Below are 72,089 nucleotides of genomic sequence, written 5' to 3' on the forward strand. Positions count from 1 at the left end.
GCAGAGGCCGCCGTCCGCCACGTGGACAGCAGCTCGCTATCTGAGGATGACGTTTTTTATAACTAGGGTCTTAGGGTGGGGGGTGGGGGGGCAGTAATCTTCATGGCGATCTCTGACAGGAGACCCAACAAGAGGACTTTTAGGTCTCATCCACCAGCAATGACTGATATAAAAGAAAGAAAGAAAGAAAGAAAGAAAGAAAGAAAGAAAGAAAGAAAGAAAGAAAGAAAGAAAGAAAGAAAGAAAGAAAAATCCCAGATGAGCCATCTCAAGAAAAATCGCAGACGATTCATCTGAAGGGGCAATTGCTTCTCTGGGCTCATCTTCAGAAGGACTGATAGACTCCAAATTGCTTTTTCTCCTTGGTTGAGGCATATGATCTTGTCAAAGAATGTCTATAGTTCCACTGTTGAGTTTAGTGTTTTTAATTTAATGTACAATCATGATACAATTTCATATCACGTGTAGAATTGAACTGTGGAGAGTCAGAACATAATTGTGTAAATATCTTGGCATAAAAACATCAATTCTGTCATTATGTGCTGTACAAGGTGGTAAGCTGTCTGAACAGAGGAAGTATTACATAGGACATTGAAAACGTGTCTCCTTTGAGAGTTTTTGTCCAAAGCTGGAGAGAGAGAGAGAAGAAGAAGGAGAAGAAGAAGAAGAAGAAGTCGTTTCCAGGAAAGAAAGCGTGGAGCCACTTATCTGTCTGACTCCCAGACATGATCAGGCCATTATTCACACTTCTGTCTGAGAGCGCTGCAGAGAAAGGCTGAGTTTAGAGCGAGATGGAGTGTGTGAGCAGGCGCGTGGTGTGTGTGGTGTGTGTGTGTGTGTGTGTGTGTGTGTGTGTGTGTGAGAGAGAGAGAGAGAGAGAGAGAGAGAGAGAGAGGGAGATAACAGAAGAGTGTGTGTGTGTGTGTGTGTGTGTGTGTGTGTGTGTGTGTGTGTGTGTGTGTGTGTGTGTGTGTGTGTGTGTGTGTGTGTGTGTGCGGGTGGGTGGTGTGTGTGTGAGAGAGAGAGAGAGAGAGGGGGAGATAACAGAAGAGTGTGTGTGTGTGTGTGTGTGTGTGTGTGTGTGTGTGTGTGTGTGTGTGTGTGGGTGGGTGTGTGTGGGGGTGGGTGTTGGTGTTATCTGTCACAGGGTGCTTTTAATAGAAGCTTACACAAAGTCACGCTCATGTGACGCACTGTGGCTCCATCTGCTATTAGCAAGCCACTCGCCAGAATAAAACGTTTAATTTACGTTTGGGCAAACCACAGATAGCCATCAACATTTCAAATGAACATTACATTAACATGAGCATTTTACAATGTACATTTGAAGATGATTTGAAAACATTATGCAAATAAAACAACTTGGTTAAGGTTAGGCAACTAAGCTAAGGTAAGAAAGAGAAGAAAAGGCCACGCTCACGCAGGCTAACTACCACAACAACAACGGCTGTCGTTCTGCTGCGAGATGTTAATCCGTCAAAATACAAGGGTGAGAAATATGCTGTGACGAATGATATCGTCAAACAACATGAGCTGGAGGCAGAGCTACTCACAAGTCATTTTTTGCAAGTCCAAGGCAAGTCTCAAGTCTTTGAGGGGCAAGTCCAAAAGTCAAGTCTCAAGTCTTTCGTCACAATTCCAAGTCAAGTCTATTATGGATGAGCATTATATCATCTGCTGCATGCCATCTGGTCTGCTTAGAACACTATAGCTACAACTAAGCAATTCAAAGCATTCACTGTAATCCTCACTCCTTTATCTATTAGCATACAGTATCAGCATTGATTGGATGACATTAGTAGACATTTTCTTTAATGTTATTGCACCCCAAAAAAACATACAAAAAGATTGTTCACAAGTCTCAAGTCTTGGAGGATGAGTCTCAAGTCAAGTCTCAAGTTACTGTGTGTCTGACTTAAGTGTGACTCAAGTCCAACTCCCCCCATCTCTGGCAGTTTTCTTTTCATCTTTCGCACAAATTATTCTGAGGAAAAACACCGGCACACAATAATGCCTTTTAATACTGCTGTGTCATAAACTCAGGCCTGCAAATGAGACGAGGTTCTGCCTTCCTCCTGCTAATTACACTAAACGGCCTAACGAGCCAACCAGCTCTGATAGATGGTCACCAAAGGAGCTTCCGGCCAATGACAATGTGGTTTGTGCAGCAAACAGGGTTATGGTTGGAGAATGAAGACGTGATATCAGATCAGAGTCTGCCTGGTTTACACACTAAACAAGACAGAGATGATTCAGTCAGGCCCGAGGCTTTAGATGTCTTTGGTCAGGTCTTCTAATATTCTCTTCATCTGTTGGAGAAACAGAGAGGAGGAGGGAGAGATGACTCTCTACTCTGTATTCATTGGCAGCCATTTTGCCACCTCCACCACCCAGCATCATGTCAATCCACAGAGGGCTGTTTACACTGTGCATATGCAGGAGGCAAAGATGACAACAGGATTTTCTTTATAAAAATAATTCTTCATACAATTTACCAGGAGTTCACTATGCTCACTGTCTGTTCTATGATTTGAGAAAAAATAAATAATAATAATAATAATAATAATAATAATAATAATAATAATAATAATAATAATAATAATAATAATAATAATAATAATTATTATTATTATTATTATTATTATTATTATTATTATTATTATTATTGTTATTATTATTATTATTATTTGTGTTTGTTATTTATGGAGGTATTGTTATTATTAAAAGAAAAGTTAAGAACATATGAATGTGTCTTTTGTTCTTTGTATTTGTGAGTGTTGGCGAGTGACAGTGTATTCATACATGGGGAAGTTTGTTTAATACCTGTAGCCATGAGATGAGGCCGACTAGCCTGCCTCTGTCTGTCACAAACACGCTCTGAGCTCCCAGCAGGCTCAGGACGGCGTGGGCCTGCAGAGGGCAGTGTAGAGGAGACACAAGCTTTCAACCCACTCATCTCAAATGGCAAGCCCTTTGAACATGTCACATCATCAGTGTATATCGATGTGATATCAACGACTGGTCGTAGGCTAATTCAGCCCAATCAGAATAAAATGTCTGCATTGTACATTTCTGAAATCCACAGAAATGTAATATGAACATTTCTGAAGGAAAATATGTTGCATGTCACGTTTCTAGATACATGAACATTAATGTTACACGTCATAGTGACAGTCTGAGGTTTAAGTATGTCGAAGTCGCAGGAGTGGATATCTGAAATGACAATTGTGATAGGAAGAATGTTGATTGAATTACCAATATCTGCAATGCATATCCCGTCTACCTATGAAATGTTCAAGCAGCTTGCCAGAGACATGTCTATACTAATGTGATTTTCCAAAGTCTCTCTGACCTCCTGGACGCTGTTGTGAGCTGATAACAGGACAGAGGACGGACGGATACAGCAAGCCTCCTCCAGATGTTTGCCCGGCGCCTGAAGGATCACACACACACACACACACACACACACACACACACACACACACACACACACACACACACACACACACACACACACACACACACACAAACAAAAAACATTTAGATTTGTAACCAAATGGGTGAACCCAAAGAGGAACTGTATGGAATATATTTTTAGATGGACAAGGGTCAAGGGAAGTTGTCATTTGAATGGGCTTTTGAAGTGCTACTCTCATACTCTGCATTGCATCAACTTCAGTCAATGTCAAATGGCTCCTTAGCACACGATCTGCCTTCCAAGCAGCGCCGCACACTTCAGTTATGGACCTCTGTCCGCATCCATCCCTTTACCTGCTTTTGACTGTGGTGCAGGAAGGCGAGCAGGTCCGCCCGGCGCACGCTGCCCAGCAACATCTGAGAGTCTTCAAAAGAGAAGACAGGAGAGCAGGTTTTATATATATATATATATATATATATATGTGCGCTAGAAAAAACTCAATCAAATCTCACCCACCGAGTGAGTCCACCACAGGGATGTCTTCCTCCGCGCTGCTGCTGACGACATGCTGGACCTCGGCCGGCCCGGCAGCTGGGTGGAGCGGCGCTGCACTCCCTCCTACGAGCCCTCCTATCGGTATAGAGGAGAGCCTAGGAAACATGGAGCATGTTAGACCACCACCAGAAGTAGCTGTGATTACAGTATTATATATTTATTTTTTAATCATCATCATGATCATCACCAGTGGGCGGGGGGTGTTAGTGGGCTGTCTGTTGATGTAACGATTTGTGACATCATCAGTGATGTCATAAATCAGGGAATTGTGATGTCATCAATGATGTCACTCAAGCAATTGTGATGTCATCAGTGATGTCATTTGAGCAATTGTGATGTCATCAGTGATGGCATAAATCCTTCCTGGCTGATGCTATATAAGTGGTGGAAGCGCGGCCAGAAAGCCATTAGAAGAAGAAGAAGGTGGAAGGTGGCCGCTGCTCGTGTACGATAATTTCCCTCCAGAAACGATCATTTTGACCCTCAGGTACGATAATTCAACATTTCCCACCTGGCAACACTGCCTCCAGGAGAAGGACAAAAATAATCCAGATCCCAAAGAAATGAATAAATTACAGGTCAGAGTGGATGATGTGGAATTCAACGCACGCAAGGCCGTCCTCTGCAGCCAATACTTCCACGCTCTCTTCTTCACCCATGGCTGGACGTCCCAGGACAACATCTACGACATGACCGGCCCCATGTCGGCAGACATGATGCGTCTCCTCATAGAGTACGCCTACACCCACTCTGTCCCGGTGACCGAGGACAACGTGGAGGAGCTGTTGATAGCAGCAGACTACCTCGGCATGATGGGGATTGTCCGCTCCTGCTGTGAGTTCCTGGAGGCGCGGCTCTGCCCGGAGAACTGCATCGGCATCTTTAAGTTTGTAGACTTCTACTACTGCCCGGACCTGAGGAGCAAGGCCTTTCTCTTCATCCTGGAGCACTTTGAGCAGATCGCCGCGGCCTCCGAAGAGTTCCTGGAACTCTCTCTGGAGCAGCTGACGGACATCCTGGGGCGGGAAGATCTGAACGTGAGGCGGGAGAGCATGGCGTTCGAGGCCGTGCTCCGCTGGATCGCCCACTCACCCGAGGAGCGTGAAGGTCACATCTCCGTGCTGCTGCCCAAGATCCGCCTGGGCTTGATGACCACCGACTACTTCATCAACCAGGTGAAGAACAACAGTCTGGTTAAGGACAATGCCGAGTGTGAGGCGGTCATCATCGACGCAGAGAGGGCCATGTATGATGTCATCACCAACAGACCCTCCAACCCTCTGACATGCCCGCGCCTGCCTCATGCCATCCTGTTGGCCATCGGAGGAAAGAGTTACAGCTATATAACCAATATTGAGGTATACGATCCCCGCGCCGAGCTCTGGGTCAATGTACCAAACGTTGAGCCTCTCCGGACTGACCACGGCACCGCTTTCCTAAATGGCGCCGTCTACTGTGTTGGCGGCTACAACACGAGTCACAGTCTCAGCAGCGTGCGGAGGTTCGACCTCCGTACTCGTACTTGGCACGATGTGGCGCCTATGCATAATCGCCGGAGCGATGTCAGCGTGACAGTACTGAATGGCAGCATCTATGCCATGGGGGGCGACAATGGACGCGTCCAGCTCGACAGTGCTGAGTGCTATGATCCTCAGACTGACAAGTGGACTCTGCTCCCGCCCATGAAGGAGCGGCGGAGCTACGCCAGCGCCACAGTACTCAACGGCAAGGTGTACATCTGTGGTGGTCACGATGGGAAGAGGAGCCTGAACACAGCTGAGTGCTACAACCCAGACACCAACCAGTGGATGAAGATCGCCCACATGAGCAGCAGGCGCGGTTATTTGGGCGTCATCGCCTACAGACAGCGCGTCTACGCAGTCGGCGGCTGGGACGGCACCAACCTGCGCAGCGCAGAGGCCTACGAGCCACTAACCAACACGTGGAGCGCCGTGCCCGACATGCTGACTCCACGCTACTGGTTTGGCATTGAGGTGGTGGACGACCAGCTGTTCGTGTGTGGAGGAGGCTTCTACAACTCCAATAAGGTGGAGCGCTACGACGAGAGCACCAATGAGTGGCACGAGGCCTGCAGTATGGGGATGCCACGCGAGCAGCTCAGCTGCTGTGTGGCACATGGACTGTCCAACATGGCCGAGTACGCCGCGCCTCGCCACACCCTGCCCTGACCCCTCCCCCACACCCTGCCCTGACCCCTCCCCCTGCCCTGACCCCTCCCCCACACCCTGCCCTGACCCCTCACCCTGCCCTGCCCCCTCCCCCAGCATCGAGGAGCATGTCAGGAGGATACATCTAGTTTACTTTAGTTTATATGTTTGACACTTCAATTTAAAAAGACATGGCTGCAACACAAAGTACCTGCACAATTAAAAGAGGGTAACACAAAACCCTCACGGGACTTATTTCCATTGTGGTCTTAGTAGTGAGATGTTTTGGAGGTGCGTTCGTACGTGTGTGTGTGTGTGTGTGTGTGTGTGTGTGTGTACTGTATACATGCTGTATTAGTAGTTTTGGTAGAATCTAGTATCTCCGGTGACTATGTAATTCTCGTAGATACATCTGCTCATGAGTGACGTTTCTTTGGAAAATCTTCTCGTACAAGACAAACTAGCACTGATAGCACCACATGTAGATTTCTCTGGGGCTGTTGTGTCTCCTATTTGCAAATGTGGACAGTGGAGGGGTTTTCTTTATAATACAATTATTAGTGGCCGGGCCAGCAGCTATAATTATTATTATTATTATTTCTGTTATTTTGCCGTCAACTTCAACTTCTGCATCAATCCCTTGGCCTTTAAGCCCATGGCACACTGTTGGAGAAAAATATAAGTTCCATTGGCATTTCCTAATCAATAAGCTATAAGCTATAATTGCATACACATAATTAATGCTATGAGTCATTGCATATTTGCTGGCCCATGACATCTCACCCATAGCAGAGGACTTCTCCTCTTTGCTGAGACCTTGGTCAGTGCGTCGTGTACCATAACAATTGATAACAGTCTCTCAGTCAGACTGGAGCAGCGCACACACACATTCAACCCCCTCCTCTCTGCCTTTTCCTCTTCCTCTCTCTGAGTATAAATCTATGTTACACTGACAGCCATTTGCTGAATATTTGACTCTGTACATTGATCAGAAATGTGTACATTGAGATTCAAGCCCTCTGACAATATACATATTGCAGAGAATGTTATGGTAATAAATATACTTTTATGAAGACATCTTCCTAGACTCATGGCTTCAATTTATTTGGTTAGATAAGCTGTTAATTATCACATTTAGCGGAGAAGAGAATTTTATTCTCTATCACACACCAATCAAACATTATACTGTACAACAAACACAGACACATGTTTCTTTGGTGTGCCATGGCTGTCTGTCCTTGTTTGGAGATGTTTGGTCAGATTTGACATGCTCAATCCTTTAGCCCATGGCTCACCAATCAAACATTATCCAACAACTGCCAATGTTTGCCATAGGCTTTACTACCTGTGACAGCATTATTGACATGATCGACTCGTCTTCAAGACCATTTTTACCATTAGTGTAGCTAAACTAAGGAAAATTGCTTCTGCTCTGCTAAACAAACCAGAGCTGCTGGTTCTGGGGTGTGTTTTCAAACTTGGAGCTAATCAAATGGCTGCCTCTGGCTCCTCAAAGTCTCGTTATCCAACATTTTCTGTCAAGAAGTTCTCGTCTGATTCAGGTCTAGCTTCACAAGATTAGCTTGGAGAAGTTGGAGCCATAGTCACGCTTCCACAGACTGTATAAAAATATGGACGTAGCCAGCGTGACGTCACGTATTGGTTTGTGGACTCCTGTTTTGAAGCGTCAAGTGACAAGAAGAGCCACAGCGCCGCCTGCTGTTGGACCATGATCAGCGAGCTGCACCATCACAAATAGGTGACCTGTCAATCACGCCCCAAAACATAGCCTGTTTTATCATCTATCATGGGACCATAGCCTGATGGCTAAGTTCGTCAACAAGACAATCTCCCCCAAAAAATGGCTTCATTTGTAACAGTTTGAGCCCTTAGCTTGTGTGTGTGTTTACCGAGGGCAGGCCTTCAACAGAGAGGGGAGGTGTGGGAGCCTCTTGCTGATGGACAAGGCATCGTAGAACGATGGGCGATTCCCAGAGCGAGCCACGGCGTTGGCCAGCAGGGTGGCGAGGAGGATGGGCACCGCGTGGCTGAACTGGCCAGTTAACTCCACAGCCAGGAGTGCTGGGGACAAGGTGTGTGTCACCGCCCCAGAGAACGCTGCTGCCCCTTCAGGACACAATAGGAGGTAAGGTACCATAGCTAATTCAGTAATACATGTGTAGAGAAGTTGTGTTTGGTACTTGGGTATTTGGGACTTATCAAACATCAGATAGAGATATGTCCACCTCTGTTATGATGGATATGATGTAGCTTATCGATAGTCTATATAATGCTTCTTAAGAGACTTTTCCACTAGAGTCAAACCTTATATTACAACATTCAAAACAGGCTCAGGTACATTGAAGTAGGATATCAATCAAATAAAATATATTGTAGATAAACAGGTTTGATGTGATCACTGTCTCAACAACAAAAAGCGATCAGCCAGGTTTATACCAGCCAGTGCGTAGCCTCCAGGATTTACAGCCCACTGCTGGCCTGAAGTCACAGAAGCGAGTCCTTCCCCTACCAAACGGCCCATCGCTGCTCCTGGAAAACAGAAGAAGGTACAGAACCAATGCCAAGAAAAACCTCCAAGCAACATGGCGTCTTGTTTTTCACATTCTGGGGCGAGGAGCTAACATGGAGGGGGGAGACGGGGACAGGGACGGGGACGGGGGGGGGACGCAATGGAGAAAAACGAACTGTACACATGCAGCCAAAGTGCGTAGAATTGTGACCCTGTGGTCCAGCTTCTCCTCTCACTCACCATAGATAAAGACAGGCATGACGTAGCCGGCTGGCAGAGGCAGAGTGCAGGCTAGGAGCATCATCCACAGCTTAGTACGAACAATGGAGACACACAGTCAAATGCTTATATAACTCTATTCAACACTACTAGTACATCTAGCACAATGGTATGTCATTATGTATGAATGAAGAGTTATTGACAATCTGCAGTGCTCTTAAATCAATTTGGCACAAATTAATGTTCATGTGTTGATGCATCCAAACTAATTGATTGGTATGGAAGGTCTGTTGACCGCTTTTTGATGGGTGTCAGAAACTATTCTTCATACAGAAACATCTTCATTAATACACAGACTATGCATGCACTCATTTTCTTGTCGACTCGTTAAATCAACATGTCCTCATATCGAAAATGACAACATTGGTCGATTTCCAGTCACTGTAACATGCACATGCACTTACTCACACGACCACAAGAGGTCACATTCGTAAACATCACTCGTATTAACCACCTTGAAAATCAACCAATGTTTATCTTATGCTGCCATTGGTTTTCCTGCGTCAGATCAAAGATTCCTTAATATCTGCACCTTCATAAGCAGAAAGAAGGCCAAGGAGAGGTAGACCGGACTCCCTGAGCCCCTCTCCTGCCAAGGCTCTGGCTCCAGGCCCACAGAGGCATTGTGGGCTTGAGAGCCCCACTGCCTGCTGTCCAATAGGGAGGTGAGGAGCTGCTTCATGGTGTGCTGTGGACAGTGTTGGGCAAGTTACTCAGGAAGTGTAATTAGTTACTTATTATTGAAAAGTAATACAATTATTTTACTTATTGCCTATTATTAAAAGTAATTAGTTACTTTACTATATTACTTTCGCTACATTCCCCCTTCCATAAAAGTGACGTACAACCTGTTTAGCTTTACAAAAATCCCATTGACTTTTACGCGTACGAACCAGGAAGTGCAGGGACTTCTGGGTAAGCCTACAAAACGTCATCCCTGCATGCAGTACTATAGATGACTGAATGTCTTGCCAGAGAAGCCAGCTGTGCAACAATGGAAACAAATGCTGGATGTTCTGCACTGTCTGAAGCCCACCTTAGAAGCCATATATTGACCAGCAGAGTGGGGGAATGTCAGAGATGCAAGGAGGAAGGCCACGCTGCCTGAGTATACAGCCTTCCTGGTGAGAGACAGTTATGTTGACACAGGTGGTATTCTTATAATGTCACTTACATACAATTCATTTCAGTTTGAAAAGTCAGTTCTCACAGGTTATCCGCTTTCTGTGATCTCATCAGAAGAAACATTAACACTAGACCAGTCGTTTCCCCTTCTTGTGTTGTTAAAGGTATATTATGTTGTTCTGATTAACCCATAGGCGGCGCTAAGGGCGTGCTTGCTGGGGCTGAAGCACCAGTAGCAAATACAATAGCACCCCCGTTAGCACCAGTAAGAAATTACACCGAAATTTGACGTACAAATTGCACGGAGTTCAGTTCACATAATTAGTTGTGCTGTTTGAGATTTCCGATGGCTCTTGATTGAATGCATCATTGTCAGCTGATTCGCTGTGACGCTTGTCAATCATGTCTGCTACCTATCACAGTGAGTCCCGGCGACTCCCGGGAGATAACGCACTGAGAGTGGCTGAGAGTAGGAGGGAGGCGGTTTGTTATTGTCTGGGACCAGGAAGAACCAAGCTGTACACTGTGTATGTCTAATTGAAAGGAACCGTACATTGCGGTTATTTTTAAGATATTTCAAAGAGTAGCTTAAAAAAATGAGCCCTCACTCTGTCGACAACATCTTGATGAAGATTGGGTTTGTTTTGGTGAAGTGCAGGAACCAGCGATGGCAGAAGAGGTAGAAGCAGCTCACAGCTCCACACAGCAGACTGTTTTCAGACAAAGATCACACCAAATCCACAGTTATTTATAGCCCAGTCTGAGACGACAGGTTTAGTTATAGTCCAGTCTGAGACCAGGAAATGAATGCTATGGGGAGAAAACAAACTCTGAAGGCTAATTATTACAAATATAAGTGGTCAGTGGTTTTCTCCTGCACTGAATATGACTAATTGCACAGATGTCTGTATGAATTCACAGATTGACAGTTGTTGTGAGATACAACCAGATCTACATGTCACTTGTTCAACTAAAATAAAATAAAATAAAACTTACCCCAGTGAGGCAAATACCAGGATCTCCACTGGGTAGAAAGGTAAGGCATTGGAGAAACCGGTTTTAAACAGCGGATGAAGAGTCTCTGTGGACACAAAACTAATTGGAGTCATCCTTCCAATTTCTCCCAAGACCTTTCAAAATAAAATCATCTCCTACTTTATTGAATTGCAATTTTATTTCACTTTACCGTCTTCAGAATTTGATAAATTTTTGTTTCAAGTTAGCAAAAGGCTAACTGGAAATTAGCGAGCTATGCCTGGTGGAAGTCTCTGGTGCGCAGTGCGGGAATGTCCCCGGACCACAACAGATTGACAGCTCTGCTCTACTGTGGAATACCGAGAGAGTTATCTGCCAGTGATAGGCTTAATCAGCATTGTGGGAACTTGTTTGTATAACAGACGTGCATTTATATGTACAAGTTACGCACTCCAGCTTTAAATGGACAGATTTCTGAATGGAGCTTGACATGCTTGACATACTGTACGAGAGCGAACAGCAAATGCATGTCTGGGGTGTTGGAACCTTGAGGGGGCGAGTGTGAGTCAGACGTCGGTTACCTCCGTCTCCGCTCCACACGGAGAGCAGGCGGAAGGTCAGCGCCCCGCAGGCCGCTGAGAAGAAACATGGGCAGTAATCCCTCAGGGCAAAGTGAGAGCACATCACCTCCATGCTGAACAGCACCCCTAGAGGAGAGAGAGCCTGGTACCCATTACTACAGGGAATGATCATCCGCCCACGTGTATTGCTGAGATGTTCTACTGGTGTTTGGGTTGGGTGTATTGTTTGTGGCTGGGCCCTCTCACCACTGATAGGAGCGCCAAAGCAGCTGGCTACCCCAACAGCAGCAGCTACAACCAGCATTTCGCCAGCAGCCTTCCCCTGAAAAAGAGACATGCCATGCTTCAAAGTCCATATCATTCATGTCAAGTCTAAATGTAGAACCACAAGTCAAGTCAGAACAAATCCAGTCCAATGTCAATTTAATATCTTAACGGAAACTAAATATCAATATACGGTTCCCAACCTTTTCCGACTCATGGCATACTTGAAAATCTCAAAAATGTCTGATGGTAAACAGTATGGAAGCCAAATAATGTGTGCTCAGAGCACTACACAGGAAGAAACTAAAAGTGAGGCGCTGTCTGCAATAGGCTAATTAACAAATAATTTATTACAAATTAAATAACGGTGGTTAACTAATGAAAAGGTGAGTTTAGGTGGGTCTACTCTCTAATTTTTCCCTGCTTGTACCTCCTTGTTGCCTTGTATGAGCGTGCAGAGATGGCTCAGGTAGCTTCCCAGCATAGTGGAGACATGCACAAATGGACCCTGGAATTGAGATAACATCATAGAAACCCAAAGAGAAACAGGCAACAACATTGCCTCCACATAATCTGAAAGCCATTGTGTATGGTGAGCAGTGCTGGACAAGTTACTCAGGAAGTGTAATAAGTTACTTATTACTCCTTTAAAAAGCAATTAACTTTACTTAGTACACAATCGTTACTGGGGAACATAATAAAATGACAGAGGTTACTGCCCAACACTGGTGAGGTATACAGAGATGTCAAGAGATGAAGACTAGTACCACTTTGCCCAAAAAAACAGTGCTGCCGGCAGCCAGCGTACAGGTGAGACCCAAGAACTTGGCAAACAGGTTGGTGAGGGACAGGTAGTGAGGCATTTCAACACCGGCCAGCATGGTCCTCACCTCTGGTACCCCAGAGCCTGATGAAGAACCAAAAGAGAAGGTGGGATGTTGAAACTGAGAGATTGAGAGTGAATCATAATGCAGTTAGTTAGGGCCTTATTATGATTGTTAAAGCTATGTGTATGAGTAAAGTCAATTCAAAGGATGCAAAGAGAACCTCACATTTAGATAGTCAAGTCTTTAATATGTTCCAACTTTCTTTGGATATTAAGCATTTTGACCAAATATCAAAAATGACTGCTAAAGCTGTTAAAAATAACTCAGAGAGAAATCATTTGAAAAATGTTCAAATTGCCCTCAGGTCATCACAAATAAAAACAAATCTAATTGAGGCAATGGACACCAACTTTTAAACTTGAAGATGCTTTACAACCTGTTAACATAAAACAAACACATTTGTTATTTTAGACACCGTCAGTGTGTCAGAGCTGAACAGCCAATGACAGGCAAGAAAATCTGGGGTGGCATCCGGGTGGCGTGCCAATCAGATTTGAAGTGTAGCCATTCCCTCAGGAAAACAGAGAAATAATCATTGGGGAGAGCCATCTTTCAGGTATAGTGTGTAACTATTGTAGTGCAAAACCTTTGTCTCCCCCTTCTGGCACATTGCATTAACAAAAATATTTGTATTGTGTTTTTCTAAAACAAAGGTTATAAAGTGCCAATCAAACGGACCTATTCCATACTCTCATTAAGGCCTGATTTTATTTTATTTTCTCCTTTTTTTAGACTGATAAGATCAGGTTTGACTTTTTCATGCCGGCTACCTCTCACTTTAAATGCCACTCTGAAAGATAATATCACCCTTGACTTTTTCTATATGCCATGCACGTTGGATAGGGAAGAATCTTTCCACAAGATTATGCTGAAAAATCAAGATATCTTTCTCCCTTTTTCATCTACAAATGTTTGTGTGTGTGGGGAAGGAGGCAAACCAGACATCACCAGGAGCCAGACATCATTTCAGTGGTTGAGTTCATCTTCAATGGGCGATTAGAGATTAAATCATAGCAACAACATTTGAGTCTGCTGTGTATATGGGGCACCATGGTATCTAATGTGAGCAGGCACCACTGGCCATCACTCGACAATGATGACAATAACACCATCGCTCTGGCCACCAATCGACGCTTGGGGCTGGTGCATGACATCAGTCATACCCACAAGTCAGACATGCATACAGATGGTGCATGACATGTCATACCTACAAGTCAGACATGTATACATACATCTGTATGCTGGCTGATATGGTTTCCCTATTCCGATTATTCTGACACTACAAGCACATGAACACCCATCCGGACGTCGGAAGAACGACTGACCAACCCGGAAAATCGAACCATCCAAGCAGCATATGAATTGCATGATCTGACCTCATTACTGAAGTCGGAGTGTGACATCATCCTCTCTCTGCTCGCTAAAACTGTCCCTAGGAGGTATGACATCAGTGCTCCTTGATGATTCGTGATGATGTCAGTAATGCAGAAACTCTGACTTCACTATTGAAGTCGGAGTGTGACATCATCCTCTCCATTGTGATGTCACCCACTCCACTGACATTGATTTTGTGGACGAACCAACGAACCAACCAACAGAGTGACTTATAGAGCTGCTGGCCATGCATCCATCATCATTACGTGGCATCACTGGTGACGTCACTGCTCCCTATTGTTGTCCCTATCATGTCATCCAGTCGGGATCATGTCTATGTTCCCCGGGTTCTATATTCCCCGTTTTTCACTAACCTCTCCCAGCCCCCACGCCAAACCTAACCTCCCCCCATGCCTAAACCTAACCTCCCCCAGACCCTAACCCAAAACCTAACCTCTCCCACCCCCACGCCTAAACCTAAGGTCGGCATTGCGGGTGGTCGGCATAGCGGGTGGACACCATTTGGGAAAAACGGGGAACATAGGACCCGGGGAACATAGGACCCGGGGAACATAGGGATGACCCCATCCAGTCTAATGACTGATTTTCTGGACCTTTTTTTGTGGACCTACATTTTTTGTGGACCGACCGACCAACCAACCAACCAAACTGTTGGATGGTTGAAGGGCCCATACGTTCCATGCCATAACATAACAGAAGGACGAAAGGAAGGAAGGCGGACACCCAAAGTGAGTTATAGAAATATCACATAGCCTGCATTGTTGGTTAATCAGTTAATAAAGTATGTGATATATGATCGACCAAATTCTTAATCGATTAATCAATTAATCATCCCTAATATACACTATAAATTACCACTCTTCTAGTTTTGGCGATACAACAAACTCCAACAATGCCCAAAAGGAAGGGACCGGAACTATGTACGGCCTACATCATATATTCATGATGGTCACAAATCTCAGGATCTCACGTCCGCCCTATAATTTTATTTTATTTTCTATTTTTAATATTCAAAAAATCCGCTGAGTCACGACTAGAAACAGATCCAAATCAAATAGAAACAGTCAGGGCCTCAAAAAGCTGTCAGTCTACTATTGTGGGTTGGAGGATGGACTGGACATTTACCTACAGTAGCTCATGTATTGTCAGTCTACGTTATTTGAAAGGTTTTTGCCAAGTACATCATAATATATATAATATGACGGGATAAGTCGTTGAACATTGTGGTGTGTCATGCAACATAGAACTAATGTATTACCCAACATTTTATAAAATTGCCCTGGAAATTATCCAAAATGCCCCCAAAACAAACTATGGGTAGTCCAGGCGGGGTTGGGGCAGGCTACCCCTGAAAGCTTGCCCGCAGTGGCATTATCCTATGCGGACAAGTCTTCTGGGGCATGCAAGCCCCCCCGACTCCTACCTACCAGCCTGCGGCGTGAGGCTTGCTGCCCCAGGGCAACCATTCCCGGTTCCGCCTGGTCCCCGGTAATGGCCAGATCCAAAACAGCGGATGATTTTTTTTACTTTTCTTCTTCTTCTTCTAATGGTTTTCCGGCAGACTGGATGCCTTGCGTCACATTGCTGCCTCTCACAGTTGGGGAATATTCTTCTTCTCACCCAGACCCAATTGTCTGAGTTTGCCCAAACACATCCCTCAATCTACTTCTGCTCCAGATACATCCACCTCCAACATTTTATTAGATTATTCTGTCCTATTATAGCCTCAACAGAGAAGGATTTATGACCTCACTAGTGTCACTCACAATATACCTAAGTGACTCATCAGTCTCATCAGTGACATGATCAGTGATTCGTTCAGTGACATCATCATTGATGTTCAAGTTCAAGTTCAAGTATATTTATTGTCATCATTGTAAATTACTCTAACAATGAGATATAGACAAGCATCTTCCTGAGATGTCATCATTAGTGATGTCATGAATCACTGATGATGTCACTGTTTAGTCTATACATAAGTGACATCATCAGTGATTTATGACATACACTGTGACATCTTCATTGATGTCATACCGGTAGACTTGTGCAACCGCACCCAGTGAGTGATGGCATCTGTGATGTCACTCGAGCACTCGAGCAGAGTGTGTCGCCAGCACTTCTGTGACTCTTCAGTGATGTCACTTGAGCAATTATGATACCATCAGAGATTGATGTAATCAGTGAATGATGTCACCACAGTAATGATGTCATCAGTGGTGCCACTCATTAGTGATCAGTGTTGTCGTTTATTGAGGGATGTCATCAGTGATGATGTCATCAAAAATGTCACTCGAACTTGTGATGTCATTGGTGAGTGATATACAGCGTGTGCGTGTGTGTGTGTGTGTGTGTGTGTGTGTGTGTGTGTGTATATATATATATATATATATATATGGAAAATAAAACTAACTCAGTGGTTCCCAACCTTAGGGTCGCCACCCTAGTGGGGTCACCTGGAATTCAAATACAGACATTGTGACATCAGTGATATCACAGTAGACATTGTGACATCAGTGATGACACAAACGATGCCATACCCACTAATGATGCCGCAGACATTGTGACATAATCATTGATGACATCATCACTGATGCATGACATCATCAATGAGTCTCCAACCTAGAAATGAGCACGCAAAACTATATACAGTATATATGGAAAATAAAACTAACTCAGTGGTTCCCAACCTTAGGGTCGCCACCCTGGTGGGGTCGCCTGGAATTCAAATACAGACATTGTGACATCATCCGTGAGATCACAGTAGACATTGTGACATCAGTGATGACACAAACGATGCCATACCCACTAATGATGCCACAGACATTGTGACATATCATTGATGACATCATCACTGATGCATGACATCATCAATGAGTCTCCAACCTAGAAATGAGCGCGCAAAACTAGTCCAGACAATGTATCCGGCGCAAATCTGTGGTGTTTAAGTCAAGTCAAGTCAAGTCAAGTTTATTTGTATAGCACATTTCATACACAGAGGCAATTCAAAGTGCTTCACATAAAATGGTTGACAGGAAAATAAAAGAAGAGAGTAAAATGGACATTTAAAAGCATCACAAAAAAAAGAGTATAAAAAGTGCATTAAGCAACTTCATTAAGCACATAAAATGGTTGACAGGAAAATAAAAGATTTAAAAGCATCACAACAAAACTTTAAAAAAAAGTGTAATAAGCAACAGGCGCAGCAGTTGCAGAAAGAGCTCAAACTTATAGAGGACTCATTGGGTTTGCGTAGTAGCTGTCAGCAGTTAAAAGCGACGGTAAACATAAAAGTCTTTAGTCTATTTTTAAAAGTAAGTAAGGTTGGGGCAGATCTGAGGTCTTCAGGCAATTTGTTCCAGCTAGCAGAAGCATAGTGGGTAAATGCAGCCTTCCCGTGATTTGATTTGATCCTAGGGACAGTTAATAAGCTGGACCCTGTTGACCTAAGAGTTCTAGACGGTTCGTAGCGTGGGAGCAATTCAGCTATGTATTTTGGGCCTAGGCCGTAAGTGATTTATAGACTAATAACAGTATTTTAAAATCTATTCTCTGACACACTGGCAACCAGTGTAAGGACTTAAGAACTGGAGTGATATGATCAGCTTTCTTAGTCTTCGTTAGAACTCTAGCAGCAGCATTCTGAATAAGTTGAAGTTGCCTAAGTTCTTTTTTGGAGAGACCAGAAAAAAGGCTATTGCAGTAGTCTAACCTACTATAAATGAAGGCGTGAATTAGTTTTTCTAGATCCTGTCTGGACATGTATCCCCTAATTCTTGCTATATTTTTAAGATGATAAAAAGCAGATTTTCTAATTGACTTAATGTGGGAGTTAAAATTGAGATCGGAATCAATAATAACTCCAAGATTTTTGACTTGATCCTTAGGCTTCAGGGATAGAGACTCAAGGCGTACAGTGATTTTAAGCCTTTGTTCTTTGGGGCCAAACACGATCACCTCAGTTTTGTCTTTGTTTAGCTGTAGGAAATTCTGGCACATCCAGTTATTTATTTGATCAATGCACTGGCACAATGATTCTATGGGGGCATAGTCAGCTGAGGAAAGAGTTATATACAGCTGAGTGTCGTCTGCATAGTTATGATAGGCTACTTTGTTTTTTTGCATAATTAGGCCTAGAGGGAGCATATAAAGGTTGAAGAGAACGGGCCCCATAATGGATCCTTGAGGCACCCCACAAGTCATCCTAGTTAGGTCAGATGTGTAATTGCCAATGGAGACGAAGTACTTCCTGTCTTGAAGATAGGACTTGAACCACTGGAGGACCGTACCCGATAGCCCAACCCAGTTTTCCAGTCTGTCCAATAAAATTGAGTGGTCAATAGTGTCAAATGCAGCGCTAAGATCCAGTAGCACTAGAATCGAATTTTTGCCTGAGTCTGTGTTCATTCTGATGTCATTTATGACTTTAGTAAGCGCGGTTTCAGTGCTGTGATGGGGGCGAAAGCCTGATTGGAGTTTATCTAGATCATTTGAGGTTAGGAATCTATTGAGTTTAACTATTATTATTTCCGTGACCGATTTACAATTCCTCTTCTCTGTCCCTCAACTTGTAATTCTTTCCATTTCTTTGATCTCTTCAAATGTTAGTTAGGTATTGATGATAGATGGTGATTTTGCTTCTAGCTGATTCTGTGTAATTTGTTTTCATGCAGTGATGGTATGCGAGTTATTCTATCGATACTTATCTCCTTCCCTCTCTATCTCTAATGGAACGATACTGTACGCTTGTAATAGCTTCTTTAATCTTTGGATGAAAAATGTGTCTCCTAAACTGCGCCCCCAGGTTTTCAACACTCGGCATATAGAAAATGTGTGCATGGTTAGCCTCCGGTTCCGCAGATTTCCTCCAGCAGTCAGCACCGCGCGCCTCCTGATATGTTGTATTTTTAGATAATGGTTGGTATATTTTTAGAATCTTGTTAATTTTCCAGGCTTTCCCATGTTCGCTGTGTTGTCTTGAAAATTATTTTAAATACTTTTGTCCAATGTTGCTCCAAAATTGTTATTGCGAATTCTGTTTCCAATTTCTCTGTAGTGTTGTCCACATTTGCGTTTGTTCCCTATAGGATTTTAGTTTATACATTTTGCTTGTACTTTTTATTTATTTGCGTAAATTCCAGTAACTCATGTATTCTGATCTGATCTGTTCTCTCTGCTGTTTCATGAGATAGCTCCTTATTTGTAGATATTTAAAGAATTACCCTATCCTGATGTTGCCAGATGGTTTGGATGTGTCTACGCTGCCTCACAAGGTTAGACCCGAGGGGTAGTCCAGGCGATGTTGGGGCAGGTTGCCCTTGCAGGCTTGCCCCCCACAGGGTGTCGACAAGCCTGCTGGAGCAGGCAAGCCCCCCCGACTCCTACCTACCAACCTGCGGCTTGAGGCTTGCTGCCCCAGGGTACCATTCCCGGTTCCGCCTGGCCCCCGGTAACGGCTTTGCTGAAATACGTCGGATGAACTCGTAGTCTAGCTGTTCTTCTTCTTTGGTGTTTTATGGGCCTACTCTACCTCGTTACCCTGTCCTACTTATAGCATTTGCAGAGAAGGATTTATGACATCACTGATGATGTCGCAATATGCGTAAGTGACTCATCAGTGACATCCATTAGTGATCATAGTCATAAATCAGGGATGATTTCACTTCACTGTTTAGTCACAATGTCTATGCATAAGTGACATCATGAGTGATTTATGGCAGACACTGTGATGTCATTGGTCATGACGCTCGAGCAATTGTGATGTCATCGAGTCATTAGTGATGTTGCTTATTGAGTGATGCCATCAGTGATGATGTCATCGGTCATGTCACTCAAAAATTGTGATGTCATCGGTGAGTGATGTCATCATCACTGTCTGTGACATCATCAATGATTTATGACAACATCTGTGACAAAACATCAGTGACCTGGCCACCAGGCTGAACCGTCTAAAACTGTATGACCTGGCCTTTCTTTCTTTCGTAGGGACAGACAGACAGACAGACAGACAGACATATGGACAGACAGACAGACAGACAGACAGACAGACAGACAGACAAACATATGGACAGACCCTCTTATAGACACCTCAGCCCTTAGTGCACATGCCATAATAATTGATCGCAATTAAATAGCGCTTTTCTAAGTAGCCTACACAAAGCGCTTGACATATCACTGGGGCACTCAACTCATCACCACCGATGTGTAGCACCCACCTGGGTGATGCACGGCAGCCAGTTTGCTCCAGAACGGTCACCACACATCAGCTATCACGGCGTAGAGTTGAGGACTTTGAATGTGCCAATTAGATATCGAGGGATTAGGTGGCCATGATTGAAGGAAGGCCTCTGTGGGAATCTAATGGCTTTCCGGCAGACTGGATGCCTTGCGGCACATTGCTGCCTCTCACAGAATATTACACACAAATTCCAGACTCGGGGGTCCGCCCCCTCCTCAATGTTCCTCCCTCCGGCCGCCTCGCTCACCTCTTCGACCGGCGCGCGACCAGCAATGCAGAATCATCAGCGTACAACAAAAGCTTGCATTGCAACAGCCGCTGGCATATCATTAATATACAAAAGAAACAAAAGAGGCCCCAAAATAGATCCCTGCGGCACCCCACATACAATACCCAAAGGTTCGGATCTCCGCTGCCCTGAGGAGAATGGACAGACGTTGAGGGAGAAAGCACTGACCTGTGGAGAATGGACAGACATTGTGGGAGAAGGCTGATGCCAGAGCACAGAGGGAGGCTGGGTAGAGAGTCCAGCAGAGGAGCTGCAGCAGACAGCTGCCCTCCAGATTCAGGTAGAGCCACCGATGAGCTACAGGGGAGCGAGGGAATCATTACTCTGTGTCCTTCACTCACGTGTACTGTGTGTACTGTGTGTGTGTGTGTGTGTGTGTGTGTGTGTGTGTGTGTGTGTGCATGCGTGCACGTGCATGCATACGTGTGTGTGTGTGTGTGTGTGTGTGTGTGTGTGTGTGTGTGTGTGTGCGCGCGCGCAACGCCCTCACAAGGAAAACAACAACATTGGTCGATTTTCAAGGGGTTTAAAATGCAGATGTTTGTGGTCGTGTGAGGAAGTGCATGCATGCAATGCATATGCCAGTAGCGGCGGCCTCTGGTGCGTGTAAACATAACAACAGTCTGATATTGAAATAGCTCGCTGACACGCACAGATGCAGTAATCTTCAATTATCAAGGACCTTGCAAGGTCCCTGCAAGGTCCTTCAAGGTCCCTGCAAGGTCCTTCAAGGTCCTTGCAAGGTCCTTGGTCCAGATTAAACAAAGTTAAACATAACATAACGTATACCATGGTCTGGGTGAATACTCAATTCTGCTTTGCTGCAAGCTGTCCATTATTTGCTGATAATGTACACGTATAGTAACTAGTTCCAGTCAAACGGTCTGCTCACCGTTCATAAATCAATGTGTTGCGTCTCAGCCATGGTCTCAGCCCGTATAGAGGCTTTTACAGCAGAGCCGTTCTGCTCTACCGCCATTAAGGGGTTAATGTGGCATTTCTAAGTTTAGAACAAAATTCAGATGATCAAAGTAACCATTTAGATTACCCTCGTGTGTGTGTGTGTGTGTGTGTGTGTGTGTGTGTGTGTGTGTGTGTGTGTGTGTGTGTGTGTGTTTGTGTCGTTACCTCTTATCAGCTTTGTTACACTCAGGTCCATGAAGAAGCTGAGGATGGCAGTCAGGATGCCTAGAGCAGCATAGCCGTACCACTCCATCCCACACACTGCTCCCAGAGCACACCTCAGCTTCAGCAGACATGCTGCACACACACAGAAGCATGGCTCATCAGCCATGCTTTACACCCAAAACCCTGTTCTGCACAACTGTTAGATAGGAACCAGTAGAGCACATTTTGAACTTTACTGTATTCATCTATCTATCCATATGGCAATGTGGGCTCTCTCTGTTCTGTTTCCATTGTTGTGCCACTGATGATGTCATAAATGTCATCAGTGATGTCATATATAGCTGTGTTTCCATTACAGTTTTTCGCAAAATAATTGCGATATTTCTACAACTTCGACAATGTACAATTGCGACTTGTAGGCGTTTCCATTGAAGTTGAGTTTGAGTGACGGCGCACACACCTGAACGCAATTCCCCGTTGCAGCAGCTGCCACAGTGATTACGCACGGGGATCTGCCCCAAATCCCGTCCCCTGCATGCTCAATGCAAATCACAACATGAAGTTACAACGCATATAAACGAGCCTGATTATCGATTCAAAAGAAAATGAGTGTCAACATGTTGCTGGCTGCAGTGAATGCAGTGAGCGCGAGAGGCAGAGGAAAAAAGGTAGCCTACAACTGCGCGCACACAGACAGGCAGCCTGTCACCATGGACCGATTTCTGTCATTAAACATGATCTATTTTCCCCAGCTCCGCTTTTGCACAACACTCGTCTTTCTGCTAGGTAGCGTTGCTTAAAAGTTTTCCACTTGCTGCGGAGGTTTTGCCACGGCTTATCGAACCCTTTCTCCCTCATTTTCCTTTCATTTTCCGCTCCGTTTCCAAATGAGAAGATGAGTCACATGACATGCAAATGCGAAAAATGTGTTCCCATTACACTTTTGCGATAAACTGCTATATCGACACGTCTGAAAAACCACCTCATGAGAGCGCAAAAACTTTTTGCGATATTTGGGAGGTTTTTCGAAATTTACGTGTTTCCATTACCCAATTTCTATTGCAATATTTAGATTTTGCGCATTTCTGAGGGTAATGGAAACACGACTATAGATCACATCAGTGATGATGTCATCAGTGACATCACTGATGATGTCATCAGTATAGTGATGAAGGATTGCCTCCAAATAGCTACGTATAGTTGTCTATTTACCGGCTCAGTATCGATCAGATTAGAATGATTTTCCACTTCAGCCTGACCTTTGACAAATGTCCGGGACCGTTGGCATGGTTTCCATGGACCATCAAGGAGAGGGCTCTCATTATGGGATGTCTCCCAGGGATTTTCTTGCTCCCGGTTCTCCACATTGGTTTCCCTCCCAGGAACCTCGTCCAGACTTTTCATTTTGCCTTGGAATGTTTTTGTTACCATGTGATTCAAACATTGTGAAGAAAATAGCCAATGAAAATGCTTGTTTGTCAATTACTCATAGATGCATGACTAAACTATATCTCTTTAATTCAGTATAATGATTAACTTGACAATACAAGGCTATAGGCTATTCTAAATTACAATACAGCAGTTGTTGCTATAACCAATATATATAGGACAGGTATAATAGACTTACCTACCAGTTGCTTGCAGAGTGTATCAGATCTCTCTTCGCATCTCTCATATGGCTGTGTGTGTGTGTGTGTGTGTGTGTGTGTGTGTGTGTGTGTGTGTGAGTGTGAGAGAGAGAGAGAGAGAGAGAGGGTAAGTGTGTGTAGGTGGGTTGGTAGCAGAACTGACCTCTAAAAAGGTTGGGAGGGGAGGTCATATTAACTCTTTGAAGGAACATTAGATGCCCTTCATCGGCCTTTACTGCAGATATGGAAACACATTTTCATTCCAACAGTGTTATACCGTCGCTTTGTCACACACCTTTTGCGTTGGATGTTAAACCGCCGATACTTGCACCCCCCTCCATAAAGCGAGGAGAGACCCCCAGGTCTCGAGGTCACCTGTAGCCGGATTTTAAGCACCAACGTCAGCCTCCATGAGCCAGAAGAGAGCCCCAAGTATGGAAGTCACCTGGGCATGGATTTTATGCATCAATGTCCGTCTCCATGAGCCAGGACAGACAGACCCACTGGCCTGAAGGTCACGTCTACCCAGACAATTTTTAAACAGTTAAGTTTCTGTATAAATCATTACAATATGCTCCTGTGAGGTGGGGATGCATTTGGCAGCGGGGGTGCAAAACTCGGCATAACACTGGGATACTTATCATGTATACAGAGATATGAATAACCAGTTTTCTCTGTGTTGTTCAATGTAAACGCCATGTCCTGAATATGATCAAAAGCAGGATAAGCCTCATAACCGGGATACTCAAGTCCATGTAAACGCAGTCAGTGTTACCATGAGGGCAGTGTACACTAACAGTGTGATCAGAATGTTGAGGCTATGCACATGAATAGATGGCATTGCTGGGACATTCAACATGAAACAACACTGAATGCTGTGAAGGCAGCCTAGAGCACTTTGTAGGAGAATGAGAGTGTCGTTTCTGGTTTCCAGCTTTCAAAATCAGGATATATTTGAATAATAATAGAACCTCCTCAAGGTGAAGCTAATCATTGTTCTGATCCATGAGCCCTCAGAGTTAGTTAATGTTTATTTCCCTCATTCCACGCTCAGTTACACCTCCCCCCTGGAGGGTCTCAATTAGATTTTAAATCTGGCTGCTATGAGCGTCAACAACACACACACACACACACACACACACACACACACACACACACACACACACACTCTCTCCTTCTCTCTCACACACACACACACACACACACACACGTACACGCACGCACGCACGCACGCACATGCACGTACCCACGCACGGGCACCTTCTAGTTTTCTCAATATAAAAACGTGTTTCCATGGAAACAGCACAACATAATTAATAGGAACCTCAAGAGGCTGCAGCAGGTTACTTGACTTCACTCTCATATGAAACAGTCATCAGTGCAGAGGACCTCTGGGTTCAGAGCTGAAACATGGAAGGTTGCATTGTCAGTTTTGTCATGGCGCCATCAGGCGCTATGCTGTCATGTTCTGTACATGAGCCATCAGGCACCATGCTGTCATGTTCTGTACATGAGCCATCAGGCGCTATGCTGTCATGTTCTGTACATGAGCCATCAGGCACCATGCTGTCATGTTCTGTACATGAGCCATCAGGCACCATGCTGTCATGTTCTGTACATGAGCCATCAGGCACCATGCTGTCATGTTCTGTACATGAGCCATCAGGCACCATCATGCTGTCATGTTCTGTACATGAGCCATCAGGCACCATGCTGTCATGTTCTGTACATGAGCCATCAGGCACCATGCTGTCATGTTCTGTACATGAGCCATCAGGCACCATGCTGTCATGTTCTGTACATGAGCCATCAGGCACCATCATGCTGTCATGTTCTGTACATGAGCCATCAGGCACCATCATGCTGTCATGTTCTGTACATGAGCCATCAGGCACCATGCTGTCATGTTCTGTACATGAGCCATCAGGCACCATGCTGTCATGTTCTGTACATGAGCCATCAGGCACCATGCTGTCATGTTCTGTACATGAGCCATCAGGCGCTATGCTGTCATGTTCTGTACATGAGCCATCAGGCACCATGCTGTCATGTTCTGTACATGAGCCATCAGGCACCATCATGCTGTCATGTTCTGTACATGAGCCATCAGGCACCATCATGCTGTCATGTTCTGTACATGAGCCATCAGGCACCATGCTGTCATGTTCTGTACATGAGCCATCAGGCACCATGCTGTCATGTTCTGTACATGAGCCATCAGGCACCATGCTGTCATGTTCTGTACATGAGCCATCAGGCACCATGCTGTCATGTTCTGTACATGAGCCATCAGGCACCATGCTGTCATGTTCTGTACATGAGCCATCAGGCACCATGCTGTCATGTTCTGTACATGAGCCATCAGGCGCTATGCTGTCATGTTCTGTACATGAGCCATCAGGCACCATGCTGTCATGTTCTGTACATGAGCCATCAGGCGCTATGCTGTCATGTTCTGTACATGAGCCATCAGGCACCATGCTGTCATGTTCTGTACATGAGCCATCAGGCACCATGCTGTCATGTTCTGTACATGAGCCATCAGGCACCATGCTGTCATGTTCTGTACATGAGCCATCAGGCACCATGCTGTCATGTTCTGTACATGAGCCATCAGGCGCTATGCTGTCATGTTCTGTACATGAGCCATCAGGCACCATGCTGTCATGTTCTGTACATGAGCCATCAGGCGCTATGCTGTCATGTTCTGTACATGAGCCATCAGGCACTATCATGCTGTCATGTTCTGTACATGAGCCATCAGGCACCATGCTGTCATGTTCTGTACATGAGCCATCAGGCGCCATCATGCTGTCATGTTCTGTACATGAGCCATCAGGCACCATGCTGTCATGTTCTGTACATGAGCCATCAGGCACCATCATGCTGTCATGTTCTGTACATGAGCCATCAGGCGCCATCATGCTGTCATGTTCTGTACATGAGCCATCAGGCGCCATCATGCTGTCATGTTCTGTACATGAGCCATCAGGCACCATGCTGTCATGTTCTGTACATGAGCCATCAGGCACCATGCTGTCATGTTCTGTACATGAGCCATCAGGCATCATGCTGTCATGTTCTGTACATGAGCCATCAGGCATCATGCTGTCATGTTCTGTACATGAGCCATCAGGCACCATGCTGTCATGTTCTGTACATGAGCCATCAGGCACCATGCTGTCATGTTCTGTACATGAGCCATCAGGCACCATGCTGTCATGTTCTGTACATGAGCCATCAGGCGCCATCATGCTGTCATGTTCTGTACATGAGCCATCAGGCACCATGCTGTCATGTTCTGTACATGAGCCATCAGGCACCATGCTGTCATGTTCTGTACATGAGCCATCAGGCACCATGCTGTCATGTTCTGTACATGAGCCATCAGGCACCATGCTGTCATGTTCTGTACATGAGCCATCAGGCACCATGCTGTCATGTTCTGTACATGAGCCATCAGGCACCATGCTGTCATGTTCTGTACATGAGCCATCAGGCACCATGCTGTCATGTTCTGTACATGAGCCATCAGGCACCATGCTGTCATGTTCTGTACATGAGCCATCAGGCGCCATGCTGTCATGTTCTGTACATGAGCCATCAGGCACCATCATGCTGTCATGTTCTGTACATGAGCCATCAGGCGCCATGCTGTCATGTTCTGTACATGAGCCATCAGGCACCATCATGCTGTCATGTTCTGTACATGAGCCATCAGGCACCATGCTGTCATGTTCTGTACATGAGCCATCAGGCACCATGCTGTCATGTTCTGTACATGAGCCATCAGGCACCATGCTGTCATGTTCTGTACATGAGCCATCAGGCGCCATCATGCTGTCATGTTCTGATATGAATGTGAATTAATCGCTGTGCAGATTCAAAGAGTTCTGAAAAGCTGGATTCCTAGGGGCTGAAGACCAGGCTAAACAAGTAGAGAAGTATCACTTTTTACAAGATGACTTCCACATGAACGTCAGTGAATGGTTGTGTCTTCAGAATGAGAATGAGAGAATCAGAATAACTTTTATCACCACTATAGGTAATCAGATTACATAGGAGGAATGTGACTTGGTGTACAGTAAGTATGCAGCATAGCGGTCACATCAATAGTCTGAAGACAAATCGAGAGATGGAATATAGATAGAGACATGAATTAGAAGGTCCTGAGTGATAAATAGGAATTTACAATCCAAATGTGCATGATGTAAGTTAAAGGTATATTCAGTGATGTTTTTGTGTTAAAATAAGTGTTAAATGGCTCTACAGTATATTCTGACAGCAATCACTGAAATAGAGTGTTTGATCAGTGACTTGAAACCCCCAACCCCCCGCTGTCCTCTATCTCTCTCCTGTAGTCCTGCATGCAGGGCGGATGTATCTCCACAACCGTAACTCGTAGAGACTCATGGCGGCATTGGATTCGGGGTGAAAAAATACATAAAGTCCTTTGTAGGCATCGCGATCTGACCTTCCGTTTGCCAGAAAATGTCAACTTTTCTCTGATTGGATAGTTTGAGGTTGGCGCCAATTTGTATCCAAACATCACTGAATGTACATGATGTACCTAACATAAAGTGAAGGCATATAGAGTAAAATATTCTGGTAAGAGAAAAAGCTGTGACATATGCAGTCCAGCTGCAGCTACCTCAGCTCGTAATTCCTATAGAAACATATTTACATTAAAAACAAGTTGTAAACATGAATCTACTTATACAAATAAATAATACTATAAAAATACTAATAAACTCATCAATAAGGTGAGGCGGGATCAGCCTCAGCCCTCTCAGCCCTCTGACGTAGGATTTTCCCCTCTGTCTGGCAACATTATGTAACACACAGCAGCTGTGCCCACCCCACACACACACATACACACACACACATACACACACACACACACACACTGGGGTCACTCAATGTCACTGGCGAGACAACAGTGATTACAGACAGCTGCATCAGATTCGCTCCTCCCTCTCTGTTGCTGTTCTTATAATCCATGTATTCCTGTCCTGCTCCTTAAACTAATGCAAATTAGTTATTGAACAACATGTAGTTGTTATCTAATTGGCACAATCAACAACCAACAACACTGATAGGGGGATGATTAGGTGGCCATGATGGAAGGACGGCCTGTGTGGGAATTTAGACTGGGCACCAGCCAGGGTTACACTCCTACTCTTGCGAAGAGTGCCGATGGGATCTTTATTGAACACAGAGAGTCAGGACCTCGGTTTAACTGAAGGAACGGTGCTCACTCACAGGACAGAGTCTCTGTCTCTGCCCTGGGGCATTGGGGATATATTCATGAGACCAGAGGGAAGAGCACCTATTACTGGTCCTCCAACACCACTTCCAGCACCAGGTGTTCTGCAAGTGGTGTTGGAGGACCAGTAGGAGGTTAGTCTCGCTGGCCAGCCTCCTCTCCCTTCCGTCCGAGGAGTCTGGCGACGCAGGTCTCCATAACTGGGATAAACCCTCCCCTGCTCTACAGCTGCTCTCCCATTGGAGCGACTGTTTCGGTGGCAGCCGGATGTCCGCTGCCGGCTTATTACAAACTCTGTCATTGGCTCCGACCATGTCAATCAGAGCGGCTTCCGCTCCCTCCTCCCTGTGTGTCGCTGTAAATAGTGCCCTGCCGCCGCAGTGAAAACAACAACGCTAACTAGCTAGCAAGCTAACGGCAGAAACCGACACGCTAGCTCGTTGCTACACGCTGAAAACGGCAAATTGGATTGTTGGAAACTATTTTCCAAGGGCACTGCCGCTAAGCGCCGCCCATCGCAATCCCACTATGGAGACCTGCGGCGCCAGACTCCTCGGACGGAAGGGAGAGGAGGCTGGCCAGCGAGACTAGTAGGAGGTAGACTGTATGTACGTATATGATCAGAGGAGAAAAAGCAATCTCTTATATGAGACAGCAGATTTTATTATGAAATAACAGACCTCCGAACGCCCAGATTGGGCCAATTGCGACCCACTGCATGTTACTGGGGGAGGGGAGTCTAACCCTATGTTACTGGGGAAGGGGAGGAGAGGGGTGGTCCTCTGGGCTCCTTGGCAGGCAGGTGGTGAGTTGCTGGGCTGCATTTAGACCATCAGCAGGGAGCTGAGTGGTTTACACTGATGGGACTGACGCACGTGTGCCTGTGTGCTGTCACTTAGCAAACTGGGCATCCTTTTATTTGTGGCTTCAAAGGAAATGATGGAAACTGCAGGGTCTTAAGAGTGGACTGCACTAAATTCATATCACCAGTGGATCATGGATGTCTATACATTGTCTATGGGAATGCGGTTGTGGTGTCTATAATTTATAGGCTGTACTCTTATGAGTGATAGCTGCCATTTGAAAAAAGAACACATTTCCTCATTTTGTAATGATAGATACTGACTGTGTCCATCAACAGGTTGTTATTCCCAGTGCGTCAAAATACACTGATTTACCACGGTATATTAGGATGCACACCTTCCTCTAGCACAGACACGCCTCTCCCTGCTTTCTTTATGCAAGCACGGCAAATAAGCAGGAAGAGAGGCGGAGCGCCGAGCGCCTCTCTCTTCCTGCTTTTTTTTTAGCTGGTGTAGGTACCGGATCTACTCGCCCTACCACGTCGGCTCGCCCATACCTGATGTGCTCGGCTCGGGGTCCAAACATTTATTTTCAAAAAGTAAGGCTCATGTTTATGAGAAATGGTCCTGTAACACTTGAATCATGATCATTAAATCTTTGTATGATAAATATATGAATGTTTCCAAATGTCTGATAACATCAGTAGCTTAGCTTGTTAGCTAATGTAAAGCTGACGGACATTTTGCCCACATTAATCCCACGTGCCCGACGTACAGGCAAGAGCCGATCACAATGCGTGCCCGAGCCGATCTGTTAGGCTAGCCGAAATTGCACCGACACCAGCCGTGAATCGCAGCTACTGGCCCGGTTCGGCCTGGTAACGCTCCGCGGGAGCCATGGCTTGAATCGCTGGGTAAGTCTTGGTTGAGTTCAGGCAAATAAAATAACCTTATATTTAGGCAACAAAAGCAACTTTTAGTTACAAAAGCAACTTGGTTGGGGTTAGGGTCAGGATTCGAAACCAGGTCTCACGTGACGAAAATGTTACAAGTTGGGAACGCTATGGGTCTTCCACTCCCACCCTTCTCCCTAGACGCTATGGGTCTTCCACTACCACCCTTCTCCCTAGATGCTATGGGTCTTCCACTACCACCCTTCTCCCTAGATGCTATGGGTCTTCCACTCCCACCCTTCTCCCTAGATGCTATGGGTCTTCCACTACCACCCTTCTCCCTAGACGCTATGGGTCTTCCACTACCACCCTTCTCCCTATGGGTCTTCCACTCCCACCCTTCTCCCTATGGGTCTTCCACTCTCACCCTTCTCCCTAGACGCTATGGGTCTTGCACTACCACCCTTCTCCCTATGGGTCTTCCACTCCCACCCTTCTCCCTATGGGTCTTCCACTCCCACCCTTCTCCCTATGGGTCTTCCACTCCCACCCTTCTCCCTGGGTCTTCCACTCCCACCCTTCTCCCTGGGTCTTCCACTCCCACCCTTCTCCCTGGGTCTTCCACTCCCACCCTTCTCCCTAGACGCTATGGGTCTTCCACTCCCACCTTTCTCCCTATGGGTCTTCCACTCCCACCCTTCTCCCTAGATGCTATGGGTCTTCCACTCCCACCTTTCTCCCTATGGGTCTTCCACTCCCACCCTTCTCCCTAGACGCTATGGGTCTTCCACTCCCACCCTTCTCCCTAGACGCTATGGGTCTTCCACTCCCACCTTTCTCCCTATGGGTCTTCCACTCCCACCCTTCTCCCTAGATGCTATGGGTCTTCCACTCCCACCTTTCTCCCTATGGGTCTTCCACTCCCACCCTTCTCCCTAGACGCTATGGGTCTTCCACTCCCACCCTTCTCCCTGGGTCTTCCACTCCCACCCTTCTCCATGCTATGGGTCTTCCACTCCCACCGTTCTCCCTATGGGTCTTCCACTACCACCGTTCTCCCTAGATGCTATGGGTCTTCCACTCCCACCTTTCTCCCTATGGGTCTTCCACTCCCACCCTTCTCCCTAGACACTATGGGTCTTCCACTCCCACCCTTCTCCCTAGTACGACATTCACCTACTTCAACCTCAAACTGTCCTTACGTTCAACGGCGCTCTGCATATTATGGTAAGGTACTTTCACGTTGGCAATAATGACGCGAGGGGCCGTGACAAATCGATGCATTTTGACGCCTCGCCAGTGAGACTGGGTTGTGTCCATACATGGATTTGATTGGACGAGTCATCAGCAACACCAACTACATAGGACAGCAGTGAGTGTTTTCTCATTGCGATGTGTTGTGTGTTCCCTGTACAGATATTAATAGCTAATCCTCTGGAAGCAATGTCACTAAGCCACACTGCTCCCCCCTCACGGCTTTGTGTTCAACCACATTCTTTCCATCTTTGTTTTGCCCTCCACTTCTCCCCCAGATAAGAAGCAACATTCCTCTCTCACTTTGCAACCCGCTCTCCTGACTTGATCAAGAAAATGCCTTTTTCCAGCCAACTATTCGGGCACGCTGTTGTGATTTGAACATTTTACAGAAGCACCTAGATCCAATTCAATAACTGAATAAACACACAGATCCAATTGGGATTTTGGTTGAAAACGGGGCCTAAAACGCGTCGCTCTCGCAAATGAACCTGAGGCTACAGAACATAATCTATATTATAGATTTTCATCACAATGCAGAAACAATTGGACGCGGTGCCCATTAACCCGAGGATCCCATTTCAGCGTGAAGGCGTAGCGGCCAATGTTAAGCGAGGAGAGGAAACAGGCAGAGACGGAGAGAAGAGAGGAAAGCTATTTCAGGGATGGTGTGTCTGGAATGACAACTGTTAACCCCTCCACCCCTCCTCTCTTTCTCTACCTCTCTCTATCAAATCCACTCTCTCTGTCCCTCTCTTCACCTCAAGCCTTTCATCGGCCACAACTTTTCCGACCACAGAGCCCTCCCTCTCTCTCTCTGTGTCTCAACCACAGACTCCCACCCCCCATCTCGCTCTCTCTGTATGTCTCGACCACAGACGCCCCCTCTCTCTTCCTCTCTCTCTGTATGTGTCTCGACCACAGACCCCCCCCCCCCTCTCTCTCTCTCTTTCTCTGTCTCTGTATGTGTCTCGTGATAAATATAGCTCATTATTACCCTTTCCAAAATGCAATGAGCTATGCGCACACATGCTCACCAACCGCCCCCCCCCCCTCCCACACACACACACACACACACACACACACACACACACACACACACACACACACACACACACACACACACACACACACAATATATATAAGAGCAGTGGGGGTGTGGCTACAGTCACAGACACATACAGTATACTGAAGGCAGTGGGAAGAGGTCATAGGGAAAGCATCTGACATAAGCAGGCATAACCAACAACACATAGCAGAGAGAGAGAGAGGGCGAACGAAGCTAAGCCTCACACTAAAGTGACTGCCCCCTCCGCTTCCCTGGTCTCCTCTCCTCCTCCTCCTCTGCCTTGGGCCTCCTCTGGTCTCTCCTCTCTCTCTCTCCTCCTCTGCCTTGGGCCTCCCCTGGTCTCTCATCTCTCTCTCCCCTCCTCTGCATTGGTCTCTCATCTCTCTCTCCTCTGGTCTTTCCTCTCCTGCTCTGCCTTGGTCTCTCCCCTCTCTGTCCTCCTCTGGTCTCTCCTCTCTCTCTCTCCTCTGCCTGGGGCCATCCATGAGTCTGACCAACTCCTCTGCCTACCGATCGGAGCGGAGTTTCCACCAGACGTCTTCGTCCTCCTCCTCCTCCGGGAACCCACACATGGAGAAGAGCCGAGGACTGTTCGCCGAGGACTTTGGCTCCTTCCTGAGGCCGGGGAGCGATGCCTTGGGATTCTCCAGTAAGTCTAAAATGCCCATGGCACACCAATCGAACATTCTACAATAAACACAGATGTTTGTTTGGTGTGCCATGGCTGTCTGTCCTTGTTTGGAGATGTTTGGTCAGATGTTCAATCCTTGTTTGTCTGTCTGTAGCCCATGGCACACCAATCGCATTGCATGGCCTTTAAAGTAGTGATCAAAGTGACAGACACCACAGACAGCAGTGTTGTAGTTACTCGAGTCCTGTACTAATCTTCAGGACTCGTGACTGGACGTGGAAGAGGACAGATGACTCGGAGTTGGACACGAACATTCATGCATTCGGACTTGGAAGTTGGAGACGAGGACTCGGGCTTGTTGATTGAACTCTGACTCGAACACTAAGGACTCCAGACTCGACTTGCACTGGAGATATAGTTGATTACAACACTGCCCACAGATTGATGTGACAGCTTTGACTGTACAGTAGATGGATCTCTGTTCGGCAGGTTCAGTGTGTGCGACACTTTTGTCCATAAAGCGGTGGTAAAAGTGTAACCGTGGTTTGAAGTGACACAATTGCTTAGATGAGTATATAAAAGGCAAGTGTGTGTGTGTGTGTGTGTGTGTGTGTGTGTGTGTGTGTGTGTGTGTGTGTGTGTGTGCGCGTGCGCGTGCGCGTGCGCGCGTGTGCGTGTGCGTGTGCGTGTGTGTGTGTGTGTGTGTGTGTGTGTGTGTGCGCGTGCGCGTGTGTGCGTGTGCGTGTGCGTGTGTGTGTGTGTGTGTGAGAGAGAGAGCAGGAATCTAAACAAGATGGACTTTGATGGGGCAAAACAAATGTGAAAAACTTAGAAAAGGTATGGTGAGACTGGACTTTTCCACAAATCAAGGTAGTTGTTTTCTGTTCTCTCGTTTTGGCCAGGCAGATCTGGCTCTGTCTGAAGCTGACTGATTGACTGACAACCCTGAGGACAAATTGTCCATCATTAGAGATCAGAGACCAAAACACGATGATGTCATCATAAGTCCTCCTTCAATTACATCATTAGTGATGTCATAAATCCCACATTGACTGACTGACTGACTGACTGGCTGACTGGCTGACTGACTCACAACCCTGGCCAGGGTGGCCAGGCAGCCAGATGATGTCATCAGTAAGACACATGCTGCCTGGGATATAGTGAATTTTAGAGGACCCGCCCGGACCGGGGGCTCGCCGACCAGTCAGCTAATGTCAAGCCACCTTGGCTGGACAACATACAGCACTGCCTCTCTTGGGCTCTATTATATAACGTGACGTTACAGATCACATTTCAATAAATGTTTATGGAGATTTGAAGGTGCTTGGATGTTTGTTTTGCTCTTCTATCTTATTATTGAACAGATCAATCCTTGTCCTGATTATTGGTAAGCATAATCTATCGATAGAACATGGTTTAAGATTTTGCCTGAATTGTTTTAGGGTCTTCTGATAAATTCAGCATAGCCTAGATAATCCACGAAGCAGCACAATAAAATTTACCTTTTTCAAAAACTTTTTCACTGCTTAAACCATGGTGTACATTTAATGGGGGGAAACATGGCAATAAATAAACTAACCCTAACCCGATCGGAGCGGAGTTGGTCTGCTTAAAAAAAAGAAAAACGTTACATCACTGATGACATCACAGATGACACCATCACAGAAGACCACACAATTGCTGGAGTGACATCACTGATGACATCACAATTGCTCAAATGCATCACATTAACACTGATGACATCACCGATGACATCACTCACTGATGACATCACCGATGACAACATCACCAATGGTATCACAATTGCGCGAGTGGGGAATCGAGAGAGCTATCAACTAGAAACCAAGAAGATGGAGGTGCAGCAGCTCCTGTCTCTGTCAGGCTCAGCTCTGGCCCAAGCTGTCAACTCTCTGCTGGAGACTCCAGGCCTCTACGTCTTCTCCCACATCCTGGAACTGCCTAATGTCCGAGAGCTGGAGACGGGCCCTCATGCGCCGCTGTACCAGCTCCTCAACCTGTTCGCCTATGGAACCTACTGCGACTACAAAGAGAGAGCAGCCTCTCTTCCCGACTTGACCCCAGCACAGAGAAACAAACTTCGCCACTTGTCCATTATCAGCTTGGCATCCAACCTCAAGTGCCTGCCCTATTCACTGCTGCTGCAGCAGCTGGAGCTGAGGACTGTGCGTGAGCTGGAGGACCTGCTGATCGAAGCCGTCTACTGTGACATCATCCAGTGCAAGCTGGACCAGAGGAACCAGCAGGTGGAGGTAGACTGCTGTATCGGTCGCGACCTCATGCCCAACGAGCTCCCGAACATCGTCAACACACTGCAGGAGTGGTGCACGGGCTGCGAGGCGGTGCTGTGCGGCATTGAGGAGCAGGTCTCAAGAGCAAACCAGTACAGAGAGAGCCAGCTGAAGGTCAAAGTTCAAGTGGAAACGGAGGTTTCAAACCTACAGAAAATGTTAAAGGCCAGCTCCGCTTCTCTGTCATCTGGATGGCTCCTTTCATCTGCTGGAGGCGCCTACAATCAGTACGCAGACTACCCAGCTGATCTGCAAGACCCCGCCTACTTTCAGGAACCACGACAACCGGGCAAAAAAAATTCCAAAGTGAAAGGGCTGCATGGCAGTGGAGGGTTCTTGTCCAAGTTGAAATGAAGGTCTTTCGGAGGAAGAGACCTGGAGACACCAGCACTGATGGATACACTCAAAATGTGACGCAACGTTAAAGGACAGCCTGAGTAACAACCACTCGCCATGCAGACGCCAACAACAAGACACTTTCTCATCACCTCTTACACTCATCTCACCTGGACGGATTCGGAAGCAGACACTGGCTGATGGGAGTGACGGGTGGGACTACCAGCTCTCTATATATTCCCCTTCAAATACCCAGTACACAGCAAAACACAAACGTATAACAGTCAGTCTGTTTAGAAATCAGTTGTTTTTGATCCCTTTTTTTTACAACAACGAGACATGTGAGAGCAATGTATTTGATGCATTTGATTGTTACATTGTATTCATTGTATTTTGAGTTGAGACGTGTAGAATATAAAATAAAGCTAAAGATTGTTGTTGGGAAATAAAACGAAGCCCTGTAAAAAATAAAAATGCTCGTGTGACATCACTGATGACATCATCACTGACATCACTGAAATTAAAATTGTTATATGAAATTACAATTGCTCTAAGTCACCGATGACATCATCATGAACATATTCTGACATTATCCGTGATGTCATAAATCCTTCGCTGCTAAGGCTATAAGTATGACTGGAAACTTGGACTACAGTTGCCAAACCGTTCGGACAAGCCTACAAGGGCAACTTGTCTCAACCCCGTCATGGACTACCCCTCGGGCCTAACCTCGCGATGCAGCGCATTTTGAAGTTTGATGAAAAGTAAACCGACTACATCACAGAGTAGCTGATTGGCTGATCACTGTTTGGGGCGTGGCCAGACCCTTCAGCCAATAGAGAGCAGTGCAGTGGCGGTTGTCTGGACCATCAGATGCAAACCATCTGTTAGGTGACCTAACCTGACCGCTAACCGGCGTTAGGTTAGGTGAGTTTCCACTACCAATACTTAAAGTTTGGCTGAGAGGAGTTGCGCCCTCAGCCCATAGTCTTAATCATGGAGGGGGCGAGTGGCGCGCCCTCCCCAGGAGGTAGAGCTGTAGCCTGGGATTAGGAAGGTTCCTGACTGAACCCCTAGCTACCGACAAGCTGGCTCACGATGAGCTGGCTGCCACGCTGTGGGCAGCAGTCATGCGGAGGCCATGAGCGCCATCCGCCGTTTTGGAGCAGGGTCATTACCGGGGGCCAGGCGGAACAGGGAATGGTTGCCCTGGGGCAGACCAGTCTCAAGCCGCAGGCTGGTAGGTAGGAGTCGGGGGGGCTTTCTGCCCCGACAGGCTTGTCCGCATAGGGTGGCATCATAATTGCTGGTGGCATCGTATTTGTTCAAGTGACATCAGTGATGACAGAAGTGTTGGCAACACACTATTGCTCGAGTGACATCGCCGATGACTCACTGATGACATCACTTACAAACTGCCGGTAAATACCGGTCCTACATAATAGCCTCTGCAAGGAAGGATTTATGACATCACTGATGATGAGGGTCCGTGTGTGCATCCGCGTGCATGCATGTGTGCGTTTTCACCGGGCTCTACAACAACTTTGAAAAGTCACGCAGCCATCTTGCTTTTGAAGGTCAAAAATAGGTCAAATAATCAAAACAACATAAATTATGAATTCCTCGAACCCAAAGGTCCATAAACCATTTTAAAGGTATTGTAACTTAATATGCAACTTAGCGGATAGCCAATAATAAACTGAGAAACGAAACTTCGATTTCCATGGTCACGGAACTGCTGGAAATGACCCAACTATTAAGGATTCAGAAAGAACCCACGATTGGGAGAGAGAATGAACAATTTTGCCAAAAATGGTGTGAAATACTGAACATGTAAGTGCTCCCTAGATCTCATGTTGCTCATCCAAGAAAACCAATCTCAACTTGCTGCCACAGAAGCTGGAATATAAGAACAATTTACTCAAAAGGCATAAAATACAAATTGCTATGAAGGCTTATAAATGCATTATAATGTCTTAAGAATGTGCTCGTAATACATTATTGACATGACCTTCATCGAAAGTTTTTCTGCCCCAAATTCATGCCAGAACCCTGAAAAGTGTTTTGGCAAATTTGGACGCGATTGGAGCAACAGTGCGTGTCACAACTCCGGACAGAACGACAGACAGACAGACAGACAGACAGACATTTCAGCATCTTTTTGAGGTCTGACTTTGGTGATAATATTCCAAAGATGAAAAAAGGCACACGCAGGAATACCGATCTCACTGCCAGCAGTGTGACTTCACACATTGGGAATGATGGTGATGACGCCTGCATAAGGAATGACCAGATGGTTGCCGTGTGACCGGGGTACACACACACACACACACACACACACACCCACACACACAACACACACACACACACGGTGGGGATGATGTCATGTAACCAAAGTAGCCTGCATTATGTTAAGTCAGAGTCCATGTCACCCTCCGTACTTGAGCCACAGGCATTCGAGAACACTTTCAAATCAACTTCACCATTTATTCACAAGCTGGGTGGGTCTACTGGTGGATGGACCATGTAGGCAGGGTGGACCATGTAGGCAGGGTGGACCATGTAGGCAGGGTGGATGGACCATGTAGGCAGGGTGGATGGACCATGTAGGCAGGGTGGACCGTGTAGGCAGGGTGGACCGTGTAGGCAGGGTGGAGTGGACCGTGTAGGCAGGGTGGACCATGTAGGCAGGGTGGATGGACCATGTAGGCAGGGTGGATGGACCGTGTAGGCAGGGTGGTCGTCGATTAATGGAGGCGGTCGGGGAGCCGCCGCTGGGGGGCACGATGGAATAGAGCGAACAGGCTTGACCTGGGACATGTGAAATGTAGGGTGGATGCGAGGGAGAGAAGCAAGCAGTATCAGGCGGACAGCAGCGGGGTTCCCAACCCGCTCAATGACAAAAGGTCAGATAAAACGAGGTGCAAGCTTCTTGGATTCCACCCTCAAGGGAATGTCCCGAGACGAGAGCCACACCCTCTGACCAGGGGTGTAGATTGGTGCCGGGGTACGTGATGGTTTGCCTGGACTTGAGCGCTGACAGAGGCACGCAAAAGTGCCGTGCGAGTCCTCTTCCACGTGTGAGATGGCCTCAGCTGCATCCTGCAGGAATCTGGTGGGGATTCTGTCCTGTCCTGTTGCCTTTAATAGCAGGGTTGAGGGCCTTGAGCTTTTTTTTAGAACAGCTTCCTCAGACACACTTGTAAACAAAAACGTATCTGCCTGGACACCTTTTTGTTGATAACACCTCTCCACATGACTTTCACCAACAGTGTCTGTCGGACTGGGCAAATTAGTAACTAATGCATTTGCTATAGTATGGAAAAACTGATTTAAAGTATTCGCTACATTAAAATGACCTTTTACGAGCGTGCCTCCTATGTCTAGACTCATGTTTTTTGCTTTTGTTATCAGCCTGTTTCTATATCTGTTTCAAGCACTTCCACAGCTGTTGTGGATTTGACTTATTTTCTGTTCTTTTTTCATTTGAAATACTCTGCCTTGCCTTTCTTTATCAGTCTAGTTACCTCATTTCTGAGTGTTTTAAAATCATTGTAGACTTTGCTCATCATCCCTGTTTCTACTCAAACTTGTGAATGTGTCATTTCCGACTTTGATAGCTTTGAGAATTTCTGAATTCATCCAAGCCTCCGATCTAACTTTACATCTTTTCTGGTGCAATTTCGTTTGAACAAAGATTTACAACAATCTTTACAAAGATTAAAAATTGCCCCAGGCTTTATCCACAGACACAGGGGTGAGCAGTCCATACACAGTAACCTACCTTTTAGTACCTCGCTATCATAGTTCTTCAGAGACCTTATCTTGTCCTCCTCTGGTCTGAGAAGTGTCCTCATCTTGTGATGTGTTCAGGTGCAGCTGGAAATATCAAGACTCTGGGAGATTCCTACCAGTTCACGGTAGACGTCCGAGACTTCTGCCCTGAGGACGTCATCGTCACCACCTCCAACAACCAGATTGAAGTCCGTGCAGAAAAGGTGACTACAAGACAGAACACAACAACAATTGTCCAACCAAGGCTAGACATTTGTCTTTGGTCTAATTCCCTCTCTTGTGACTGAACTCCTGATTTGCTTTGACCAATGAAAGATTGAATCCACTGATAAAAAACTGTATTTTCTGTGTTCAAATTCAACGTGTCTCAAAGTGGGATCTGGAGTCCTTTTTTTATTATTATTTTTTTATTTCGCCCCCCATTTTCTCCCCAATTGTACTTGGCCAATTTTCCCCTTGCTGCCCCGGTCGCTGCTCCACCCTCTGCTGATCTGGGGAGAGCCATAGACTAGCACCATGCTTCCTCTGACACATGCGCAGTTGCCAGCCGCTTCTTTTCACCTGACAGCGGGGAGCTTCACCGGCAGGACGTAGTACGTGGGAGGATCATGCTATTCCGACCAGTTCCCTGAGGAGGCGCTAGTGCAGCAACCAGGACACATACCCCTAATCCGGCTTCCCGCCCGCAGACACAGCCAATCGTGCCAATCGTGCCAATCCGACCAAGCCGGAGGTAACGCGGGGGCGTGAACCTGCGACCCTCGTGTTGGTAGGCGGATCTGGAGTCCTTGAGCGGGCTCCAAGGGGTTCCCCAGCAAAATGAGCCATAGTTAAATTTCATCCTAATTTAATTCAAAAGAAACTATCCCATTTACAGAATGTCTTAAAATTACATTCTCTAATCAGATTAATTAGGGGATGTCATTTTAAGACGTTCCCTAAATGGGATAATTTCTTGTGAATTAAATTATCCTAGCCCAGATTTACGACATTCTCTAATTATCCCAATTAAAGAATACCATTATATATGATAGAAAATGTCATTTTAAGACATGAGCTAATTGGGAATCGGGACTATTCTCACCATGGGTTTCACTCACCACTATTATCTCCACACATACAGTAGGCAGTTTTACAATAAAATACTGAATGAAGTATGACAAAAGAAGACATGTTAGGATGTCATCTTGGGCTTTGGGGGGGAAATTATAAAAAATGTTCACCATTTTATAGACCAAACGATTAATCGATTAGTCTGAAATAATCAACAGATTAATATCGATAATGAAAATAATCATTAGTTGCAGCCCTACTCAGCATTGGTAACGTGTCCCCCATTGTCCCACACGACACAAACATACTTTTTGTCCCACATTTGGTTTGCTGGGATCTGGTCACCCTATATACCAACAAGGCATGGTAGAGATGAGCGCTGCCAGTTCAGCGAACAAGCCAGCGAGGGACGCTAGAAAGGTGTGCGCAAAGCGTGCTCAATTTCTAGTCTTATCAAATAGGAGTCTGTGGCCTAATGTCTGTCTATTTGAGAGTCTGTGACATGACAATGTTTGAGAACCTCTGAAGTCTATGCATCCATTCATTCTGACTTGAGCCAAAATACTATCATCTTTCATCATACAATATCCTCTTTGACAGCTGGCCCAGGATGGTACGGTGATGAACACCTTCACCCACAAGTGCCAACTACCTGAGGATGTGGACCCCACTTCAGTGACGTCATCACTGGGCACCGAGGGGACCCTCACGGTGCGGGCGCGCCGGCACCCTGCCAAACACGAGCTCGTACAGACCTTCCGCACTGAGATCAAGATCTAGAGAGGCAAACCTGGGCCCCGTTCCAATACCCATACTTCCATACTATTTAGTAGGCAAAAAAAGAATTAGTATGTCCCAATACATAGTATGATGCAGTATGCCAAGAGTACCAGGATGTTGTACTACATCAGCTCCTATTTCTGAGTATGCATCGATGCATGCTGCTCCAGCCAAACTTCCCCACAATCCTTTGCGCAGCGGAAGTTCCTCTTCTTCTAATGTTTTATGGCGGTTGGCAAACAACTTTTTGTGCATTACCGCCACCTACTGGAGTTACGTCGCACTGACTGAGCTGCGTGTATAATCCATGCCCACCTCCATGACCCGTGAACACGTCAATAACTATGATAAAAACACTGACAGAAATATGCACGTTATTATACTGTTAAGAATGAGACTGCATGTAAGTATCATCACATCAGTTTATTAGAAACAACAACATACATTACAATATAACAGCAATTTGTTTATTTGATTGTTCCAATTTTGTAAATGCTTACCGGTAGTCTGATTTTTTTGTATAATGTACTGTTTGTTATTGCCAGACTTGTTTATTGAATTAAAAAAAATGTGGCGCTGCGGACGTCGGCGGAAGTGAGCAAGAGGTCGGAGTTCAGGAAGCTCATGTGTGACAGATGTAGTGTGCCCCAATAGTATGCATTTTGCATGCATGCTACACACTACAATCCATACTTTGTGAGGGCAGCGGCAGTACATACTACAAGAAAGAAGTATGGGTATTGGAACGCAGCCCTCTGGCTTCCCCGCCACAAACCCCCTCATTCCCTCACTTCCTGTGTTTTCTATGCAACTTCCTGTATTCCCTGTCTTCACCGACACTTCTCGACATTCTGCACTCTGAGTGTTGGCCTTTGTTCTGTATAGCCCTTTTCAGACATGCAGTGAACTCCCGAAGATATCCAGATGTAACCGAATGAATGTGAGTCCTCGTGAGTCCCGAGTGGTAGCGAGTAGGTTGGTTAAACTCACTCCCCCAGTATAAAGGCACGTTAATCAGCTCCGCCAAGGGAGCTAGCTCTCTTGGTGCAGTGGTTAGTGAACAATCTTTACTTACTGTATTTTTTGTGTGTGCATTAAGGACATGTCGGTAACACTTTATTTGAAGGGGTGTGCATAAGACTGACAACACTGTCATAACCATGACATGACACCTGTCATGAACATGAAGGAGGCTTTATGAATGTTTATGACTGTTGTCATTAAGTGTCATTCCGTAAATTATGTCATTGTTAAGTTGTTTGAGATGTCTTTGTTATGGCATGTCAGTCATGACCATTTTATTCAACTCAATTCTGAAATTCACCTCTGAAATGCATGAATGCTCGATAATGAATAATGTATGTATTGTATATGAGTGTTTTGTGGTAATAAAGCTCTCCTGCTTTGAGAATAAATAAATACATAAATAAACACCCTCTGAGTTTGATTGACAGCTGGCACTCTGTTTCAAGTCGGAGCCATTACTCCTTCTTTGCTTGAAGAGTGCCTTGGAACTCAAAATAGGCTATAATTACTATTTCCCCTTTTTGTGTGCAGTTTACATCAGTTTACAGCATTGGCATTGCATACAGCAATGATTATTATGCAGGGGTGAAAGTGGATAGAAATTCTTGCGGTACTACTACCCCAACGTTCATCGCGTCATTGTTCTCCTCCCGCCCCAGCTTCATGCGTCCCTGAACACACGCATATTTTTTGAACACCTGTAGGGTGTAGAACTTAGAAAAACGTGACATCATGTAGTCTATATAGCAAATTATTTATTTAAATGGTGCAAGTTAGTAGCCTACTTAATTAACCGGTATACAGTAGTGTGGCACAATTGTGCTTGTGCTTTAAGTAAAACAGTTGTCCAATGGTAAAGTAAAGGTGAAAATTAATTATGCAAAGGACAAATAATATGAAAATGAATAAGCAAGAATATGAAAATGGATTAAAAAAGGCACATTTTAAATTGCATTTTGCAAATCAGCATTAATTCATCAGTCTTCCATTTGTCAATTTAATTCATCTAATTTAAATGGCTCATTTATAAGCATTTTTATTAATAGGTTCATAAATAGTTTTATCAAACGGCTAATTTAAAAGCATTTTTTCCTTCTAGAAGCTGTCTGGAAGGTGAATATGTACAGCAACCTAAGTAAAATATAAAGTGTAAAGTATAAATTGTAAAGTAAATCATAATTGACCACCAGAGAGTGATCACCCTCCATAGAAGGACAGTAAGCCAAAGCGTCTGTTCCATCCCCAATGTCTTTCACTTCCACAAGCTCTATCTTTCCTTCAAAAAGATATCACCACAATGAGTTGAGCCACAACAATGAACCACTCAGAAAAGATCTTAATGTGGAGTGCTTTGACTTACCACTGGGTGTCACCACAGCCACAGTCTGTGGGGAGTTTAACAGTCTTACTACAGTGAATCGTGAAGGTCTGAGGGATGTGGCTGCAGACTCCTGACCGCAGTCCTGGACCAGAGATTTGGACGTGGCTTTGATCAGAGACTTCCTTCACGGACACTTTGAAAGGGCTTCCTTGATGAAGAGGAGCAATCACACTTGACTCATATTGAATCCACTATGTCAAATGATGAAGAACGGAATCTTGAAAGCCTCACCTTCAATGTGTTCCCCTCCAGAGGTGATGTTGACCTGATAGATTCCTGGGGCACTGGGGGTGTACTGCACATCATTGTAGTCTGTGCAGGACACTTTGGCATCCGATGGTCCCTCCACAGTGACATCTATGCCTCCTGCTCTGTCACCTCTGTGGAGAATAGTTTGGAACTCATTCACTTTGTTTCCCTTACAGCTGAGGTGAAACATGGAAGGCCCATCTGTCTTACCTCGTTGTGATGGTAAAATGATTTCTCTCCCCTGTTTAGTCCCTGAAGGAGTCTAGTCCCACTGGCAAAGACACAATGCTTTCTGTTCTCCTTCAAAACCATTCTCTGCTTCTCCTGCATACATGTGTGTGTGTGTGTGTGTGTGTGTGTGTGTGTGTGTGTGTGTGTGTGTGTGTGTGTGTGTGTGTGTGTGTGTGTGTGTGTGTGTGTGTATGTGTGTATATATATATATATATATATATATATATATATATATATATATATATATATATATATATATATATATATATATATATATATATATATATATATATTACTTACTTACTTTACTTTACTTTATTGTTTAGTTAGACAGGACAGTGCACATTAATAAAACAGTTTACACATATAGAATCATCCATACATGTCAACAGTAAAAGTGCCGGGATTAGCCGAAGCTAGTTTTCACCCGCAGTCCTCGGGACATAAAGAACTAAAAACTACAAGGTAACTACAGGAATAAAAACAATACGGGAATAAAAAGCAATACGGAAATAAAAGCAATATAGTAAAATAAAAATGCACAAGGGATAACAATACATACACAGGATAAGAACAATACACACAAACAAGATAAAAGCAATACAGTTAAAGTGCACAGTTAAAGTGCAATATCAGTACAATAAAGTGCTGATACAGTACAGTAAAGTGCAATCAAGGAAATTATGAGAGGGCTATTGGTTATTAATATGGTTGCAGTGTTGGTTAGTTTTGAGCCATTCCTTAAGTTTAGTTTTGAAGGTAGGGTATGTGGGGCACTCCCTTACTGCGGGCGGGAGACCATTCCATACCCTACCGCCAACGATGGACAAAACGTTTTTCCCATATGCAGTGCGTCTGTGGCCCAACTCACAGTCTCCTCTTTGACATGCCCTGGTAGTCATGCCCTCCACGGACCTCCGCTTGAAAAACTCTCCCAGAGGGGGTGGGGCAAGTCCATGGAGACACTTAAAAACAAAGCAGGCCTGTCTGAAAGTTTTAAAATGGTCAAAATCAAGGAAAGTATGCTTCTTTAAAATGCTACAGATATGAGCAAACATGGGTTTTTTGTCGAAGATCTTTATGGCTTTCTTAAAACGAGATTCAATCGGCTTAATATATATATATATATATATATATATATATATATATATACATACATACATCAATTTCTATTCTTGCACCATTATAAAGTCAAGTACTTGACTACTTGTACTTGTACTTGACAAATTTTCAAGGATTTCAAAGAACCCTGATCAATTAACTGATGAGGGTATGCACTAAAATTCATTCATGTTATGTCATTAAGCAGTTTAATACAGATTTGTGTAAACAAATTTATCTTCAAGCCGGAGATAAGGAAGCCTAGATCCTTGTCTCTGATGCCATCAGGCGGCACTTCCTGGAGCTGCTCCACTGACAATGAATAATAGAGACTGACTCTGTCTGTCTACACTGTGACAGCAGCAAAGGCCATTTTCTGCTTCAGGACTGTTGAACAGCTCCTGATTGAAATTTGTTTACATACACAAGCTCAAATACACATCCTTTGAGTCTGCATAGTCAGCTTAGCTCCCCATACATTGTCAGTGTAGCACCAGCACTAGAAATGATCATTTTGGTTTTCCAGATTTAGTTTTAGTTTATCACCAAATATTTGTTGATCTGTACATGTCTACATGATCACTGGAGTAACCTATTTCAATTGTTATAAGACGTTCACATTAAACAGGGATATCTTAATCAGAATGTGAATTAGGAGTAGCCTATATAAAGGCCAAGATTACACTGTAAATACAATCCACCACTCTTTAGAGCTGCCACTCCGCTGCAGCCCTGCCTGGTCCACCACAGATGATGCTGCAGCCCTGCCTGGTCCACCACAGATGACCTAGATGCAAAATAGAGCAGAAGAAATGGACACAGCCACGGTGCAGAGGCGACGACTCGCCTTGTGTGGGCAGCATTGCTTCTTATTTGGGCTTATATAGGACACGAAGGGACTGTCCTCAATCTCCTCGTCATCACATGTCACATGCACGGCGTATTCCCCAGGTTTTGTTGGCCAGAACCTCACGTCACATGACCCATCGTCCTGGTCATCACATTCGATGATCTCCTCTGGAGCTATATAACCTTAAGGAAATGATGCAATTTGAAGGTCTTACACGTGAGAACAAAGACTGTCTTATTTTATTATCTATTTCTACAGTGCTGTGTATGAAATGACGTACTTCGACCTTGCAGGTGGCCGTGTATCAGAAAACATGGCGTAGATTTCCCGTCAAGGTTGGAAGAATGTGTATAACTGTAATATGCTCTCATGAACATTCATTATGCAATTTGGTTAAGCTATAATATTTGTATGTAATGTTTTTTCTAAGCAATAATGAAAATACAGTTTGAAATATGCTTTGTGTTGTGGAGAAGAAAGGTAAAGTCCCACTGATTGTCACACAATGTGTGAAATTTGTTCTCCGCATTTGACCCATCCTCTGGGGGAGCGGTGAGCGGCAGCCGCGCTCGGGAATCACATGGTGATTTAACCCCCCCAATTCCAACCCTTTGATGCTGAGTGCCAAGCAGGGAGGCAAATGGGTCCCATTTCTATAGTCTTTGGTATGACTCGGCCGGGGATCTAACTCACAACCTCCCAGTCTCAGGGCGGACACTCAGACCACAAGGCCACTGAGCTGGTGGAAATGTCTTATCATTGATGTGTGTGTGTGTCAATATCACTCTATTGATTAGAAATATGGGCTGTCTTGTAAATATCAATACACGTTACACAACGGAAGTCTCATCCTGTTGAGAAAGGGCCTCCTCCTCCTCAAACTTCCCGTTAGTGTTGTTATCAAGGCTTCCGCTAAGTACTTCGCCCAAGAGTTTCTACGGAAGATCTTCCAGCAAGAGTTTTCCCAGGAGGCCTTTTTGAGAAATATGTCATAACATCTTATAAAAGGGTAAAAGAAGGAAACAGCTAGGTCTGATGTATAATTTGCACAGTAATACATTGAGTGTGTTGCCTTTCTGAGTGCATGGATTTTCAAGATTACTTTTAAACTATCGGTGCTTTATTCGATGGAACAGAGAAGACAGAATGAGAGAGACAGAAAATAACAAGCATGGCCCAGTTTTAAACCCAAGAGGTCGGGAAGGCTGCTAGAGCGGTGGTTCTCAAAGGTTTTCACGTCAAGGACCCCCTAAAGTAAACTGACACCAATTAGACCACAGTTCCCTATTTGAGGAGATTTGTCCCAGGGTCCCCCATCTTATCAGATTTTTAGCTTTCAGATGTTTTATTACATAAAGGGTATGAAACCCGTGACCAAAATAGTCATTGTGTTACTTATGGTTATGGATAGACTTATCTTAAGGTGAAAATAAATGATTCCTTTTTTATCCTGGGGTTCCCCCCTGGCAAGGGCCCCTGGGGGTCCCCGGACACCACTTTAAGAACCACTGGTGAAAACTCAGCTGTCCTGGAACCAACCTGTGGCACTCCGAGTGTCACAGGTTGATATGTGACTGATATGTATTGTCAGACACCCCCTAATTAGTTGTGTCATGTGACTTGTGACGGAGCACCAGGGTAGACAGGAAGTGGGAGTTGGCTTAGAGATTATATCTGTGGCATTTCAGGTGCGCAGGCTCTCTTAGCTGGTGGTTGAAGAAAGCCATGGATTCCCTGTTGCCCCATTCTCTAGTCATTTTCCCTCTGATTTCACGTATGGATGTGACTGTGTGTTTGATATATTCTTTATAATAGCGTCCCCTAACCTATTGAAGGGAAGCTGTGTGTAACTTTGAGCTGTCCATTGACGTGAGTTGACACCGCCCCGGCCTGTCCAAGGTAAGCCAAACTCCCGTTTATCGAATTCCTGTGACCCTGTTGCTCCGTCAGTTCTATGTTGTTGTGGCAGGTTTGGGTTGACTAGACACGAGCTTAATCGTATTTTGAGAACCAGACCCGTCACACGAGCCACTCATCAGCCTGCTGCATGGCCTCTCTGGCATTGTCCGCTCGCTGCACCTCGTCCCAGGTCTCCCAGTCTGCACCTATTTATTATACAGTCTATGGTCTGGACACAGGCCTGCAGACAGAGGAATGTCACTGTTAAACCAGACTCTGTGTACAATACTTCTGGTGCTGAGTGTCTTTAGGGAATTTGAGAAGTAAGGCAAACAGCAGAAGAAACTGAACCTGATTTCAAAGTAGGTCCGTTATTAGATCAAATGAGAAAAAAGGCAGTTCAAGGATAACATAGTTCTTGGTGGTCTGTTTATTCCTGACTCTCTCATTGTGGTGCCGCGTCTATGTGCCGACAGGCTGCAGTGCCGACAGGCCGCAATGCCAATAGCCCACAAGCAGAACCAGCTGAGTGAGGCGGTGTGCAGCGTGTCGGTGGACCGGCTGGAGCTAAGCTCTCCCAGCCCCCACGCCTAAACCTAACCTCCCCCCACGCCTAAACCTAACCTCCCCCAGACCCTAACCCTAAACCTAACCTCTCCCACCCCCCACGCCTAAACCTAACCTCCCCCAGACCCTAACCCTAAACCTAACCTCTCCCACCCCCCTCGCCTAAACCTAAGGTCGGCATTGCGGGTGATCGGCATAGCGGGTGGACACCCTCATCGTTAGCTATGGCTGTGATAAAGTAGATCCAGTAAGAGCTCACCTGGGGCCAGTCTGTCTACCAAGGCTCCCAGTGCCTTCCATCCATCCAGTCCTGGTTAAAGTTGGTGATGGGCAGTTCAGGCACTTTATCCTGAATCCAGCCCAGCAGCCGCAGCTCAGGCGTCTGTTTCTTGGCTTCTCCATCCTCCAGCAGGCGGGAGGAGATGGAGTAGTGTAGGATTAGAGTCCACACCAACCCCAGAATCAGCTTCATGTTACCATCCGCAATGGCTTTGCTACTGTAAAACTATTTTTATAAGCATTTTACGAAATGTCTATGGGAAAATAAATGGCGGATAAAAATCTCTGGTACAGTGCTGAAGCAGGAAGTAGGCGGTCACTTTGCCTCTCTATTATGGGTGCGCAAAACACACCAGGAGAACAGTGCCTCTGACATACTGTACTGTATGTACCCAGTGTTGTCATTATCATAATGGAGCCTTTCCGCAGAGAGAGCACATAAAAAACGGCTTGTGATGACCTCACCAGTAAAGTCTTATTATGGGATAGAGGTCAGTAACACTATCCCCCGAGCCCCAGGAGTGAAGCTGATCCCCATCAGGGAGCGTCATCATGCCTAACCTCCAGCCCTGACTTCATCTCCTCACCCCCTGCCTGTGTTGACGTTATTCATTAGGAGACCCACAACGTGCTGTTATGCTGTAAAGCATATTGTTCTTCCGATGGCCTCTCAGCATGTAACTATGTTTCCTGTGCAGGAGGGAATGCACACGACTCATCCAGATGGATGGCATGTCATGTCGCATGACAACACTGAGAGGGGAAGGGGGGAGGGTGTAGCTAGGGAAATTAATAGAGATGGCAAGAGAAGATACTGAAAGAGTGAGAGGAGAAACCCCTCTACAGTGCCAAAGAACACACTAAAAAAACACTATTTTGATTAGTTTCCCCAAATGGAATGATGGTCATATAAAACTAAAGTTCTGCATGATTAGTCATGCAGACTTTTAAGCTGTATCAAACATGCATAGACTGGATAGATTGTGTAATTGTTACGAAGATCCACAACTCGGGAAATCAGTCATAAAACAAGAACATACTGGCTTAACCTACATATCAACTGTACCCTGTGTGTGTGTGTGTGTGTGTGTGTGTGTGTGTGTGTGTGTGTGTGTGTGTGTGTGTGCGTGAGAAGTAACAAACCCAACATCAGGTATGACTTAAGCTCATGGTATACTATGATGATCACATAGGGGGGCGTGAAACACCAATACTACTCCAAAGACTGCACACATACGCAATGACTACACAAATGCAAGTATAATGTTATGATCTTTAATTGAGGTCACACTTACATTTTAGAGCAATTAGTTATAACCTTTGAACCCAAGAAACGATACCCTTCAATCTCTTCATACATTTTGCACAGTTATTAACAGGGAAATATGCAAAGTCAAAATCAAATACAGTGAGTCAATTATTTTGTAAAAATTTTCTTGATTTTCCCAAGAATCATCTAAAGTAAAATGCATGCAAACATTTAACCAAAAGGAAATTCTGAATGAATACCAAATGTATTGGTTTGGGCTTATTTACAGTAACTATACAGGTCAATCTCATAAATCATGACAAGTATTTTGCATCTGTTTCAAGTGGTGGCTACTGATAGGATGTGATATGCCAATAAATACCATTCATTTAAATAAAACTGTAATTCTATGTGCTACTGAGTTCCCTTTGGTAATCCATAATGCATGTATGGTGGATTGCTGTTATCAATAACATGTCTGTTGCAACTAGTTTAACCTCACAGGTCAGCTTCTTAATGGGTAAACTAATGCTGTGCAAAAAGACTGGACAGTATTGTTCCTTATTCTATCAGAGCTTCCTCAGAAAGAAAGAAATGTCAGTGTGGGTTCAAGGTGTAGCCAATAAAGTAATGATGTACAGACATAAAGTATCTTGAATGGTTTTAATATTTTATCATCTGTATTTTTGCTGGCTTGGAAGCAAATGTGTGTTAATGTGGCCTAAAAACAAAAAGACCTTCAAGCAAAGGGAGGTGGATACAGTAACAGCCCTGTATGTCAGCGAGGGAAAACGTGCCAGTTTTACACAGATCAAATGCTGTTGGCTCACTCCACTCAACACACATGAAAAAAACAAAACAGTTTTGGGGCCAATTACATTTTGAATGTTCTGTTATGGTTCTGGGTAAAGCACCACAAGAGGTGATCAACTCAACATAACTCTCTGCTTCAGTACCTTCCCCAGTATGTGCTGAATGGGCAGAACGGTATTAAAAAAATAAGGTGAGAGGGGGCATCCCAGTGGCTCACCTGGTAGAGCACGCACCGGCTCAGTCCTTCGCGTGGGTTCGAATCCGACCCGTGCCCAATGTCTTATCAACATAAAGGCAAATATGCCCCTATAAATAACCTGGGGGAAAAAGTGAGAGTGGAATTCATAATTGTTTCACCTTCACAAGACTTATGGAGTCTATACTGATATTGTTGATATCATTTTCATATTGATATTGGTTATGTTAACAGATAACAATATCTCATCCTAGCTGTAGTGTTCACACCACAACCAAATGCTGATGGCATTCACCATGGATTTGATTACGGGCTACATCACTGTGACGATTTGGATTAATTTGACAATTACATAGATGTGCTATGTTTAGGGCAGTTGGACCTCCAGGTGATCCATCTGCAGCATCATATACTGTATTAGTGCAGAGTGTATAGTATCTTTATCTTTACATTCATTACTGGATATTGTATGAGTCCTATTGCTAAATGGTAAAAAAAAAGAAAAAAAAAAATTGGCCCACTGGATTTCCTAAAATAATAAATATACCAAGATCAAACTTAATCATTTGCACAGATAACCGACATTCTTTTATTAACTTATCTGCCATCTAAAATACAGCATCTTAAAAATTAACCAGTGTAAGTACGAGCCCTCCTAATTAATAGTGCAGATATGATAAAGAGGCGAGGGGGCTTTAGGTTTCAGGGTGGACAAATCTGACAACGAGTGACGAGTGACGTGTGTTTGCGCGTGTTGCCCTCAGGTCCTGAAGAGCACAGCCACAGTCACAGCTGTTAGAGCCACAGCGAGCGCAGGCCCCCACATCATCCACGAGTTCTGAAACAAGCGGTGACACAGAGATGAAACATGAGCATCACCAGATCTAAACCGCCCGTCCAAAGATGGTCTAAGCTTTGACAGAGGGAGCTCGCCACTGAGACGAATGCAGTGCACAGAAATCGCGGGTGAAAAAAGCAGCTCTTTCAGACAGAGAAAGACAAGCCCATCCGAGCCCCTGTTATTAGATATTAGCCATCCAGACAAGACAAGCAGATGTCAGATGTTGACACTGTATGATTATAAAGGTTAGACTTCAGAGGAGACGGCTTTTGGAGGTTCCCACGGGGAGGGATTCTGAGGAATGGGGATAGACCTGATTAACTCATGCAATAGAGAGTCAAAGTGGAACGTCACTTCCTGCTTCAGCACTGTACCGGAGATTTTCATCCGCCATTTATTTTCCTATAGACATTTCGTAAAATACTTATAAAGATTGTTTTACTTTTTTACTTCACTCGGACCAAAACGTTAAAGAAAAGTATTTTTTCTATGTTTTTTTTTTTTGTTTTGGTCCGAGTTAAATGTTCTATGGTCTCTCCCGGTTCTAAATATAGCTGAACCGTTTGGTTTGACCATGTAAAACAATTTTTATACGCATTTTACAAAAGGTCTATGGGAAAATAAATTGCGGAAGAAAGTCTCTGGTACAGTGCCCCGAAGCAGGAAGTGACGTTCACTTTGCCTCTCTATGATCTAAAAGAGAGAGAGATGAGGATGAGATGTAGGGCCAACTTGACAGGAGAGTAATGTGTACCTTTCTACCACAAGGCGCTGAAGCACCAATACAGCAAAGCCAGGATAAGGCCGATGACTATGGCTTGAACAGGCAGCAATAGAGACGTCTACAGGAGGGAAGGGATATTGTAGTAATCAACTGCAAAGGGATATACTTTAGTCGGGCATATTAATATTTAATAAAAACCCACTCCCCAATAAAACCACTGTAATTGGTGTATACAAATATCTAAGTGTTACTCAAGAGTCTGTGTCATCATCTTAAAGCAACAGTAATGGGACCGTGGATGAGTAGAGGGAAGCAGGTGTGCTGAGATCAAAACAAAAACAAACACCAACAACAACTTGTGAATCTATCCTAAGATGACCAGATTTCTCAAATGAAAATCGGGGACATTTCCAGTCCGGCAATCAATATATCATTAAAATATCCAATGTTATTACCTATGAAATAATAAAGGGGGATGATTCCGGTTTCATTGGCCCCTGGTGAAGCCCCCCCCCCCCCCCCCCCCCACACACACACACACACACACACACACACACACACACACACACACTTCATTCACTGTGCCCCAAAATGTCAATGTGTCCCCCAGCAGCATTGGCCTGGCCTTCCGAACCTACAGCGCCGGATGTTTTACGAAAAGCCTCAGATCTCAAAAAGTATTTTCGGTGGAGTCCTACTTTTCAATGTTTTCCTGGAAGAGCAGGAAGCAGCAAAACATGAGATTTAAGAAGAATGAGCCTGCTAGAGCTAGAGTCATATCGGCTGCAGACGCCAGTAGAAAATCGGGGACATTTTCAGGGACAGCTCCAGCCGGGGACAGGTCCCCAAAAATGGGGACTGTCCCCGAAAATCGGGGACGTCTGGTCACCTTAATCTATCCAGAGATTCACTTTTTAACACCTGAGGAGATTTCACGCAATGACTTGGTGTTCAGTTCAGTGTGCTCCCTCCTGTTGCAAAATTGGAGAAAGCAAAGCTCAAGCTTTTAAACTGAAGACATCTTAGGATGTTTGCTTCCTGTGCCAATAGCTATGGCGCCGGTTTCAACTTTACTAACAACAGAAGGCCTCTTTCTTCCTTTTCGTACAGACAGAGCAGCAGCACTCACCTTCGTTCCTTTCTCCTGTAACATCTCCATGCTGGCTTGGCACTCCTGAAGCTCATCTGCGATCGACTGCTTTTCCTGCTCAGTCTTCTCGCATTTCTCCAAAAGGTCTGACAGCTCGGTCTTAGCCTCCTCATACTGCAGAAAGCAATCAAATCATAGTTTTCATATGAAATCAACACACGGTCAATTTAATTCAATTCAGTGGCTTTTCAGTGTGGATCTGGCTAAAGAGGAAGCACAATGATCGGGGCACAAAGTTGCTGATGATGTACAGTAGATGCCCTTCAGTGTTTATATGGTGAAAATGGTTTGTGGCATGCTTGCTGGTTTTTGGTAGTATGTATACTAGTATACTGATTGTTCTTTTTACATTGTTTATGTTAATTGGCTGCTTTTGTTTGCTTTTAGCATGCTAGCTGACAATGTGTATTGTTAGCATGGCTGCTTTGGCTGTTTGTTGGTAGCATGTTATATATCTTAGCATGTTGATATGTCGGCATGTTGGTAGGTTTGCAAATATAGTTTGTTAGAAATTAATTTGCTTGTATAGTGGGTTGCTATGCTTTTGGTTTGGTTTCAGTTTTGCTAGATTGGTGGTAAGTCTGTATGTAATATTTTGTTTGTGAGTGCCATGCTTGCTGTTGCTGCTGGTGTATACTGTATTACTTATATGTGGCTAGATAAGCTGGTGAAGGGTGCTAATTAGGCCTCTGTATGAATGCTTGTCACAGATGATTGTAACATCACATCCTGTGTACTGGTAAAGAAATGACCTCAAGATACTACTCAAGTCAAGCACAGTGAGTAATACATGAAAACTGGTCCAGAGACAGACAGATAACAGATCTGGCCATCGGCTTGAGGCTGATTTGTTTTGAGAGCTTACCTCTCTCTGCAGGTCCTGGGTGCGGCCGTCCGCCTCATCCAGCTGGGTCTGGAGCTTGGTGCTGTCCTGCTGGTGCTGGAGCTTCAGGGCCGCCACGCTCTTCTCCAGTTCCTCCTGGGATCTCTCCAGGGCATTAAGGCTACTGTTCAGCTCATCGTTCTGGGCACGGGAACTAGCAGACACAAGAAAAAACAAGGATGTGAGGAGGTGGAGGATCAGAGTGAGAGCAATGTCAGGTATAAACAGCAAAATGGATGCTAGAGTGGAGCAAATGAGAGGGAGGGAGGGAGGGAGGGAGGTGGGGTGGAGTTGAGCTCTCGCCCTGACCTGGCAAAGTCCTTCTCTACCTGCTGCTGTTTCTTCAGCATAGCCTCTCTCTCTTTCTGGTGAGTCTTGAGAAGTTCCTCCTTCTCCACCCTGAGGGCAGCACATTCACTCTGCAGACTGCTCTTTTCCTTCTGATGCTTATTGGCAATGTCCTGTTTTTCATATCGCAGGGCAGAACACTCCTTCTGAAGGCCGTTAGACTCCTTCTGCATGGACTGCAGTTCACCGGCTGTGGAAAGCATTCACGGCTTTATTTACATTATGACACGACTACAGCATAAAGTAATTTACATGCATATTGTTGTTTTAAGCAGATACTCTTATCTTAATCAGCTCATCGAATGATTCAGAACTAATTATATTTATAACTTTTTCCTGAGATCTTAGACAGCCGATACTAGTCTCTTACAGCTAGAAACAAAAGAGCTGCAAGTTTCTGGTTTGAAACTGTTAACTGCTATGTAAGCCTCTCATTCACTGTCAGTGAAGCAACGCCTTGATTAAAGTCTTGATTATCTGGATTACACTTTTGTGTTTTGAGTTGTACATACTTGTTGTTGGGCAAATTACCCCTTTAATTTATACAGGGCAAATGACAATAGCAGACATTATGATGATTACAATTATTCCCGTGGTGTCACAAATGTCATTTTCACCAACTATTATCATTATGTTGTGTATCAATGTTGTATTCGTAGTACCTTGTATCTCTGCAGTCTTCTGCCACTGCCTGCCCTGTTGCTGAAGGTCACCCTGCAGGTTTTCAATCTCGTGCTCATATTTGTTGGCAGCCTGACGCCATTTCTCCAGGTCCTTGGTGACCGTTGCTAGGTTCATGTGGACAGCAGTGACCTCACGCTCCCGTTGGGACGTGGCCGCCTCCAGGGCGCGCTGCAGTGACTTCACCTCGTCACGCGCGCTGGACGAGGCGTTGTCTCTCTGCTCTCTGACGACGCCCACTTCATCTTGCAGCTGCCGCAGCTGGCCTGCCCCACACCATGTTGGTGTTCATTATAGATTACAAACATATATACGAGGATGTATGTATATCAAGAGGAGATGGCAGTATGCAAGCTATTTTAAGTGAAGCACAAATCATTTACAACGTGCACATGGCCCAAAAAGGCAACAGGCAGCTCCAAACAACACACAGGCTTACCTTGAAGAAGTTTGATCTGTTTGACAGATTCGTCAGTTTGATGCTGATTTTCTGTTCTCTCGTCCTCCAGGAGACCTTTAAGGACATCAGGTCAAAACGTATACAGTCAGTAAGTCAACTTGTAGAGGTGATCAAATGGTATTTCAGAGAGTTCAGAGTCTGACATCAAGGTATTTATATTCTGTACCGTGTAGCTCCGTGCATTTCAGCTTCTCGCTGTTGACGAGCTCCAGGGCGTTTCGGAGGTCATCATTCAAACGCTGGATGATTTTCTCGGAGTCGCCAGACGGCCCCGTGTTTGACCGGTGAAGCTCATCTGAGTGAAATACAGAGCGAAAGTGTTTTACCCGAGAGGTAGAAGATCTATTCTACTAACATAGGAGTGACTATAAGGGTAGACCTTTCTTAATTACATTGGCTTGTCTACCTGCATAGTAAACGGAGCACACTATAAACTAAGTAAAGCTGCGTACAGAATGGTACTTTAAGCAGTAATCAGCAATTCTGTAGGTTTGCACAAAAATAGAACTATGATAACTGAATGTCGTGCCTTGTTAATTTTGCTTCAGTCCCAAATATTTAACCGGGCTGACATACTGGATAATTTCCCCAGACATTAAAAAGTGGGCCTATTACATAAACTAATTGCTAACCCAGAAATAGACACACAAATGCATTCTCTGAATCGTCTACCCAAGTCTTCATTACAAATTGTCCATTATACCCCGGCAGCGTATGAGCCGTTTCTTTGACACATCAACACTGCTTGCTCACAGTAAGTGAAACAATACACAGAGGGAAAGAACTAGCTATCATTGTCATGGTGGGTGTGTTGTGGTTTCTAGACGTGGAAACAAGCTCCACAAATACATCAGGGCTTTATCATATCCATTATCCAGTGAGCATCCTGGTGCCGCTAATGTGCCAAAAGGCCAGAAGAAGAGATGAGCTCATCTCAATTCAAGCCTTTTTGGCAATGGAGGAAACAAGAGGCAGGACAGGTCAAGCATGTGTGCACCATACATGGACACAGCAGAGGACCATGACGTCGCTGTCAAACGCTATATTGGTCGAAAGGAAACAGGGATTTCATTGTGTCTCGTACACATGCGCACATTCACACACTAATATACACACACACGCATTTAATTAGGACTGACGGCTATCATCAGATGAAGTTATTCTAATAGATGTTCCTAAAATGAAAGGGCGTAGACAGACTGCCGGAGGCTGGTGGAGAGAGAGAGAGAGAGAGAGTGTGTGTGTGCGTATGTGTGCGTGCGCATGTGTGTGTGTGTGTATGCATAATGTATGAGCAGCTGAGTGAGCATCAGAATGTGAGTGGGCTCCCTGTAAGTGGGGGTTTATCATGTGTGTACTGTGTGTGTGTGTGTGTGTGTGTGTGTGTGTGTGTGTGTGTGTGTCAAAGATGAATGCACTTGTGTATTTTGTGCGAATGTATGTGCACAGCTGAGTGAGGTTGATTGTGAGTGTGTGTGTGTGTGTGTGTGTGTGAGAGAGAGAGAGAGAGAGAGAGAGAGAGAGAGAGAGAGAGAGAGAGAGAGAGAGAGAGAGAGAGAGAGAGAGAGAGAGAGAGAGAGAGAGAGAGAGAGAGAGACTCAGACAATAAGGCATAAAATGGAGCTTGGATGTGTTCATCTTTAGTAACATGGCATGGCCAGTTATGACACCTGACAAAACAATAATGGGGTTTCTCTGTGTGTGTGTGTGTGTGTGTGTGTGTGTGTGTGTGTGTCTGTGCGTGTATATATATATATAAAAAAAAATACATCTCAGACTAGCTGGGTTGTTGAGGATCAAATTGCTTCTAAGTGACAACAGGAGAGAAAAAAAGTAGGAATAATTATTTTCTTTTTCGAGCACAAATGCCGAAGGGTATAGATAGCCATCATGCTCCATCGTTCCCAATGAATGTGACAGCAGTGTTAAAAGAGGATTATCACGCCTGGCACTGAATGATTAGAATATACAACGCATCTCTTTGAAAGTGCTGATGAATCAGCCTGGTATTACTTTACAGCTACAGAATGTGCTGTACGTGGCTGAAACGGAGAAATAGGCCGATGCAAAAATGTTGTTGTAGCGAGGAGCCCGTTTGGTTTTGTGCCGTCCTCGCTATAATGTGCAGTGAAGCATGACAAATTCATTCATCGTGCAAAATTCATTCACTCACCAATATGTTCAGTAACACTGGTCTGAGTCATGACTGTCCCCGGTCATCTTTGCAGTTGTCTGTATTACATTTGTATTCGTATTACTTACTCAATTCTTTTGATAATGATTGTAGGAGAAGGCACATATCTCTGACACTTTGTATTATGTACCTTTATTAATATTTATTGTCTTATTCCTACTCTTCTTATCTTATTATGTCTCTATGTCCATATCTTTCCCTATCTGAATGTGAGCAACTGCCGCATTACTCAATTTCCCCTCAGGGATCAATAAATTATTTCTGGTTCTGATTCTGATTGCATCAGTCACTACATTCTGTGGTGTTCCAGACGCCCTAAATGTCAAAGCTAACCAATAGCCTCAGAGTAGGCCTCCAGAGACTCCATCTGACCAGTAACATTTACTGGTATACACCAGTGACCAGTAAATGGTGTATACCCCCCCCTAAACCAAAGCCTTCTCTAGCATTGTAAGCCCTAAAGTTGATCATTTGAAGTCTTGACACTGATGTTGTTTTTCCTTTCGTATCATCTCAAACCAGTAGGCCTACGAGTTGCTGTGCCGGTTAGGTGCCGTGAGCACAGCGAAACACTGCCAAGTCATCCCCCTGCAGGTCTGCCTGCACGTACGTACATATCCAGCAAGCAAAACAGCTGTTACCTTTAATGAGTGACACATTCTTCACAGGCTCGTTCAGCTGCTTCTCATCCATTTGCTTATCTGTAACAGAAGAATCATACGTGATGATGTCAGTGGACAGAGCAGTGAAATAGACAAATCACTAAATCAAGAGCCAATGTTGACAAACATGAAACCACTTTAAAATAAATGTATTCAGTAAAATAACTAATAATAAGTAGGATAATAGTAATAGTAAGACTACTACTAATACGAATAATAATAATGAAAACTGTATGGCATTTCTAAGGGAAAAAACACAAAAGCCTAAATACCCATGAACAGAAAACAAGTACTTCTAGAAGTGGCCTGTATGCCGTATTCCTTTGAAGTCTAATTCACAGAAAATGTATCATAAAAGATTCGTAATAATAAAAACTAAAAAGCAGAAAATATTACCTTAGGTGATCCAAGAGCTATTATATGTGCTGGGCTACAGCAGGTCCCTGACACGAAGGAACTCTTCTCCAACGATCTGCTTTGTCAGATGCGAAATGGAACAGTCCAACTGGAAAGGAGGGGGGGGGACCACGAGCAGAGACCGAGGCTGCTAGCCAGACATCCCAGTTATTGTTGAAATGCAGCCAGTCAAGATACAGATCTGGCAGACATGAATGGACAAACACCTTGAGGATGACTAAAATGCTACACTGTCAAGTCAGACGAATATCCTCTGATTCACGAGAACCCCCCCCCCCGTTTGTGGTTGAAGTACACTGCCCCTCCACACTAGGTCATGCATTCGAGTAGGGCATCTCGGAAGCTGCAGCTGTAGAAACACAGAGAGGTTTTGTTCAGGGAAATGTGCTGCTCACTGGTCAGTTGGTGCTGATGTAAAAATGGACACAGGATGACACACAATAGGGCCTGCGACTGTGAGCCAGAGTGTGTGCCAAGAACGTATGTGCAACCCCTCTTCCTAGTTTTGCCATGTAGGGCATTCTTTTGTCACTTTAAATTAACTAATTATTGGCCTAGGCCTATAATAAGGCCTAGGGGAGGGTCTATAGATAGACAGTATAGTCATCCTGAAGGGTGCAAGTGCATGCTATATAGCATATAGCTATATTGTTTTATTTAGCTCATTTGGACTGATCATTGTATTGGAGTTAGCCTTTTCATAATTTCATCAAGATAGTAGGAGCCTAATTAGGAAAACATGTCACAGAGATTTGAATAGCCTTTGCATAACTTGATCACCATCACATACTTTGGTTCAATTCAGACATGCAGGTTTGGGTTGCTGTTTACATGCGTCACAGAGGCATAGCCATCATTTCTTGAAGGGGGGGGGGGGGGGAGGGATCCCTTCAGATTTTTAGTTAAATAATGCTTACTTTCATGTTTGTGTGCTGATGTAGCGTTAGCCTAACTGATCTGGCATCAGTTTGCTTCCCAAATAATGACAAATCATATTATGTTATCACGTTCTCAATTATTTTTTGGTATAACATTTTGGGAATGTTTATAACATTATGGTATAACATTATGGAATGTTATTACATTTTGGAATGTTATACAATGGTATAACATTCCAAAATGTAATAATCCAATATCCAACAATAAACAATAAAACAATTGAGCCATGGTGGTATTATCATCTTAATATTAAGGCTTAAAAAGTCTTTTAATACCATCAACATTTAATCATTAAGTAATACCATCAATCAGCAAGCTGTATGAACTACAACTATCTAGATAAAAAATCTCCTTTAGTCATCCCAGCTAATTACTCCCTACTCTTCCCCTCTGCAGAATCAGCAGCAAATCATGTATTTCTATTGGCAGTATGGAATAAGTGCGGAAACTTTGAAGTGGAAAGTGAAGACTACCCCCCCCCCCCTCCACCCCCAACAACGAGGGCTGTGGTATGGAGTTGGCCTGTAGCTAGCTAGTTAGCAGAGGTCATGACTCATCTATTTCAAACCATGTCATTGTCATCTATTTTAAATTATGACTCAGCTATCAAAGCAAATTCACTATGACTCAACTTGTATTTCTTGATTTGAAGAGATCATCCATTTCTGAAGTTTGTAGTGTGTCTAATAAACATTATGGGACACAGTTGAGAATCTGTGGCATGCAGGAGTTTGCTTTGGTTGTTACAGATCAGTGCTGTGTTTATTTCAGCTAGGGGGAGTTTTGGGGTTTCCCATTATAGAAACTGGAGTGTAATCGTATGAGGTATTAAGCTAGGAGAGCTGGTCTAGACAGCACTAATGGCTCCAACTTCAATTTAAAGTGGATGAGATTAACTGAAAATAAAGTAGGGCCAAAAAATTGTCATTGCAGCATAAACATACATGAAAACATTACAACTACAAACTAGTGGAGGATAAACCCACCTAAATTCAGTTTAACCACATTTTTATTATTTAATTCATCCACTTTTTATGACTTTAGTCTTTATGACAAAAGATCCGTCTACTGCGTCTCACTATGTAGGCATGCCGAGTTCAAAAATAGTTCTGTGCCACGTCATCACCTTTAATAGCACCCTGGACCCATAACCCACTAGACTGTTATTTCCCCATACAGCTGAGCTATGTGAACAAGCTTCTGGTCATGTCTAAATTCCCCCTGCCACTGTTTGTGAGACGGTGATGCTAATGTCAAGGAGGTGGGAACATCACTACAAAGCTACCAGCGATGGCTGAATATTCCACAGCCTGGTGAACCATCTGATTTGATAAATGACTTGATGTTTTCTTTCTGTTCTGAAAGGTGCATGTGTGTTATCATCCTAGTCCCTTCCCAGACTCAAATATTACGTTGAATCACTGCGCTCCACATACTACATAAATGAGTCTGTACCACTTCACAGCCACTGCTGGTTTTTGAAGGCGGGTTGAAATTGAATGAGTGACAGGTCGTAGCACCAATGAGAGAGTGGTCCCGTGTCGTCTGATCGCAAAGTCGTTACTGATTGGGGAGGACTGAATCCACCACTGGCATATCACTGGCCAAGTGAACGATTCCCTCCCATTAACCAGCCGGCTGAGGCAAAGTGTCCCAGACCTTACCTTAGCTAATTGTGTTAACTAAGTTAAGCCTAAATGTAGATTACAAAGTCAAGTCCCAAGTATACTTTTAGACCCGCAAGACAAGTCAGAACAAATCAAGAGTCCAGTATCAAGTTAAAGAAAACTAAATATCTAGGACTTTTCAATGCAATATTTTTTTAATAGGATACAAACTTGGTAAGACCACCATGAGTTTCATTTCTACAATCACTTTCAACTTCAATCATTCCATACAAATTCAGAAATCTGAATTTAAATCCACTCGTCTGCTGGAACAAATCAAATCACTTTCAATCTGAATCATTTTACACACAACACAAGATCTCAAGTCAAGACTTTAATAAAAACCTTTTCAAGTCATTAAAGTACAAGTCACAATCAAGTCCCAAGTCACCAGAACCAAAGTCTTGAGTCTTCTCTTCATGTATCAAGTCAAACTCCAACTATTAAAATGGTGATTTCATGTCAGAGTAATGGACAAACTGCATCTTGAGCTATGTGCTACAATCAAATAAAATCTCACAATACTGACTTCAGTGATATTAACATAAATATTTTCTTCTGAACCCCCCCAGGATTCTCTGAACTGGGAGATGTAAATCATAATAAAACAAAACAAAAACATAAGTGATACACACTTATCAAAAAACACATAAATGTCATCTTTGGCAATCAATGTAATACTGTGTATCACACTGTAATCAGTGTGATACTGATATTTAAGATAGATCTCTCAGCTGCTGCTCTCCCAGACGGATCTTGTCCTCCAGGTGCCTCTGCTCCACCAGCAGCGCCATCTTCATCTTCACAAAGTGGCTGCAGACAAACAAGCACAGGAAACATGAGACATGGCTGCTAATAACAGTGTCACTCAGTGCATTCTACTGTATGTGTAAGTGGTTTCCCTTTAACAAAACTGTGAAAAACATGTACAATCTGTGTGTATAGTGCACAGCTAGGGTGTGTGTGTGTGTGTGTGTGTGTGTGTGTGTGTGTGTGTGTGTGTGTGTGTGTGTGTGTGTGTGTGTGTGTGTGTGTGTGTGTGTGTGTGCACAGCTCTGAGCCATCAGTGCTCACCTGTAGTCGCGGTGCTGTGTGTGTGTGTGTGTGTGTGTGTGTGTGTGTGTCAGTGTGTGTGTGTACACCTCTGAGCGTCCCCACTCACCTGTAGTCTCGGTGCTGCTCGGGGGAGAGGCAGCGGGCGAGCACCCGCCCCACAGCCTGCCCTCTGCGGTCCACATGGTCCTTCAGGTCCTGGGCCTCAGACAGCTGCCGCATGAGCTGACGCTTCTTCTCCAGCAGGGGGAGCTGCAGGCAAACAGAGAGAGAGAGAGAGAGAAAATTTATGTTTTCTGACTACATACATACAAGTCTAAACACGATTGTCCTGTGCTACTGTTTACATGCAGCACCCATCTGATACTTTGACTGTTTCTGAGGCTGTTGTTTTTAGCGTGAGGTCTTGCATGTTAATTGAGTGTATAAATGCATTTCTTCATGCCTTTCATTAACTCTTTTTAGGGATGCACGATATATCGGCAATCATATCGGTATCGGTCCGATGTTGCAATGTTAATATCGGTTATCATTATCAGCTAAATTCTTCACATTGAGATGAAATAATGCAGTAAGTATATGATTTATGGGCTTTTACAAATGTTTTGGAAATAAAGAAAGGCATTACTTTTTCAAATTCAGTGTTTACATGTGTTTTTCACTATGTACACAATGTTACTATCATAGAAATGTGTTTTTATACAGATCATATAGACATCTGTAAATATCGGTTATCAGCCATAACAGCAATGTTAATATCGGTTATCGGCATCGGCCAAATTTTTCATATGGGTGCATCCCTAACTCTTTTCTTTGAAAGCCTAGTAGTACAGTTGTGTAGTTTAACATCTCGTATCATTGTTATCCTGACTGACTAAGTTTTGACATCATCATAATTTGTCTCTTTTTCATTTTTTTAGGCGAATTTGTCAAAAATAAAGGTGTTTGAGAACTCTAGTCTTTTCTTCATCCCTCACCCGCTCATGGTGCGCCGTGTCTGTGTCCAGTGTGTCCAGTGAGGTCTCCACCCTCAGCAGCATCCTGGACAACAACAGCAGCAGGTTGACCACCTTGTCCAGATCCCCAATGAACATGCAGAACTTGTCTGTCTCATTTTCCTTGCATACCGCCACCACCATGCTCTCCACCTGGAGACAGACATGGAGACACAGAGTCAGAGACAAGACACATGGACTTCAAGGCAGAGAGCAATGTAACTGAGGAGGGAATGGGGTGAAGCCTCTTGACGGCACATTTGGCATCCCTAAATAGCACTTGTTTATGTTTGAGTGAATCCTTTGCTCATTTGATTAAAAAAAGCATCCCTCAATATCAAAGCATTTGGTTTCAATTTAATTGGGTACACAAAATGGTGCGAGACGAGTGGAAATGAGTCAGCATGCAAGAGAAAGTAACAAAGCGAGAGAGCGAGTGAATACTTCTCTTGATAACCCAATGGCGATTTTTCATGCCTCAAGAGACATTTGGCTAAAATTGAATTGGGTATGCGAAATGGCGCAAGTAGGGGCGAGTCAGCATGTCAGAGAGAGTGAGTGAGCGATTAAGAAAGTGAGGATTGTTGAATGCTTTGCTTTCTCTTGATGACAAAGTGGTAATTCTTCTCCATCAATAGCAAGGAAATGATGTCAATTGAATTGGGGTAACAAAATAGTGCAAGTGATTAAACAACTGAGTGAATGAGTGAGTGAATACATATGATATAAGGCATGAGTGAATGAAGTGAACGGTTCAAAATAAATCCACACTTTCACTCAGCGTCACAGGCAGACATTTTGCATCCCTCGTAATGTGACATTTGCTTTATTTCATTGGCAAGAGTGAAAGCGACTGACTGACTGACTGGCTGGCTGACTGGCTGGCTGACTGGCTGACTGACTGACTGACTGGCTGACTGACTGACTGGCTGACTGACTGACTGACTGGCTGACTGACTGACTGGCTGACTGACTGACTGGCTGAACAGATGAGTGAATTAGCAAATGACATCTCTCCTCACCTCCTCTCCCAGCTGTGTGTTGGCTCTGATGTCGTCCTGTAGGCACCTCTGAGCTTCTCTCAGCACCCCCAGCTTCTCCATCAACTGCTTCTACACAACAGAAGGAGAACTGTTAGCACACCTCACAAACTAAACAGTGGGCAACACATTGTTTCAATCTCACACCATCTATTCCACAGTATTATTCACTTTGACTGAGGGATACTGAAGTTGCGGTGCTGGAAGACAGACAAAAAGTTTGAAACACTAACACTTAGGGGGTGTCACGATACACTCAGTTCACGATACGATACGATACATGATATTGGGTTCACGATAACGATACGATATTTAATTAAAAAAAATGTGCGATCGATTTGTAAGTTGAGGGCATCCTCCACGCTAATTTGGAGTAATTTCACCATTTTCATCCTCCATGTCTGTAACGTCCCTCGTCTGTTCAAACAAAGCAATGAAAAGGAGAGCGAGCATGCAATCAGATGCAGATCAGTGCCACCATGTTCAGCTTCTTTTTCTTGCGATATGAGATTTCATCTCAACGATACATATTGTCACGTTTTGATATCGCAATATATTGTGGGACGATATATTGTGACATCCCTACTAACACTACAGTATCTCTCCAAATTGGCACTCACACAGTTGGATCATTGACTGTATAATATATGAACGACGCGTCGCTGCTTCCTACCGCGAAAGTGAATCCAAGAGATCTCATTTCAGCAAGCTGCCATTTTGGCATATAACCTCATGTATGTGAGGTCCCAACAGCAGGTTGTACAACCTGCCATTTTGCTTGTGTGACGTCATTTACACCCGGAGTCTGTGCTGTGCAGTAGAGTCAGGCTGAAGCCCCTCAGCTGTGCCTCCGTCTGACGGAGGTTTGAGAGTGGCTGTCACAGCTGTCAATCAGCCCTTTTTATATTGTCAAATAACTAACTTAAAACAAACTTATCAGAAAAAGGAGCACTTGAACGTACATCAGCGTGATAAGAACTACGTAAAATGACAGAAACCATCTTTGGGAAAAATTTATCTGACATGTACATGTACTGATTGTTTTGTTTGGCTCATAGAGGCGCCTCTCTAGTCTCCTCCCATGCTTGATGACGGCCTACAAGCCCGACTGTGGTATTGGGGTGACACTACAGAGTGTCTTCCTCCTATGATTCTATGTACAGTATATATATGCATTTTGTGTGTATTTCCTCTGCAAGGACACTTATCCTGCATTATCCATTTTGAAACTCATTACTAAAAATAGCATCAACGTGCATTAATGAGCGTCTTTGCCAGTTTGATTATTGATTGTATTGCTTGTTGCTCCAATTGCTACATTGAGCAGCTAACTTTGTTCATCTGTGCACACTTCCCTGCTTCAGGGACTGTGTATTTTGTGGAGACAGTCTTCTTCTTTGCTCTCTCCACTTGATTTGACAACATTGATGTTGCACTCACTTCACATGTACTATTGATTTCACTTGTACTGTAATGTTATATGTATTTTTCTACTCTTCTTTGTATACTCCATTGTCACATGACTGTGTACTCATGTGACTGAGTCATGTGACTTGACCATGAGGGTATTTAAGATGGCGTCTCACTCTGTCCTTTTGTCTGATGAAGAGCAGTCTGCTCGAAACGTAACCAGAACGGTGCAATAAATATTTTTCACTGGAGCCTTTGCAGTGTGCGAGCTGTTTTATTTATTCACTGGTCCAGCCTCTCTCCAGCTCTACACCTGCCGGATTCGACCTGGATGTGCGTGTTTTTAACTTTTCTCTAGTTTGGCTCATGTCCCATCCACTAACATGGAAGCGGGGGCGGGGGGGGGATTTATGACCTATACTGCAGCCAGCCACCAGAGGGCGATCGAGATGTTTTGGCTTCACTTTGGAGGAGCTGTCATGACATCCACGCAGTCAGGCAGTCAGATAGTAGTTGCGTGTGTTACCTTTTTACCATTTTAACACATTTTAACACTCCGCCCTCGTCCTGCCCGAGGGCGAGGCCTCCGAATCGGGCAAGGTGTCGATGTCCGTCTCCAGGACGCTGACCGGCAGGGCCAGCTCGCTGCTGATTAGGTCGTCCTGGGCAACGAAATAGCGAAATAGTGATTTCTGTGAAATAGGCCCGACCCACAACATTTTGCAAGTCGATTATATCGCAACGGTGCGGTCTTTCAAAAAACTGCAAAACAGGTTTTGTGCAGGACAGTCCACACAAGCTGTGTGATGTGGTTTGGTGAAGATTTGACACATAATAATTGAGGAGAAGGGTTGCAGCACAGTAATCATAACATCGACATCAACATATTTCCAAGCTTAATATATTTGAGTCTCACCTTGGAGGGCGGCGCCCTCCCGGCGCTTGACGGGGCGAGAGGAGGAGAGATGGAGGAGGCAGGCGTGGCATGGCTGTAGCGCCCCTCCATGACGTGGAGGTGCTGCAGCATGGCCGTAGGGCTCGTCTGCGTCCCCTCACCCTCGCTGGACGTTGGGAAGCGATCGCTGCCAGCGCCGGAGCTCGATGACGGCGTGCTGACGACAGACTCCGTCTGGCTGGCCGGCAGGTTGCCTAGGCGAGGCCGTGCCCTGATGAACGGTCCTTCATCCCCAGGCACAGTGACTGCGGCTTTGGCCACAATGTAGTCATTTCCCTGTTACAAACAAATAGACAGTCAGCAAGGCATAATACAACAACAACTATGCAGACATGTCTTTGACCGGGAAGAAAGTGCTATGTCTGTTATTAGTCTATAGCGCCTACCTCTTGCTGCAGGCGGGACAGTGGAGGGTTTTGTCTCTGGTGTCTCTCAGGTGCAGGTGGAGGACAAAGGGCCGATCTTATCTCTTTGAACAGACGTGCGACTTCCTGTCTCCACATGGGGGTGCTCCGGTCAGGAGATCGACGGGAATGCTCCGTCTGCTGCTTGTGAGCCAAATAAATCAAGTGAAAAGTGAGTATTTTGTCCTCCTTGACTTTGAAAACTGACATGTGCCCTTTCATCTTTTTTTGCACTATATACATGGCTGTTTTATGTATGTGTGTCGACATGTATGTGTTTGGTCTATGAAATTAATGCTATTTTTACGTTAGAGACTCGGCTCACCTGATTGTATCCTGACCCATGGCAGCGCTCACGGCACTTCAGAGTGGTCTTCCCACACCTGATCCTCTCCCCACAGGGCTTGCAGGACTCTGGCTTAATGACCTTAGGGAGAAACAAGACAAGACATTAGTCAAGATAGTGGGCCGAAAGAGGGAAACATACAGGGCCTTATCTTGGTACAGGAGAAGGGTTGCAGCACAGTAATCATAACATCATCAACATCAACATAATTTCCAAGCTTAGTATATTTGAGTCTCACCTTGGAGGGCGGCACCCTCCCGGCGCTTGGCGGGGCGGGAGGAGGAGAGATGGAGGCGGAGGAGGCAGGCGTGGCGTGGCTGTAGCGCCCCTCCATGACGTGGAGGTGCGTCCCCTCACCCTCGCTGGACGTTGGGAAGCGATCGCTGCCAGCGCCGGAGCTCTTACTCGACGGCGGCGTCCCGACGACAGACTCCGTCCTGGACCGCCGCTGTAGCCCTGTCTGGCTCGGTGGCAGGTTGCCTAGGCGACGCTGCGCCGTACCATAGCCATCATCTAAATCATCAGAATCCAAGGGGCCTTTTTTCGCCTCGCTTATCAACTCACTGACCGCTACGTACCAGTCCTCTTGCTGCTGCTGGTTTTCAGCCACAATAGCAAAGTATTGCTCCTTACTAGTATAGACATAGAGGGCAATGAGCTTGTTTTTACAATCCGCCCTTTTGTTTATCGCGAAGCACTGGTCGAGGTAAATAACCCGTTTTGGGGGAGGCGGGGCAGCAGAGCGCAGGCAGCTCCTGAACTTCTTCTCGCTGTTGTAGTACTCCAGGCGTCTTGGGCCGAGGTGGCTGGCCGCGCGCAGCACGAAAAACCTCTTGCGTCTGTGTTTCTGCTTTCTCAGGTAGCCACATTTGCGAATATCGTCCACGACGTCTGAGGTGCTGTTGACAGAGGCGTATACATGGCTGCTGCTGGCGGCAGGGGAAGCGGCGGGGTCGTCCTCGGCATGCGTTACCTAGCATATAAGATATAAATATAGCACATGAGATTATCAATGACCCCAGACATGTCCTTTGTGACTGCTTTAACCTAATGCCATCAGGAATGTGTTTTTAACACATTTTAACACATTTTAACACTCCGCCCTCGTCCTGCCCGAGGGCGAGGCCTCCGAATCGGGCAAGGTGTCGATGTCCGTCTCCAGGACGCTGACCGGCAGGGCCAGCTCGCTGCTGATTAGGTCGTCCTGGGCAACGAAATAGCGAAATAGTGATTTCTGTGAAATAGGCCCGACCCACAACATTTTGCAAGTCGATTATATCGCAACGGTGCGGTCTTTCAAAAAACTGCAAAACAGGTTTTGTGCAGGACAGTCCACACAAGCTGTGTGATGTGGTTTGGTGAAGATTTGACACATAATAATTGAGGAGAAGGGTTGCAGCACAGTAATCATAACATCGACATCAACATATTTCCAAGCTTAATATATTTGAGTCTCACCTTGGAGGGCGGCGCCCTCCCGGCGCTTGACGGGGCGAGAAGAGGAGAGATGGAGGAGGCAGGCGTGGCATGGCTGTAGCGCCCCTCCATGACGTGGAGGTGCTGCAGCATGGCCGTAGGGCTCGTCTGCGTCCCCTCACCCTCGCTGGACGTTGGGAAGCGATCGCTGCCAGCGCCGGAGCTCGATGACGGCGTGCTGACGACAGACTCCGTCTGGCTGGCCGGCAGGTTGCCTAGGCGAGGCCGTGCCCTGATGAACGGTCCTTCATCCCCAGGCACAGTGACTGCGGCTTTGGCCACAATGTAGTCATTTCCCTGTTACAAACAAATAGACAGTCAGCAAGGCATAATACAACAACAACTATGCAGACATGTCTTTGACCGGGAAGAAAGTGTTATGTTATGTCTGTTATTAGTCTATAGCGCCTACCTCTTGCTGCAGGCGGGACAGTGGAGGGTTTTGTCTCTGGTGTCTCTCAGGTGCAGGTGGAGGACAAAGGGCCGATCTTATCTCTTTGAACAGACGTGCGACTTCCTGTCTCCACATGGGGGTGCTCCGGTCAGGAGATGGACGGGAATGCTCCGTCTGCTGCTTGTGAGCCAAATAAATCAAGTGAAAAGTGAGTATTTTGTCCTCCTTGACTTTGAAAACTGACATGTGCCCTTTCATCTTTTTTTGCACTATATACATGGCTGTTTTATGTATGTGTGTATATCGACATGTATGTGTTTGGTCTATGAAATTAATGCTATTTTTACGTTAGAGACTCGGCTCACCTGATTGTATCCTGACCCATGGCAGCGCTCACGGCACTTCAGAGTGGTCTTCCCACACCTGATCCTCTCCCCACAGGGCTTGCAGGACTCTGGCTTAATGACCTTAGGGAGAAACAAGACAAGACATTAGTCAAGATAGTGGGCCGAAAGAGGGAAACATACAGGGCCTTATCTTGGTACAGGAGAAGGGTTGCAGCACAGTAATCATAACATCATCAACATCAACATAATTTCCAAGCTTAGTATATTTGAGTCTCACCTTGGAGGGCGGCACCCTCCCGGCACTTGGCGGGGCGGGAGGAGGAGAGATGGAGGCGGAGGAGGCAGGCGTGGCGTGGCTGTAGCGCCCCTCCATGACGTGGAGGTGCGTCCCCTCACCCTCGCTGGACGTTGGGAAGCGATCGCTGCCAGCGCCGGAGCTCTTACTCGACGGCGGCGTGCCGACGACAGACTCCGTCCTGGACCGCCGCTGTAGCCCTGTCTGGCTCGGTGGCAGGTTGCCTAGGCGACGCTGCGCCGTACCATAGCCATCATCTAAATCATCAGAATCCAAGTGGCCTTTTTTCGCCTCGCTTATCAACTCACTGACCGCTACGTACCAGTCCTCTTGCTGCTGCTGGTTTTCAGCCACAATAGCAAAGTATTGCTCCTTACTAGTATAGACATAGAGGGCAATGAGCTTGTTTTTACAATCCGCCCTTTTGTTTATCGCGAAGCACTGGTCGAGGTAAATAACCCGTTTCGGGGGAGGCGGGGCAGCAGAGCGCAGGCAGCTCCTGAACTTCTTCTCGCTGTTGTAGTACTCCAGGCGGCTCGGGCCGAGGTGGCTGGCCGCGCGCAGCACGAAAAACCTCTTGCGTCTGTGTTTCTGCTTTCTCAGGTAGCCACATTTGCGAATATCGTCCACGACGTCTGAGGTGCTGTTGACAGAGGCGTATACATGGCTGCTGCTGGCGGCAGGGGAAGCGGCGGGGTCGTCCTCGGCATGCGTTACCTAGCATATAAGATATAAATATAGCACATGAGATTATCAATGACCCCAGACATATCCTTTGTGACTGCTTTAACCTAATGCCATCAGGAATGTGTTTTTAAACTGCCTGCAAACAAACAAACAAACAGAAGCAACTTTGGTTTGATTCCAGGAAGCATTAGACTTGAACAGCCACAGTACAAGAGGAAATGCTCACTTTGTGTT

The 72,089-nt window shown here is 45.1% G+C and overlaps 3 protein-coding genes and 1 pseudogene across 4 annotated transcripts; 2 read left to right on the plus strand and 2 right to left on the minus strand.

Annotated features, from left to right (window-relative positions):
- Positions 1–2,270: 2,270 nt before the first annotated feature.
- clcnk (chloride channel K) lies at positions 2,271–23,233 on the minus strand (the record flags this gene model as incomplete). Its single annotated transcript, XM_083641206.1, has 22 exons — positions 2,271–2,309; positions 2,824–2,910; positions 3,353–3,433; positions 3,772–3,842; positions 3,935–4,068; positions 4,550–5,004; positions 5,086–5,283; positions 5,428–5,749; positions 8,052–8,268; positions 8,599–8,691; positions 8,912–8,981; positions 9,483–9,638; positions 9,987–10,071; positions 10,684–10,785; positions 11,072–11,156; positions 11,632–11,757; positions 11,878–11,953; positions 12,326–12,403; positions 12,663–12,802; positions 20,870–20,998; positions 21,830–21,961; positions 23,089–23,233. 22 exons carry the CDS (start codon positions 23,231–23,233, stop codon positions 2,271–2,273), a joined length of 3,021 nt encoding a protein of 1,006 aa, XP_083497332.1.
- Positions 23,234–32,868: 9,635 nt separating this feature from the next.
- hspb7 (heat shock protein family, member 7 (cardiovascular)) lies at positions 32,869–43,055 on the plus strand. Its single transcript, XM_083641586.1, has 3 exons — positions 32,869–33,391; positions 39,892–40,016; positions 41,467–43,055. Exons 1-3 carry the CDS (start codon positions 33,226–33,228, stop codon positions 41,644–41,646), a joined length of 471 nt encoding a protein of 156 aa, XP_083497712.1. The 5' UTR covers positions 32,869–33,225; the 3' UTR covers positions 41,647–43,055.
- Positions 35,224–36,036, plus strand: LOC310781581 (COP9 signalosome complex subunit 7b pseudogene; annotated as a pseudogene). The gene has a single exon. The product of its transcript is annotated as a COP9 signalosome complex subunit 7b pseudogene (transcript).
- An 8,953-nt stretch (positions 43,056–52,008) lies between the features above and the next one.
- On the minus strand, positions 52,009–59,874 carry LOC310781329 (sarcolemmal membrane-associated protein-like). The gene is made up of 10 exons (XM_083641933.1): positions 59,827–59,874; positions 59,410–59,469; positions 56,741–56,869; positions 56,554–56,628; positions 56,096–56,380; positions 55,395–55,623; positions 55,068–55,239; positions 54,182–54,316; positions 53,083–53,170; positions 52,009–52,325 (listed from the first exon to the last, which is right to left on the minus strand). Exons 2-9 carry the CDS (start codon positions 59,459–59,461, stop codon positions 53,087–53,089), a joined length of 1,161 nt encoding a protein of 386 aa, XP_083498059.1. The 5' UTR covers positions 59,462–59,469; positions 59,827–59,874; the 3' UTR covers positions 52,009–52,325; positions 53,083–53,086.
- Positions 59,875–72,089: the final 12,215 nt, after the last annotated feature.

The sequence above is a fragment of the Poromitra crassiceps genome (genome assembly GCF_964638095.1).
Source record: "Poromitra crassiceps genome assembly, chromosome: 8".
Lineage (NCBI taxonomy): Eukaryota > Metazoa > Chordata > Actinopteri > Beryciformes > Melamphaidae > Poromitra > Poromitra crassiceps.

Bases quoted from the DNA above. Each gene is read 5' to 3' on its own strand.
- hspb7 (XM_083641586.1), top strand. From the start codon at position 33,226: ATGAGTCTGACCAACTCCTCTGCCTACCGATCGGAGCGGAGTTTCCAC. The intron at 33,392-39,891 runs GTAAGTCTAAAA...TGATGTGTTCAG, and splicing joins CGATGCCTTGGGATTCTCCA to GTGCAGCTGGAAATATCAAG. The intron at 40,017-41,466 runs GTGACTACAAGA...CCTCTTTGACAG, and splicing joins TTGAAGTCCGTGCAGAAAAG to CTGGCCCAGGATGGTACGGT.
- LOC310781329 (XM_083641933.1), bottom strand. From the start codon at position 59,461: ATGGATGAGAAGCAGCTGAACGAGCCTGTGAAGAATGTGTCACTCATT. The intron at 55,624-56,095 runs GTACTACGAATA...TGCTTTCCACAG, and splicing joins GAAGACTGCAGAGATACAAG to CCGGTGAACTGCAGTCCATG. The intron at 53,171-54,181 runs GTGAGTGCTGCT...TCCCTCCTGTAG, and splicing joins TACAGGAGAAAGGAACGAAG to ACGTCTCTATTGCTGCCTGT.